This window comes from Manihot esculenta, chromosome 12, assembly GCF_001659605.2.
Source record: "Manihot esculenta cultivar AM560-2 chromosome 12, M.esculenta_v8, whole genome shotgun sequence".
Lineage (NCBI taxonomy): Eukaryota > Viridiplantae > Streptophyta > Magnoliopsida > Malpighiales > Euphorbiaceae > Manihot > Manihot esculenta.
Genome location: NC_035172.2, coordinates 18461856 through 18533944, shown reverse-complemented (window position 1 = coordinate 18533944; position 72089 = coordinate 18461856). Strand labels below are relative to the sequence as shown.

The 72089-nt window shown below is 38.2% G+C and overlaps 3 protein-coding genes across 5 annotated transcripts; 1 reads left to right on the top strand and 2 right to left on the bottom strand.

Moving 5' to 3' along the window:
• Nucleotides 1–4883: 4883 nt before the first annotated feature.
• Nucleotides 4884–8139, bottom strand: LOC110627909 (LOB domain-containing protein 36). 3 transcript variants are annotated; one of them, XR_006347897.1, is made up of 4 exons: nt 8034–8139; nt 7543–7923; nt 6172–7153; nt 4884–4966 (listed from the first exon to the last, which is right to left on the bottom strand). XR_006347897.1 is itself a non-coding variant. In XM_043948650.1 (3 exons), the coding sequence occupies exon 3, from the start codon at nt 7131–7133 to the stop codon at nt 6225–6227; it is 909 nt and encodes a 302-aa protein (XP_043804585.1). In that variant the 5' UTR covers nt 7134–7153; nt 7543–7923; nt 8034–8139; the 3' UTR covers nt 4884–6224. The 3 variants fall into 3 exon arrangements, 1 of the variants encoding a protein (XP_043804585.1); XR_006347898.1 differs by having other exon boundaries at nt 7817–7923; XM_043948650.1 differs by having other exon boundaries at nt 4884–7153.
• A 7142-nt stretch (nt 8140–15281) lies between these two features.
• Nucleotides 15282–16151, top strand: LOC110627572. Its single transcript, XM_021773920.1, has one exon. The coding sequence runs from the start codon at nt 15282–15284 to the stop codon at nt 16149–16151; it is 870 nt and encodes a 289-aa protein (XP_021629612.1).
• A 17497-nt stretch (nt 16152–33648) lies between these two features.
• Nucleotides 33649–35764, bottom strand: LOC110627974 (LOB domain-containing protein 36). The gene is made up of 2 exons (XM_021774398.2): nt 35184–35764; nt 33649–34645 (listed from the first exon to the last, which is right to left on the bottom strand). The coding sequence occupies exon 2, from the start codon at nt 34632–34634 to the stop codon at nt 33732–33734; it is 903 nt and encodes a 300-aa protein (XP_021630090.1). The 5' UTR covers nt 34635–34645; nt 35184–35764; the 3' UTR covers nt 33649–33731.
• Nucleotides 35765–72089: the final 36325 nt, after the last annotated feature.

The window sequence follows — 72089 nt, the reverse complement described above, 5'->3', positions numbered from 1 at the left end:
TCTACTTTTACTTGTAAGAAAAAAAAACTAAATATGTGTTTTGCAAATAAATACTTTTGAAATAATTATGTATTGTAGTTATAAAAACTTAGAAGATAATTTTTAGTTACATAAATGTCAATATTATTCATTTGCAAAAAAATTGGAAAACAAAATTTTGTCAAGAAAGAAAACCGTGAAAAATAATTTGAAGTGTTTTTAGAAAATTGAAAACTAGTAAATATGAACATAGAATTCCATTTTTTATATATTTTTTCAAAAAAACACTATGTCCACAACGAAACATATATACCCTAGCATCTTCTAACAAATTTCTTTTAATTTTATTACCTTTTTTTCCTTTGCTTAAGTATCATATATATTTTCTCTTTTTTTTTTTAAATCTGTTTATTTTTCAAAAATTAATTTTTATATATTCATTTTTTAAATTTTTACTAATTATTTATGGAATTTATGATTATAAAATAAAAATGAGGAATACAAGTGAAATAAATTACCTATTATTCTTCCATGCAATTGTAATAAAGCTTTCAAAAAGCGTCAAATTTTAGCTTGCTTCCTTGAAATCTAAATTGGGCTGAGCTGGCCCAGACCTCAATCTCTGTTTCGAGATTTTTGGATTGGATTACTCTGAATTTCATTTTAGAATTTCACCTGCTTCGAGTTTAAGGTTTTAGAAATTGCGAATAAATTTTTATTTTTATTTCAAAATAAAAATAAAATTGTACTATTTCGTTTCTGGTATGATTTTTACTAAAAATTAGAATCAAATTTTTAGATTTTTTATTCTAAGAATCATATTTAAAATCAAATTTCAGTATAATTTAATTTAATTTTTTATTTTTGTTCTTTTTAACTTTAATTTAAGTTTAGTTTAATTTTAGTTTCAATCTTAATTTTGTAAATAAAATTATAATATTCTTGCAATTATTTTAAAATAATAAATAACTAACATCAAAATAATTAACCTTTATACAATAATATTAATATTAATATATATTATATACAATTCTATAATATTACAACATTTTATATTTGATTATTAATTATATAATTTTAATTAAAATGTATTTGTATAATTAGTATTAAAGATATATTCTATTATTAATACATGCTTCACTTATATAATTAAAAATTATAAAATAATTAATATATTTATGGTTAAAATAATAAATATATGCACAGAACAAATATATATATATATAATCTATTTAAGTAGATAATTTATAATTAAAAATTAAATTATTTAAATTATATTATTAGATATTTTTAGTGACTAATTAAAATATATGATTATTTTATAATATTATTAATGATTATTTAATAGTTAAGAGTGAGAGTTATATTTAAATTATATGAATATTTTAATTTATAAAATAATTAGATAATATTTCATTTTAAAAAAAATAGTTAGATAATATTAAGCATAAAAATAATGAAAGAGAAAATGCATATATACCTACGTATTTATAACTATTGAGATAAGTCTCAAATACTCAAAATAACTATTTTATTTATATACCTACGTATTTATAATTTTTTATTATATATTTTTTAATAATTTATAAAATTTAAATTTAAATTTTTTAAATAGAATCATATATTTTTATAATATAATTTATAAAATTATAGTATAATTCTATATAAAACATAAAACACGTTATTAAAACTATATAATAAAATTATAATATTACTAAAATTATTAAAACACACATATAGAATATTAACTATTTGGTTCCGATATGATTTTTAATAAAAAAATTAAAAATAAAATCAAATAATTAAATAAATTTAGTTTAATTCTTATAACATCATTGTTTTAATATGATTAGATTATGATTTTTCGATTAGATTTTGATTTTTAGATTCTGATTTGGGAACTATAAACATGCACAACCCTAAAAAAAAATATCATAAAACTAAACAAAAGCACTCCCGAAGACCTAAAAGCTGGAAAGGGAAAAAGAACCCACTGCTTTTCTCCCACTCTTCCTTATCTCGAAAGAAAAGACTTTCTCAACCACCGTTCCATGGTGATGACGAGGGTGGTCCTCCTTGTGAGCACAAAAACATATAATATCACATCTTGTGCTCAGAAGCCAATTTCAGGCGGCGAGTAAGTAACCACATCAACCATCAGCCCTCCATGTTTTTCCTTGCAGGTCCATTAAAGAAGCCATAACTAATGAACTGATCACTTGTCTCTGCAACCTCCAACACCCCTGGTTTGCTTCAAACCTCTAGCATCAATATCGCTCAGACGATGGCCCTCACTCGAAGATGCAAGTTGACGTTGATCTCGTTGTTTGATTATTTAATTCTTAATTATTAGTGGCATGTTTATTAACAGCATGCTTTAAAATTGATGATTTGTGGTAGTTGGTTTTGGAGGTTTATGCAGTCTCCATGAAGAGTGGAGTGTTGGATTTTGCTTTGTTACGATTGATTTGCAGTGCACGAAACCTGTTTGGTAGAGATTGATAGTGCAATGTGTTTCTCTAATGAACTGCGGTGGCTGATGCCCATTTTCTCAATTGTTACCTTAAGTACGGAAGTTCTTTTCTAGTTTGGTTTTTAGGAAGAAGTCCCATCATTTATGGATTGTTTTTATACTTTTATCAAATGAAATCTATTTTCATATCTATTAAAAAAATTCTCTTTGACATTAATATGCAGTTTGAATTTTTCTCACTTTTGATATATAAAAAATAAATAAAATTTTGGATTTGAATATTTTTATTATAATTTTATCGGTGCTGTAAATTAACTATATTAATATAATAATGCACATGGTCATGAAATCTAATTATGTAGACGAAATCTATGAGGCGAAAGATGATTGGATATTAGCAATTCCTAAACATAATTAATTAATGATTTGTTATGTTAACCCACATGCCCAAACATGGATATGAATCATTAGTCAACAATGGTTGTTATACAATGGTCAGCCAATTTAGAATTAACAAACAAAATTGATTTTAATTCTCTCTTCCTTTTTCTTTTTCTGTGATTTTTTATATCTCATGCAATCAAATCAATATTCCTCTAAACAAATTTTCTTACCTATCATTTCAATACGTTGATTTAACACCTTAAAATCAATATAATTATGACGCCTCAAATAATTTATATCAACGTCATAATCATTCAATTAATTATTTATATTTCCAGAATTACTATAATCTTTCCATGGGAATTATCCTTCCACATTCTCATGTAATCTATTTTCTATTTTTAATATTTTCTTTTATTTAATGTTTATTTTTTTAACATTATAAATAAAAATAATGAAATATAGTATATACTGTTCACATTAACCTATTAACACTGTAAAATTAAACATTTATTAAATAAATAAAATAATGAAAATAATTTGATTTAAATAAAATAAATATCACATTTGATATTATAAACATTATATATTTAGCAAATATGTTTTCTGGTTTTCATTATAAACTATAAAAATATTATTATTATAATATTATATACTTATATAAAAATAATATCACATATCATATATTTTATTCTATTTTAATAATATATTTATTTTCATACGGCTGAAACGGCACCTACGATATTCATTACTACGGTCAATCAATAAATTAAAGAAAAAAAATAATATAATAATGTGAATTTAAGACTAACCGAATAAAAATTACATATATTAATCTCTATATTCATTTATCTTTATACCGTTATAAGATGAAATTAGTTATTATATCTCATAGAAATCCAACTAGCACTTGTAAGTAATATGAAATCTGATATAATAATTGAGAGGCTAAATTTTGATGAAAAGCTGAAAATTAAAGCATCCGACTCTTTACTTCCATATTAAAATATTATTGAAAATTTATAAAAATTTCCATTCATTTTTATCAAGTATAAACTTATTTTTATTCAAATTAATTTCTTAGTTTATATATGCAGATCACACGCTTTGAATCTGATTTCAATTATAAATGAAAATTTAATATTTCGTTTTCGACTTTGAATCTTTTAGTCCATTTCTTTTAACTTAAAAAAAAATATTTTATGAAATAATTTTTTAAAAATTTATTACTTTTTTTTAAATGAATCATAAAAATGAATTTAGTCTAACTCATAAAAAATAGATCAAAAGAATTAGTGTCTAAGGTATTATAATAGATGTATTATTCCTATTTTAAACAAATTTTAGAATTTAATATATAAAGTCTATCAACTGCATTTTTAATCAGCTCTAATTATAGAGGTATTCTTCATTATCACATAATTGTTTTAACTTTATTTTTTATTTAAATTATTTTATTTTTTTAAAATTTATTAATTATAATTTTTAAAATTAAATTTTCACATTAATAAATTATTTATAATTACAAGATATAATAAATAAATTAAAAATATGATAAATAAAAATTCAACTAGTCATAGTATTTATTTTTTGAACTTATAATATTTATTATTATATTATAATAATGATGTATATACTTGAAAAATAATTATATTTTAAAATTATATTTTAAAAAAATAATTATATTTGTTTTATTAACATAATAAATTAATATATATTATATGCCAACAATAATCATTAACGTTAGAAAATTTATCAGTTACACTCAGTTATGAACTATCTGCTACTAACTATCAAAATTAACTATCAGTTATATCCAACCACTAAACCAAACCTAAAACTTTATAAAATGCAAATTATCCATATGCTAAACTAATATGAAAATTTATCAGATTCCATCCCGCAACGATTCCATTTTGAGTGTATGAGTGGAATGAAAACAAAGATCTCAAAGTGTTTTATCTCCCCCCAGAAAACTCGTCTTCTTCAATCACAAAAAGCAACACTTCATAGATCTCAGATATGAATTCTTTTTTTTTTTTTTTTGCAATCCATCCCACCAACCTTTCTTTCTCTATCACTCTATATGCATATATGCGCTTGTGTTAACTCCTATCCAGCAGTTACGAGCTGCAAAAAAAATTACAAGGAAAGAAAAAATTCTACTTGGTTAATGATTGTTCTGTAATCAACATTTGTAAGCTTCTGTTCTGTAATGATTGTTCTCAAAACAGCGCATTTATTTAAAAGGTAACAAACCCATTAAATGATAGTAATTATTAACTAGCTCTCTAATATGCTCTAATTTAAATTATATTAGAATTATAAAATTCATTAATTCTAAATATGTTTTATTAACGACTAATATCATATTTTTTCAATATAAATAACATAATCACAAGGCACGGAATGAATGTTCACAATCGATAAGCATTAGCCTTTTTTTTTTTCATTGAAGAAAAATATGCGCAGTAATTGAAAGAACGCATAGCTTGTTAATAAAAATACAGTGATTTATAGGAACACAAACAGTGGACCTATGAACATCATTTTCAATGGAAAAAGAGGTTGCCGGTCATCAGATGGAAGAAACCATCCAAGAAGGGCACCGTTGTAATTACACTGAGAACCAAATTCCAATGCACAAAATGAGTATCATAAATTGAATTACCACAACAAATGCACATGTAATCCCTCTGGCCACCACGAGTTCTTTTTTGTCACCCAAATGACAAGAAAAAGATCCCAAAGTATGTAGGTTACAATTTTTTTTTTGAAGTACATCTATCCTATATAAGAATTAATGGATGCAAAACAAGTCTTCAAATGATAGTATATTTTTCTTAGCCTCATCCGTACAATATTATATTATTATTTCAATAATTTTCCCGAGAAGTTTGTTTCACTAACTAAAAATTAGAGAAGGTAAGCAATAGAGGCTGCTACTTACAAAAGTTGAAGGCCTATCCCCATGTGCGAAAAGAGAATAACTTATTTTCTTAGACGATTCTCTTATCCAACCCGGCAAGCCTACTTCTCTATGCATTAAAGAGTAATTCTGTCTTTATAGTGCCAGCAAATTAGATTACCCCATTAATGAAACCCCTACCCATATTACACAAAAGGCATCAAAATCATCCCTAGATGCAAAACACTTTCAACTGACCAAAAACACTCACGTGCACCCCATTAATGAAACCCCTAACCATATTACACAAAAGGCATCAAAATCGTCCCTAGATTCAAAACAATTTCAAGTGACCAAAAACCCTCACGTGCACAAGCATAAACCACTTGACTAAAAAAGATTAACGGAGACATAAAATAATACGTACCTATGATTGCGTCAATGGAACTAACAAGAAGGTCAACATGACTAGCAAAAACTTCAACAGGATGGGCCGACACTCCTGCCCTCTTCATTTCCAGACCTTTGATGTTGCTGTTGGGTTAGTTGAGGAGGCTGTTGTTGTTGTGGTTGAAGTAAAAGCTGTTCCTGAAGCTGATGATGAGGGTGCGCCGTTTGTTGAATCTGGTAAGGGTTGTCATAGATACCTAAAGCCAAAGACGGTGACATAGCAGAAGCGACACTTAGCTGATTGTATCCAGTAGCAGTGACCAAACCTGCTGCGTCAAAACCACTGTTATATCTCACAAGCTCTTGATGGTGTTGTGATTGATCTTCAGGCTGCTGCTGATCATAAGTCCTAAACATCTCTTGCTGGTCTCTTACGACCACAGCATCAGCCAATTGCTGAGCCTCAAAGAATTGCTGCTGTGGATGCGTTGGATGCTGTTGTGGGTGCTCTCTTATCATAAGTTGGCCGCCATGCGGTGGCCCAGTAGGAATACCCATCATCGGCAACATGTTATAGGGGATGACATTTGAAGAAGACGGATTACCCAGATGCTGTTGGGGCATATACGTCGGATTTTGCAAGATGGGAAGCATTGCACTGGGCCCAATATACCCTGCCAGCTCTCTCTTGGCAATGTAGAGATCATTCTGAAGTTGCTTTAGTCTATGTTGAAGGATGGATATTAGACCCACACAGCCGTAGACAGGATCACGGAGACGCTCCTCAGCTTCATAAGCGAGGGAATTGACGGCATCTTCTCGTTGGGAAGCGTTAAGCTCGTTGAGAAGCTTAGCGACATTGCTGGCGCCAAATACCTTGTGGACACAGGAAAACTTTTGAGGCTGATCCGGTGGAAAATACGGTGCAAAAACGCATTCTTGGATGCATTTTCGCCTGAGAAACTTGCACGCTGCACAGGGCGAGTTCGATGATGACATTTTCTCTTTCCCCTTACCAACTACAAAACCATCAAAGATAAGCAAATAAAAAATCTTGTTCCACAATTTTTAAATACTCACAAAAGATAGATTAAAAAACAGAGAACAAAGAGGGAGGTTTTTCTTTCTTTTTTCATGCTTTGCGTTACAAAAGGAAAGAATTCAGGGAAACTTCAAACTTCATTATTTACCAAATTCTAAAGAAAAAGATAATAGTTCCCTTTTTATTGCTCTTTACGAGAAAAGAAATACATAAACAAACAGTGCCTTACAAGAAAGAAACTGTAAAAGGAAACGAATCATCAGTTAAACCTAAAAAATGGCGAAGAGAGAAAATACATTCATATGTACAGATAGAGGATTGTATTGAAGAGAGAAAAGTAATTCGATTATTACTGATGCATATTACCAGAAAATGGAATTACTCAACGCGTCTCCTATAAGCTCTTGCCTCTCTCACTCTCTTTCCCTCTCCTTCTCATCGTGAAATGCAAGAAACTGATGGTCTAAGCGATCCTTCGAGATCCGTTTCTCCAAGGAAAATATCAAGAAATTTTCCTTTTCAAAAATGAATCTCAGAAAATCCCATAATCTCCGTATCCAAACAGCCTAAACCTCTCCAGATTTTTTTTCCGAAAATCAATCTCGTAAAAGAAAAACAAAATTAATCATCAAAACCTCACCTCACAATACCTTCAAATTTTCTAAACAAAAAGAAAAGAAAAGCATAAACTGTTCCTTCTCAGATCAAACTCTCTCCCTCGGCGACCTCAACGGCCACGTAAACCACCTACAGAATTCAAAAGCCAAACCGTTAGAAAAAGGTCGAGAAAAATAAAAATATAAAACGACACCGTTTGCAACGAAAAAACTGTAACAAAACGGCGAGAGGAGCCTTACGGTTGCAGAGAGAGAGAGAGAGCTCTGTGGCGTAGGGTCCAACGGCTGCAACTCTCGATCCGATCTTTGAGTTTCACAATCCCGATAGAGAAGAAAAAAGAAAAAGAATAATGGAAAGTGAAATTTATATTTTTTCTGAATAAAAAATTAAAAGTAAAATATAAGAGTAAAAAATAATTTAAAAAAAAAAAAAAGAAAGAGAGAGAAGCGGAAATGACAAGAAGAGAGGCGTCACCATGGCATGAACGTCATTTTCATGAGAGGTGAAATACGTGCCGTTGAGATTTCGAGAGTGTAGGTAATAGCCGTCGGATCATAATTTTTAACATAAATAATATGTATTTAATTTAATTGGGAGTTCTGAGCAGCAACTAAATGCGTGTATCTGAGTGACTTGTTTGTCCCTGTACTGTCTTATTCTAATAATCCCAAAATTGCCCTTCGCTTTGACGTGTTTGGATTTTTCTTTTTCCCTTTGCTTTTTCCATTCACCAAGTGGGTCAAAGGGCTGACACTTTGATAGGTCACCTAATTTATTATCAACTTTTGTGTATCATAATTAATTACCCATCCCCTCTTTCCCCTGAGGCAGAATACATTTTTCCAGAGTGAAAAAGCTAATTTTATTCATAATTATATAGCCGCTTACAAATATAAAATTCATCTTTTCATTTAAATTTATTTTTAAATTATTATTAAAAAATTAAAAAAACTGTTATTTATTAAAATTTTAGAATATGAACGATAATTTATTTAATATTAATTTTAAAATAAATTTAAATTAAAAAATAAAATTAATGTTTTTAATTCAACAGCAAAAATTAATTTTTTTATTATACTTTTACCATTTAATTTATTCGCCATGTTTTAGAAATATCTAAATTGTAAAATCAAATTTATCCTATTATATCTCATACAGCCCATATAAAATATTATCATAATATTAATCAAACATAATATGTACATATATCAATAACTTTAAATATAAATTTATACTAGAGTTTTCATTAAATGATTTAATATAATTATCATTTCATACCACAACTTGCTTTAAATATAAAATTTAAAATTTTTTACATATTAAAATCATTAATAAAGAGATTAGGCAAAGTATAGTACTAACCATAAAACAACAGGTTTACAACTCAACTACTATACATAGAACTATACTTAAAGAAGTTGCAGAACTCCCACGCTAAATTATGATCTTACAAACTTGGAGTTAAGAAAAAAAGATAAGTTACTATGGTCTAGTGAGTAAAAATATGATATAAAATAGTTTAATAAAATATATGTTTGTATGTATGTATTATAATACAAATAAATCACAATAAAATGGACTTATCACTAATAACTCTCCATAAAATTTAATAGTGTCCGACTCACAATGGGTGCTCTTCAGAAATTCCTATCAAACATGATATATCCATATGCCTAGAACGTAGAATAGGCATCCTAATCTCTTTTTTTTTTACAAAGTGTCAAGGGAGTAGAATAGGTTTTGACTTGAACTTTCATATCCGTCATACATAAACATATCGTATGATAACATTAAGGACTAATGGGTCATTCAATATTCATTCAAAATAATAATTATATATGCAGTGCATCATATTCGTGAGTCTAATGCAAAATAACCTATTTAACATACACATAGCATTCATTATATATGTATAAACATGCTTAAAATATTTGATTTAATTAAAATAAGAGTTAAATTTAATTCTATTCATCTCTTGAAGGCACAAGCCTTATTCTGAAGTAATGAGGCAGTTATCTCACTACTGGCCTCTACGGTCTCCCAAGTATGATCCTATACAGACGGATCTGAATGAAGAATCAAACATAATATTTACGACTCTTAATACTACCCCACGACACCCCTAAAAGCATATAAGAAAAACATGAAAATTGGACTAAAAATGGAAGGATAAGAGATTTTCAATGGCGGTTCGGTGGCCTAAAAGGGACCTTTGGCACCAGAACTTGGATTTTGGCAGAATACCAAAATCTGATTCTGCATAGCATTCACAACTCCAAAATAGCAACCCAAGCAAAAATAGTAAGGACGATACATCTCGAAAGCCTCGTAAGGTCAAAAACAGACATAGAGATAATGAAAACCACATGTATTGAACAGGACCAACAATCATAACATTCATCAACTTTCCCACTCAAGGTATAGCAAACTTTGCATGCATTCTAATCCAACAATTCAAACTACACATAAACTCAAATTGAACCCAAAAACAATAAGTTTGGAAAAATCTAAATTTACCTCTTGAAAGAGCAGTGACCATAGCAGAAATGGGTTTGAGAGGAGGAGGATTAAAAAAAAAGTGTTTGACTCACCTCTGCATGAATTAAGGAGGAGATGATCTCCAATTTTGGGCAAGAAATGTTTTATAGGTGGTCTATAAGCTAATGTTCAGCGACCAATTCTAGAAGGTTCGACAACCGAATATTAAGGCTTCTTAAAAAGTTTTTCTTTTTTCAAAATACATTTTCAAGATACTTAAAAATTCATTTTGTAAAAATCTATTTTACTCTAAAATTTTAGATTTCGTCGAAAATTTAAAATTCTGACACTGAAGTTTTAGTAGGGTCTTACATAAACTATTTAAATTATTTAAAAATATAATTAATATAAATTCATAATCTCAATTTATATAGCATAAATCTTTTAAAAAATACTTAAACCAATTGAAATTCAAAAATAAGATTTTTTTTTTAACTAAATAAAATATGAGATGATTTTTATTTTAAAATTGATATATATTGGATTATCAACCATTAATCACGGATCGAGATAGCAATCTAAAACTTGTAGATATATGTAAACGTATTTGTATTTTACATTGTCTTATTTTAAAATTGTTAGAGACATTTTCAAATTTTGAATATGTTAACTAAACTTTTTTATTCCATATAAAAATAACTATAAATCTATTTACGTGGGAGAGATAATGTAATTTTGAACAAATTATCTCAAATTTTATAATTTTAAAGATGATTTTAATATCATTAAGCAAAGGTTTATTGGTTATTTTTTACATTATTTAAAATACGTTTTTAGTTAAAAAATTTTAAATTTATTGATAATTTTATAAAAACTTAATTTTTTAAATTTCATTTATCCAAATAAAATTTTAAGCTTAAAAAATAAGCTTGCTTTTATTTTTTATAGATTACAATAATAGTTAAAACTATATAATTTAATTTAATTTTTCTTTATTATCATCGCCACATGGAAATCATCCTTATCCTTGTTTTTATATAAAAACAATAACTTAGCTTATAAAAATTAAGTTTATTGCAATATTTTTTAATTTTAATTCTAAAATAAATTATTTCACATAAAAATTAGTTATTAAAAACGTTTTATGTCACATTTATTGTAAAATTTAAATTTCTTAACTTATCATACTATATATATCTAACATACAAATATTAAATTACCAAGAAAATTAAGTGATAGATTACTTTAACCCTATTTTTTTTGTAATTGTGAAAATATAGTATGATTAAAAGATCAACCTTGGAAATAAGTTTACAAAAATTTGACACAACTTCTTCTTTATTTTATATTTTATTATATAAAAATTAACTTATACAATAATATAATACTCCCACGTGCTATAATTTTTATTTATTATTTTTTTTATGGATGGTGATGCTACACAAAATTCGCTCAAAATAGATAATGAGCTATCACCACAGAATAAATTCACGTGGCAGAAATCTAGTAAATGAGTAACACAATCTCATTTGAGGAAATGAACATTTGGACACCTTAACACCCGGTTTATCATCAAAACTCACATTCCTCATCATAGGACGAGTCTCGGCACAAAGTTACTGTTATCAGGCACATACCAGCATATCCCTATTACACCTATAATCGTGAGATCACTTACTTATCATCTGGCGATATCCCTTATCAAGTAACCGGCCACATCATCACCGGATTATTAAAAAATACTATATTTATCTCCATTTTCTTACAGTATAAAAGGAGAAAAATTACAGAGGCAAAGGTACATTGTTCTCTCACACAACTACTTTTGAGTTATAAACATCATATTCGCTTTTCTTTACCTTACTGACTTGAGTATTAGAGTGGCTGCTGTGAGCATCCACCATCTCACATTCTCTTTCTCGCAGTTAGGAAATGTTATATTTATCTCCATTTTCTTACAATATAGAAGGAGAAGGATCACAGAGGTAAAGGTACGCTATTCTCTCATACAACTACTCTTGAGTTTTAAACATCATACTCATTTTTATTTACCTTACTAACTTGAGCATTCGAGTGGCTGTCGTGAGCACTCATCACTTCACATTCTCTTTCTCGCAGATTTAGCCAATCACAATACAGCTCTGATGATCTGAGATCCAAAAAATAGGGTTTTACAATGGGTTCTGTAAGATAGAAAAAGCTTAGACCTAGAGGAGAGTATTTCTCCTTTTATATGTTTCCTTTTGTCTGCTAGTGACGTGTTAACAGAACGTGTATCATTGGACCACCTGTCCCTGCTACATTGATACGGACGTACGAGGGAATCAGATCTATGTCCCATGCGTACCGGCCCCTGATTCTCCCCGGGCGCGCATGCGGATGGTCCCACAAGGTGAAGGGGCTGAACTCCTTCCTAATTCTGAGCTGGGCCGGGGGATGAGGTTAAGACTAGGCCCGGAGAGGATCTGTCCATCGGGCCGGAAGAGCTAAGCCGGCCTATTCTGAAGGAGCTTATTGGAGCCCGGTCTTTGAGCAGAATGGGCCGGACCCGGTTCTTGAGGGAGACTTAGAAACCTTCAGATTATGGGTCGTCCTAATGAGCTTGACCTTAGTCTGGAGTGAAGAAATCCAGCGGTCATCAATTGCCCCTTTACCTTCTCGTCAGTTATTGCCCAACTGATGAGGGGGTAAATACCGAGAGTCATCATGACCGCGCCGCCCAAGGATTAAACTGTTCAAAACATCTTTTCGGCTTTTTATTGTTCCAAATTTCACTTTCTGTCAGTCTCCCCAGAACGTTGGCTCTTCTCTGTTCTACTGTTCTCATTGCTTTCCTCAGCTCATTTGCCCTAATCACCTTTCAGGTACGCCTCTTCTTTTACCATGGATAGTTCTAGTCTCCCCGATGTCGTCAACCAGGAGTCTAGCATCACCCCGTCTAACATTAGGAATTTCATCTCTAGGAAATACCTGGATACCCCTCTTTACCATATCCGGGCTCCTTGCGGAAATGAGAGAATTGTTCTTCCTGATCCTTCTCCCCCTGGCTTAATCGACCCTCAAAGGGACGTCAGTTTAGTCTTCTTCATCAAACAGAGGGAATACGGTCTGTCCTTCCCCTTTTCTTCTTTCTTTAAAGAGGTCTTCCAGTATTTCGAGATCACCCCTCGAATGCTAACCCCTAACTCCGTCCTTTTCATGTCTTGCTTTGAATCTGCGTGTCTAAGCTGGGGGTTTACACCCACGGTTCACCTGTTCGTCAGCTTCTTCCGGCTAGTCAAAGCGAGCCAGAAATTTTATTATTTGCCCCCCGCGGAGGATTGTCCATTTTCACAGGCTACAAGGACTCCATCAAGGGCTGGGTAGAGGGTTTTCTTGTGTTAGAACTGAAGAAGCAGACGGGGTTGGCTTGGAAGCTTAACCTCCCCTGGGAAGGGGTTTCTCTGGGTTGTAACGACCTGCCCCAGTTGAGCCTTACCGAACAGGTTGGGTTTCTTCGTCTGACTTTTGTGAACAAGAAGTACGACGTTGAGAAGTGTATGTTTGCCTGTAATCTTAAGGATATCCAGGATGCGGGTATTGTGCTTTGTCCAGCCGTTTTGCCTTTTCTTTGTGATTTCTACTAGGGATTATGCTAACATGTTCTGATTTTGTATTGTTTGTAGCTTCTGACATCGAGATGGACCAAATTAAGCCTCCGAAGAACTTAGTTCTGTCTAGGGAGAGCATGAACGCTGCACTGGACGCCCTTCGAGCTGGGCGACGCGTCTCAGAGGCTACTGAAGAAGTGGCCCGGGTTATTTCTTCCAGGACGGTTAGCCGACCTCCTGCCCCAGCTTCTTCTCGAGCTCCTAAGCCGAGCTCTCGAAGTACCAAATCTTCCAGGCCATCTAGCCATAGCAGGCTGAGCTCGGCCAACCAATCTTCCTAGGCTCCAAAATCTACGCAAGTTGCGGTTTTTAGGAAGGAAGGGACTCCCCAGATTGCCACCGGGTCGATTGAGGACATCGAGCTGGCGAGGAAGGATCTGGCTGCGCCTTCTGGGGGTATTTCTGAGGAGGTGCCTAGGACACACCCTGCCGTCGTCAACACCCCCGAGGGCGAGAAAGCGACCAGCCTGGCATGGGAAGATATTCAAGGGGCCGTTACTGAAGTTGCCCCTATCATTGAGGGAGTAGGACTCGGTCCAGTTGATGACGAGGCCGTAGCGGAGGAGGTCGGGAGTAAGCGTCCTCCTCCTTTTGATGCACCTGCCCCTGCTTCTAAGAGATCTCGTGCTTCACAAAGGCCGGCTCCGGCCCTGCCTGCTATTGAAAAAGAGAAGGCTTCTGTAGTGCCTCTGCTGTCTGCCCCGGATGACGACATCCTAAATGCAGAGGACATCACTTACCAGTCCCCAGCAAGCGTGGTGGCTGAGTTAATCCAAGAGCGGATGTTTAGCGGGGTTACGGAAGCCTCAGACCCTCGCTTGCTTGCTCTCACTGGCCTTCTGGCCAGCTCCACTCGTGAGCAGGCAGCGTTCCGATCTCGCCCTCGTGGGGAGCTAGGAGATATTATCAGGGAGATGCTCCTTATGGTAAGTTGTCCTTTTCGATTTCTGTCCATACTTTAGTTTTCTTCATTTCTTTGTTCTGACAGTTTTCCCTCTTTGCTAGGTGACGGGCCTCTTCATGGAGGTAGATGCTCACGACCACGCTCTCCAGGAGTCAGTGGATCGCCGGGTCGAGGAGGCACGTTTAGAGGAAAACCTGTCTGCCACCAGTGATGCCCGAAGCAATCTCGCCGCAGCTCAAGAGCATTCCAAGTCCTTACAGGCAGAGCTGGCATACGCCCTGGATGCTCTCAAGAGAGCGGATGAGAAGGCAGCTGAGGCAGATATTCGTTGTAAAGAAGCCCTAAAATAGCTGTCTTCTCTGGAAGAGGTTCAAAGGGAGAGAGATGAGGTCCGCCACCAGTATGAGGCCTTGAAGGCAGATTCTGAGGCAGCCCGATTCCAACACGAGGTAGTGATGGCTCAGAGGGAGGAAGCCCTGGCTCGGGTAGTGGTCCTCGAGCAGGAGTTGGTCAAGCGGGCAGAAAGTTTTAAAGACCTGACCTTGGAGGCTGAGACAACAAAACTCCAAAATCAACATCTCAGCCAAGAGATCGAGGCTTTGAAGAAGAGATGCTCAGCCCTGCTTGAGGATGCTAAGCTGGCTGAAGATAGGGTTCAGCTGGAGTGTGAGGAGCGCTTGCGGGAATTTAAGGAGTCAGCCGAACTGAAGAAGGAGATTGAACAGGCCTGTGAGGTTCGTCTTCAAGCTTACAGGGACTCTTCTGAGTTGAAAGCAGAGATAGCTGAGGCCTGCCAGGCACGACTTGCCGAGTACAAGGCCTCTGACGAACTGAAGACGGCTATTTGGCGAAAGGGCTTCCGTATGTTCGCGTCTGGCTTCAATCGAGGTTTGAGGGAGGCCAGACAGGCTCCTTCTGCTTCGCTGTCTGAACTCCGAGCCAAAGAGGAAGACTCTGATGGCGAGGAGGTGCTTTATAGAGAGGATGACCTTCCCCTGCCTAAGGAAACTTCTCACACTTCAGCTGGGCCCTCTGATAAGGACACTGGGCTAGGAGAAAAGGAAGATATGGAGGTCCTCGAACCTGAGGAGGACAACTCCAGGCCTCAAGAGGAGGATGTAGAGCTAGGAGTGGAAGATGCTGGGCCCCATGGGCAAGAGATGATACTTTATGCAGGTGATGGGAGATCTGAGCAAGAGGGCACCAAACCTCCCCTAAGCAGTAATGTAAATACTAATGTAGAGGGCAATAGTGTAGATAGTGAAATACCTAGGAATGTAAGCCCTTTGAGGACAATCTTTCCTCCCATAATCTTAGATGATTAGATTGTAAATTTTCCCGCTCTTTTATTGAAATTTTATTTTTGTTTACTTGAATTCTTTTTTGTCTTTCATTTATATTCGAGCTGTTCTTACTTCTACTTATCAATAATGAAACACTTATATTGTGTACTTCGTAATTTTTCTAAGGAATCCACTATACTATCTTTCCTTTTTGCCTTCAAGCTCGTCAGAACTGAAATATTATCAATTGACAGGACTTTTGATTTATAAATTTATCTATTTCACTAAGGTATACTTACCCGTATGCTTTTTTCGAGCTGAACTGGCCGTGCCTGCTAGCTCTGTTTCAATAGTGGGTTAAACTCGCGATCTTTTGAGGTGATGAGCAAGGCTGGCCTTTTTGCTTTTAGTTCTGATTTGACAAGAGCTGAAGCTGGGGTCTCATCTGCTTACGCCATTGGATTTCTCCTCAGGTTGCCCCTTTACCTCCTCAGCATTTATTACATGAGTGGTGAGGGGTAAATCCCTAGACGTCATGTGTAATCGCCTGGTTTCACTTTAGGCATTTTTTTTTTTGGTCAGGGCTTCTTATTGCCCCTAAGTGTTTTATGTGCTGTCTGCTCTCGAGTGTTTTATGTGCTGTCTGCTCTCGAGTGTTTTATGTGCTGTCTGCTCTCGAGCGTTTTATGGGCTCTTTGCTGCCCCTGAGTTTTACTAGTATTGAGCTCGCTTTCTTGTGGTCGGCATGGTGCTTTGGCGCTTAGGCGCCTGCGAGCCCTGCTTTAACCTGTAGTGGGTCGTACTGCTATATGATACATGCGTTGAGGTACCTAGGTTTAATCTTGTTATGTGCTGGTTACTTTGCGAGGTCGAGGTCTTATTGGCTTTGTTAATTCGAGCTCTTTCAGGAGGTCGGATTTGAATTCTTTTATTTCTGTTTCAGCATCCTTTTGAGGTCAGCGTGGCATTTTGACGCCTTTGATTGTTGTGTGAGATCAAAGTCTCTGTACCTTATGACTCGAGCTCCTTTGGGAGGTCGGAGTTTAGCTTTTCTTTTATAGTTCCGTGCACCAATCTATTATATGAGGTCGGAACTATGTTCTTATGAGTTTGTTTTTGGGTGTGGTCGTTGTATACCACTGTTTGCTTGTGAGTATGTGATACCTGTAACGACCCGAAAATCGGACCGCTATCGGCGCTAGGATCCGGGTCGACTTAAGGCCGCCGGGACCCGTAGCAAGCCAAACATACATCCTGTAAACCTGTATAATCCCATACATGATCGACAACATGCACAAAAATTAAAACTTTTCATTCCATGAACATCAACCAAACTCAACCTGTGCATAACATAAACATAACTTTGATCCCTCTGTGGGATCTCATCTGTGCCCCCAATGGGAAACATAACATCTGTTGAGTTGGTTTACATAAACATCATCAAAATCTCTAAGATCATGTATAAAAGGGATACAACAATCTATGGTCAAGCACACACTAACATCCATAAAACTCATTACATAACTATACTGTACTTTTACATTACAATTTGATCATGTCCATTGCTAGCTATTACATAAACATGACTTCTTTACTCTAACCGGACTCCCGCACTATACTGTACCTGCAAGCCTGGGGGTAAAGGGAGAGGGGTGAGCTAAAAGCCCAGTGAGTAGAGCTAGTAAAAACACGTTAACACTATGCTCTATGAAATGCATCATAACACAAACAATCCACATAAGGGTTGGGTGAACTCGTCACCAATTAGTCCAAGTTAACTCTGTGCCAGGCCTGTAGAATGGGGTCCTGGTCTTTCCTGTCAGAACATACATTACTTACCATTTTCCCAGGGCCTCCTCTGGCTCCTGGTCTTCAAGTCCCATAACCGTGCTAGACCATAGGATGGAATCCTGGTCTTTCCTTACTCTGTGCCAGGCCTGTAGACTGGGGCCTGGTCTTTCTTACTCTGTGCCAGGCCTGTAGCATGGGGCCTGGTCTTCCTGTCATGGACTAACTGGGTCATCCGACATTCACCCACAACAACAACAATTTATGCAATGCGGCATATTCGTGAAAACTAATGCAATCATCCTATTGCAAAATCATGATGCATGAAACATGATAAAGCATTTAATTTAAAAGATTAAGTTTTAGTTCCACTCACCTCTGGCTGACTCTGACAATACCGAAGCAGCTGAACTCACTGCTGGGGTCCTCGGTTCCTCGGGTCCGAACCTACATAGGTGGACTCAAATGAGGGACCAAACGTACGTAATTACAACTCTAATATACTCCCCAAAAACCCCCTAAAACATCCTGAAAATATCACATAGAGACATGCATGAAATAGCTGAACAGGGCACTTTCGGCGGCACCTTCGGCGGCCGAAAGTCCTGGACAGATCCGAAAGTCAGGCACTTTCGGCGGCACCTTCGGCGGCCGAAAGTCCCAGACAGAGACGAAAGTCTCTTTTCGGGGGCAACTTCGGCAGCCGAATGCTGCCTCCACAAAGGGGGTTCGGCGGCCGAAACTCCCTTCGGCGGCCGAACCTGGTTTCTGCCGGAAGGGCAGAAACTTGGTTCACATGAACCCCTTGCCTCCCAAAACCTCAAATCAAGCATAAATCTCAACCAAATCATGCATACAAGTTCCTAGGGGCCTCAAAACATCAAATACCCCAACTACAACACTTCAAACATACTCAAGCAAGCCACATTGTTCAAAACATCAACATTAACCCATAACTCAACATATAACCTAACATGCATTTCTACCCATAGATCTTGCATAAAACTTATTTAAAACACATAAGGAGCTTAAGATCGGCTCTTACCTCTTGAAGATCGAGAGAGAGACGACCTAAACTTGGAGATCCACGAAAATGAGCTCCTGAGTTCCCAAAGCTCCAAAACTTGCTTCAAAAGCTTAAATCTTCCAAACCAAGTGAAAACAAGTGAAAATCTTGAAAGATTTAGAGGAAGAACATCAAAAATGGGTGAGGGACGGCGGAAAGCTCACCTTGGCCGAAAATGGGAAAAGCTCGCCCGTTTTCGGCTAAGGGACCCTTTTATAGTGGCTGGCCAGACCACGTTCGGGGGCCGAATGTGCCTCCGCATGCATGCCATGTTCGGCGGCCGAACCTGGACTTCCCTCACTCATGCTTTCGGGGGCCTAACGTGCCTCCAAAACGCATGCATGTTCGGCGGCCGAACTTGACTTTCGGCGGCCGAACCTGGGTTTTCCTCCAAGGACTTTTCTTGTAAAAACTTATTTAATTTCATACTTAAAATCATAAAACACCTTAAAACGTTTTTATAAAACATGATTCTACCCTTCTAGAGGTCTCCGACATCCGAGATTCCACCGGACGGTAGGAATTCCGATACCGGAGTCTAGCCGGGTATTACAATACCGGAAGATCACTAGGGACCCCGGTCTTTGTTGCTTCGGGAGATCTTTGAGATCTTTACTGCTGTTTTTCGCTCCGAGAGGTCTTTTGAGATCCTCGCTGGCCATTTTTGCTCCAGGAGATCTTACGGGATCCTGGCCGTTTTTGCTCCGGGAGATCTTTTTGAGATTCTCGCCGGTCGTTTTTGCTCCGGGAGGTCTTTTTGAGATCCTCGCCGGCCGTTTTTGCTCCAGGAGGTCTTACGAGATCCTGGCCGTTTTTGCTCCGGGAGATCTTTTTCAGATCCTCGCCGGCCGTTTTTGCTCTGGGAGGTCTTTTTGAGATCCTCGCTGGCCGTTTTTGCTCCAGGAGATCTTACGGGATCCTGGCCATTTTTGCTCCGGGAGGTCTTTTTGAGATCCTCGCCGGCCGTTTTTGCTCCGGGGAGATCTTTGTGATCCCGCCGGCCTTCTTTGCTCCAGGAGATCTTACGGGATCCTGGCCGTTTTTGCTCCGGGAGGTTTTTTTGAGATCCTCGCCGGCCGTTTTTGCTCCAGGGAGATCTTTGTGATCCCGCCGGCCTTTTTTGCTCCAGGAGATCTTACGGGATCCTCGCTGGCCGTTTTTGCTCCGGGAGGTCTTTTTGAGATCTGTTCTTTTCTTTTCCTGAGAGAGTTAGTACTCATAATAATAGAGTTAATCATTGCATTTATAAGATGTGTTATTTCGTGCTTTCATAGTACAAGAATTTCTTTTCGCAAATATTTTAAGGAAAATACCTCTCTAGCTTGTTCAACCTTTTGTTCCTCCAACGACCATGTTGATGGTCCTATTAGATCCGTCATTCACCTGCCATGTTCCCGCTCTTCTGAGTGTCTGTCCTGTTGGGTTTGGCTGAGGCCTTTGTTCTTCTGGTTTCTTTATGAAGTTCTTGAGGTGTCCCCTCTTTATTAGCCTTTCGATCTCAGCAATCAACTGGAAGCAGTTATTGGTGTCATGGCCGTTCGTGCGGTGGTACTGACAATATTTGTCAGGATCTCATTGGTTCGGTTCCGTTTTCATAGGCTTGGGCCACTGGAGGAACTCCTTGTCTTGGATGGCCATGAGCACTTCGGCTTTAGAGGCATTGAGAGGGGTCGGTTTCTTTGGAGCCCACGGGGGGAGTGACCTTTGTTCTGAGACCCGAGAAGGGAGAGGTCTTTGGTCCCTGCGCTCCCAGGGTTGTCTATACGGTTCAAGTCTCTTGCCATGCTTTTTCTCGTTCCTCTCCAGCCTTCCCTCTTCCGGTGCTTTCCCCTTGTCTGTTGCTCCTTTAGCGAACCTGCTTGTCACTAAGGCGTCATCCTGCCTTATGTATTTTTCAGCCCGCTTCATTAGCTCGGCCAGTGAGGTCGGAGGCTTCCTACTCAGTGAACCAAAGAACTCTACTGAGGTCGTTCCCTTCTGCATGGCTTCTACAGCCCTTCCTTCATCGAGCTCGGAGATTTGCAAGGCCTCCGTATTGAAACGGGCGACGTATTCCCTGAGTGATTCGTCTTTCCTCTGTCTGATCGTCTCCAGGTAACTCGTCTTCCTATCTGCGGGCACTCCAGCGATAAAACGGCTGATGAAGCGAGTGGCCAGATCTCTAAAGCTACTAATGCTTCCCGCCTCAAGGCTGTTGAACCACGCCCGTGCTGGCCCCGAGAGCGTCATAGGAAATACCTTGCACATCAGGGCGTCTGACAGAGTTTGTAGCTCCATGAAAGTCTTGTAGTTCAAGACATGCTCCCTAGGGTTCCCAGCCCCGTCGTATGCGGCCATAGGCGGCATCATAAACTTCTTAGGCACGGTCTCTTGCTGTACCCATTTCGAGAAGGGCGAAGAGGTGGGCAGGAGGGCCTGGTTCTGATCCTTCGTTCCTAGCTAGGCCAAGAGTTGCTCTCTCATCTTTTGCAACTTTTGGTCTACACTCTCCCCTTCCCGCATGGGCTTCCTCTCCTGGTGGGCCTCCTCTTCCCATGTTTCACTCCCCATTCTTCCGGTGGTTTCGGCGGAGTAGCTATCGACTTCATCATTCTCTATCAGCTCCTTCACCCTCCTTCCATGAACTCGAGCTGTCGGCTCTTCCTCTTCTCCGGCTCTCCTCCTCCCGTATCCGGTTTCGTAGCTGATAGTTCTGGGGTGGTTGAAGGTAGGCTGAGGTTCGTTGGTCTGGGGTTCTTCTACCACCGGTGACACATTGGCGGGGGTGTTAAGGCCCCGTTGCTGCATTATCTACCCCAGCCAGTGGGCGGTGCTCTGTAGTTGGAGGGCCATGGTTTGGAGGTCTTGGTTGGACAAGGTGTCGGTGGAAGCATTCCCCGTCAGGCTTGGCGAGGGGTTGAAAGGGATTGGTGTTTGGTTATTTGGTGTTGTAGGACTAGAAAAGGAGAACTGCTGCCTCTCTTGGGCAGAGCTCAGGTCATTTGGAGTGACGTTGTTTTCATTGTAATTAGCCATTGTGGATCTCAGTGGGTGTTTTGTGAGAGTGGAACTCCGGCGATGAAAAGATCTCCTTCGTCCCCACAGACGGCGCCACTTGATGATCTGAGATCCAGAAAATAAGGTTTTACAATGGGTTCTGTAAGACAGAAAAAGCTTAGACCTAGAGGAGAGTATTTCTCCTTTTATATGTTTCCTTTTGTCTACTAGTGACGTGTTAACAGAACGTGTATCATTGGACCACCTATCCCTGCTACGTTGATACGGACGTACGAGGGAATCAGATCTTTGTCCCATGCGTAACGGCCCCTGATTCTCCCCGGGCGCGCATGCAGATGGTCCCACAAGGTGAAGGGGCTGAACTCCTTCCTGATTCTGAGCTGGGCCAGGGGATGAGGTTGAGACTAGGCCCGGAGAGGATCTGTCCATCGGGCCGGAAGAGCTAAGCCGGCCTGTTCTGAAGGAGCTGATTAGAGCCCGGTCTTTGAGTTGAATGGGCCGGACCCGGTTCTTGGGGGAGACTTAGAAACCTTCAGATTATGGGTCGTCCTAATGGGCCTGACCTTAGTCTGGAGTGAAGAAATCCAGCGGTCATCAAGCTCCATTTTGGCCACGTTATTAATTTGATTTCAACAACATCATTTGATTCTTTTGCCAAAAAATCCATTGAATTCTCTCTATTTATTTGGATTAAAACAGGTCTTCTATCCCTTTTCTCTTAAAAAAAAATCTCTCTTTTACCTTTAGAAATGGCTGACAATTCACAAGCTGTTGCTAAGGTTGCTATTAATGAGGATGCTATCAATTCTTCCACTCCTAGCAGTGGACAAAGCACACCCTCTATGGTCAACGAGGTAGATTTAAACGATCTGAGCATCGAGCAAATGCTCTAGTATGTCAGAAGGTTACATGTTATCTTTTAGCATTACAAAGCTAGGGAAGAGGCGTCACTCATGGCTCTCAGAGGGAGGAAGGAAGTTTTTGTAGAGACCTCAAGCCATCAGATAATGTTCCTAAGGACCCTAGCTGGAAGCTGGTACGGACTGCTCAAAGGTGCCAAGAAGGATGGGAAGAGAACAAAAGGATGGGTCAAAAGCAAGGCCAAAAGCTGGAGAAGCATGGGTATGAGGGAGACCACAGAAGTTACTTGGTCTTCTAAGGAAGGAATGACCGAGGTAAGTGTAATACCCGGCTAGATTCAGACATCAGAATTTCTACCGTCCGGTGGAATTCGAGGATGTTAGAGGTCTCTGGAAGGGTAAGAGAAAGTTTTCTAAAATGATTTCCAGTGTTTTAAAGGTTTAGAGTGAAAAAGGAGTGAGTGTTGAAGAGAAATGGCCAAGAAGGCATTTTTATTGTTCCTCCTCACTGGGCTCTAGAGCTCATCCCACTCCCTTAACCCCAGTTTTGCAGGTCCTGAGATAGCTATGAGAAGTCAAAGTCAGCAAGAGTACAGAGGAACGTTATGCATGAATGTATGTTGTAATAGCATAGTGGACATGATGTAATTAAAAGCTTAGTGGTAATGTCATGTATAGCTATGTACTGTCATATACTGGATAGACTTGTGCTTTCCCTAGTGTTATTGCTATAGTGTGATGTATGATTAATCCCTTGTACATGAATCCTTTTTACGTTTCTTGATGAGAAATGTGTGAGTTAGGCTTAAAGTATGGCTTCGATGAGATACCAGTGGGATGTGTTACAGATGAAAAGGGTTTCAATCCCTTGAACCACAGCAGATAGTAGTCCCTGGTATAGGCCCTGAGGGCCATTTCAGATTAGCATATCTGAGTAGCAGTAGTTAAGCCTACAGAGTTTTACAGGATTGTTGAGTCGTTTTGTATCATGTATGAGATTTATCAGGTACATAGAGAGTATCGTTGGTTTGCTACGGGTCCCGGCGGCCTTAAGCCGATCTGGATCCTAGTGCCAGTAATGGTTCGGGCCGTTACAGAGGGGTACCGGTTTCCGGGTCGTTACAGTAAGTATAAGAAATATATCTCATTGAATGACTTACAAATGCATATTCTAATGTGGATTAGAAAAAATGACAACAAGATGAGACGGCCTCTCAAACTCATCCCTAAGAAAGACGAAAAATGAGACAGGACCAAGTACTGCAATTTTTATGAAGACTATAAACATGTAACAAAGGAGTGCCAACAATTGAAAGACAAGATCGAAAGATTAGTAGGAAATGATACACTTTGAAAGTTCATCAGAAAGAGTAAAAAAGATAGGAGGCCCGACCTCAAGGTAACAATTTCTAAAACTACCCCTAACAATGAACCTATGTGGAGTTATTCATGTGATTGCAGAAGGATCGAGTGTTAATAGGGGTGATAATAAGGAAAATATCATAGATGTCCAGTTTTTGAGTCAAACTCCAAGTTTTAAAATCAGTCAAGTCAGACAATCAAGTCTTTTATTTTATCCTTAGAGAAATATTTATTTATTTTATGAAAATATAATAAAATTTGGATGCATTCTTCAAGCTTCTTTTTTTATAGGAAATTCAAAATCGTTGGATGGATGAAAGCGTGGAGACAAAAACAAAGGCCATAAGGCAATTGCCAAGCCATCCGGATATGAGTCCTGCATATAACCCGACGTTGGTCCGTATAAACAAATTCATAAAATACCACAAGTCCATCTGGGCATAGGTCCCACATATAATCCAGGTATTGGTTCACGAAAAAAATTCATAAAAGGCCACAACACCATTCGGGCATGGGTCCCGCATATAATCCGAGCATTAGTTTATGAAAATAAATATTCATAAAAGGCCACAAGGCCATTCGGGCATGGGTTGCGCATAACGAGACATCTCATCCCAGGCCGCAAGAAGGTTGTACACTAGGCCAGAAAATCAAGTGTTTGTCCCACTTTACAAAAAGATTCTAAGACATTTCATGTTAGGCCACAAGGCAAGTATACGTCGGACCAGAAAACTGGATGTTAGTCCCGCTTCACAAAAAGATTCTAAGGCATTTCATGCCAGAACATAACGCGAGTATATGCTAGGCTAGAAAACCGAGTGTTAGTCTTATTTTACAAAAAGATTCTAAAATATTTCATGCTAGGTCGCAAGGCGGGTATACGCTAGGTCAAAAAATCAGGTGTTAGTCCCGCTTTGCAAGAAGATTTTAAGACATTTTATACCAAGCAGCAAGACGGGTATATATCAGGCTAGAAAACCGGGTGTTAGTCTCGCTTTACAAAAAGATTCTTAAGCATTCATGCCAGGTCGCAAGGCGGACATACACCAGGCTAGAAAATCGGTGTTAGTTCCGCTTCACAAGAAGATTTGGAGGCATTCATACCAGGCCGCAAGGCGGATATATGCCATGCCAGAAAATTGGGTGTTATTCATGCTTCACGAGAAGATTCTAAGCCGCAAGGCGGTTACATGCCAGGCTGACCAACCGGATGTTAGTCCCGCTTCACAAGAAGATTCTAAGGCATTTTATGCCAGGCCATAAGGCGAGTTTACACCAAGCCAACTGACCAAGTGTTAGTCCCGCTTCATGAGAAAATTTTAAGGCATTTTATGTTAGGCCACAAGGTGGGTATACACTAGACAGACCAATCAAGTGTTAGCCTCGTTTCAGGTGTAGATTCTAAGGCATTTCATGCCAGATCACAAGGCAAGTATACGCCAAATTGACTAACCGAGTGTTAATATCACTTCACGAAAAGATTCTAAGGCATTTCATGCCAATTCACAGGGCGAGTATATGCTAGACCGACCAATAGGATGTTAATCCTGCTTCATGAGAAGATTCTAAGGCATTTCATGTCAGGCCGCAAGTGAGTATACGACAAGCCGAGTAACCGGGTGTTAGTCTCGCTTCACAAGAAGATTCTAAGGCATTTCATGCCAGGCTGCAAGGTGGGTATACGACATGTCTGAAGTCTCGATAAAGCTGAAAAATGCCCGAGAAGGCTGGAAAAGGCTAAGGAACTCGTAAGGGTTAGAAGATGCTTGGAGGATCCTTAAGGCTGGTTGGTGCTAGAGAGAGCCTGAAAACTTGTCAAGGCATTACTATATCACTTGGATCAATTTTTGCTAAACAAGATCTTGGACCTGACTAGTCGGTAAGACAAGTAAGTAAGAAAGTAAGGACATCGTGTGCTCAGCTTGAACAGACAAACCACATGCTCCAGATCATGAAGATAACTCTCACCTTCGAATCTAAAGAATCGAAGACCAGCGGGGGGACCTATGATGCTACACAAGATTCACCCAAAGCAGGGCATGAGTTGTCACCACATAATAGGTTCACGAGGCAAAGGTCTGGTAAATAGGTGTCATGGTTTCACCTGAGGAAAGGAAGACTAGGACACCTTAACACCCGGTACATCATCAAGACTTGCCCTCTCCTGGATAGGGTGAGTCTTGGTACAAAGTTATTGTTATCAGCTCACCGTATCCCCATTACGCCTGTAATCGTAGGATCACCTACCTATCAGCTGGTGATATCCCCTATCAAGCAATTGGCTACATCATCGTTGGATTACTAGGAAATATTATATTTATCTCCATCTTGTTACAGTATAAAAGGAGAAGAATCATAGAGGTAAATGTACGTTATTTTCTCACACATCTACTCTTGAGTTCTAAACGTCATACTCGTCTTTCTTTACTTTATTGACTTGAGCGTCGGAGTGACCGTCGTAGACATCCACTACCTCATGTTCTCTTTCTTGCAGGTTTAGCCAATTACAACACAGCTCCATTTCGGCCATGACGTCAATTTAGTTTCAGAAACATCAAGTTATCCTAAAATTATTGTTCACTTTCTTTTTTACACTATAATAATATATAAATTGATCATTATAACCCTATTTAATTTTATCTTATTTTTAAGAAATCTAACATCTCTTAATATTTAATAAAATTTAATCTCTTTAAGTTGTGTATAATTGAAAAGTTAATAAAAAATATCTTTTTTAATATGTGTAAAAAAATAAAATAAATAAAAATTATAAAATTAATGGAGTAATAATTATCTAAAATTTCTTTTACTATATATATATATATATATATATATATATATATATATATATATATATATATATATATATATATTATTTAAACTTTAAAATAAACTATATCAAATTAAGAATTTTATTATTAATAAAAGTTTATAAATGATGGTAAGTATAAATGTAGAAAAAATATTAAATCATGTTAGTAAAATAATAAAATAATGCAGATGGCGTGCAAATAATAACTAATTAAGTAATTAACATTGAATGCGTGCAATAATTAATTGAGTAATTGAATAAACTAAAAATGTGAATTTTTTTTTTAAAAAAATTGTGATAAAGTTGAATATTTTTGTAATGAGGCCAAAACAAATTCAAGACTTTAATTCCAGTACGAAAAGCAACCTTTGTTTTTCCATCACAACCCTAATATTCATATTATGGTTTTATTTAATTAGTATTCAACTTTGAATGACTGATCGAATTGCACAGTTATTTAAGTTAAAATAATAATAATAATGACTATTATTAAATTTAATAAAAATAAAAAAATAATAATAATAATAATTACTATTATTAATGGCTACTTATATGATAAATCTCTGAAAATAAATTGTTTTGGAACCGAGGCTCTTGTTTTTTACATTGATGTTGATTTTTCTTTGTGGCTAGATTTGTGGATTACAAGAAGGGATTGCTTTAGTGCTTGAATGAAATATCATTTGGATAGTTAAGATTATTTTTTAGGTGGAAATCGATCTATTATCATTCTCTTATTTATTAGAAATTCTCTCTCCAAGAGTCGCTTAATTTATTTTTTATTTTGTTTGATATTTTTTATTTTAAACTAATCTTATGTTATTTCTAATGTGAGATTTATTTATAGACTAGTAAATATGAAACTATGTGATTATAGGTGTGATAAGAATATGTTAGATTGCATTATTTAATGGTAATTTTTCACAGAGTCTCATTCGGTTAATTAAGAAGAGGAATTTTGATGAAGAGTTAAAACCTGAAACGTTCGAGTCTTTTTTTTTTCTTTGGTGGAACTGAATATCAACTGATTATAGTCTTGTCATATAACCCTATATTCGAGTGTCAACACACAACCTATTTTGAATGATTATTGTATTATATAACCTATTAATAAGAAAAACTCCTTTAGATATGTCAAAAAATATTTTTTTATCAATGAAATTTAATAATGTAAAACTCTTTTTATAAACAAAAAGATTGAAAGTTGCCGAAAAAGCAGTATTTCATAAAGATTCTTTGGTCATGTAAAATAAAAAATAGTCAATTATTATTTTAAAATTTATTTTTTTATGCAGATTAATTATTCATAGAAAGTATTCAATGGTCTATTCTATTATTATTTTTCTACTATAAATTATTTACATAATTTTATTGTAATAAATAGCATTCGAATCCTATTTTCCTGCAATATATAATCATAATATATTATATATTATTAAAAGTACAACCATAATATATTAATTTTATACGAGCATAAAACAGACATTAAAGGTAATCAATAATTAAAAATCGAAGGTTTTTTTTTTAAAAAAATTATTATTTAGTTTAATATAAAGAAATTTATAATTAATTCATTGTTTTTTAAAAAAATATATTATAATATCCATTACATTTCAAAAAATCTACTATTTAATCTATTTACTAATTTTAATCATTAAATATCTTCCAATTTATTTTTTCTGATTTAAAAAAATTTATTAATTATCACTCAAATTTATAAAAATTTTACTAATTAGTCCCTTCATATTTAAAATATTTAAAATTTTTTATAATACTTAATGAATAAAATTAATAGAGATACTAATTAATAGACTTTTTTTTAAAATGTTCAAAATATCTTAATATATTTTTAAAATTGAAGGAGTAACTAATGAGTTTATCTATAATATAGGTACTAAATAATAATTTTTTTTAAAAAAAAGAATTTTGAAAAAATGTACAAAATTCAGTCACGACATGTCGTTTACTTCGAAAGGTGGAAAAAAAGGAAAACTGGCAGGCAGTTTAAAATGCAAGGCGCTTTCTTTTCTACAACCTTCTAGCGTATCGAAGCGCGGTGTTGAGCTGCGCGCGAGTCACGATGTAAAGAGTGTTTCACCTCCCTCCCTCTTATTACGACTTAAGACCTGCTATTCGCGTGTCAGCGTCCGTACGATAAATGCTACTCTTTTTGAACATCTGCACACAGTTGTTTTGATTGACCCATTTGCTCTATCGACGTGACTAAACCTTAAGCTTCTCTCCATGAACTGATGGATTCTGTGCCCTTTACACCCTACACTATCCTATTTTTCCTTCCACCGGCTATTCCAGTTCACCGGTCAATGTCGTCGCCCGCCTATTAATCACCAGTCTGTTTTCATCCTTACGAGGCTTAAAAAGAATAATATTAATAACTTCAAGTGCACACAACTCAGCATGTGAGCTACTCAAAGAGAAGACAAAAGAATGGAGTCGCATATGCGAGTTACATTACCCTGATGGTGAAGCCAAAGGACTCATAGAGTAATATTAGAAGAAATGTAGGGGTAAAATGGGGGATATGAAAAGATGTACAAGCTTCGCTTGTCTTTAACGGAACGCGAGGGATGAAGTGGTGACGCTGAGAGAGAAAGAGAGAGGTAGGCGTAAGAGAAAAAGACAGAAGGACCCATAATGAGAATAAGGACAAAGAAGGGAGGGAGGCGGTGCGGCAGTGGTGGATGGTCCGGTGGGGAATGAGAGTGGTGGTGCGACTGTATTGCACTGTACACTGACTTCTGCAGCCAACAGAAAAGGATGCAGACTCCATTGTGTTGGTAAGCAATTGTGTGCACAGACCTTCATTCCATTAATTGCTCGATCAGTGAGCCTTGTCTGATATATAACATCTTCTTCTTAGTATTTAAAATTCTTTTTGTTTTAATTCCTGGCTTAGCAGCCAAAAGAGCTCAAAAATATTTAGTTTTTAAAATCATAATAAAATATATTTAACATATATATATATATAAAACGATGATAAAAAATTCGAAAGAAAATAGAGTTTTGATATATTGGTCCTTTTATTTCACTCTTTTTTTTTTTAATATTCTTTCTCTTTTATCGGGCCGTACATATAGATATTCTATTCCTTCATTATCAGACATCTTTTTAATTCTTTTCGGCAGTATATATAAATTGATTTGGTATTCGATACATAAAAATTTACGGCCCTATTGACCTATTAAATTGAATAAACTAAATTTTGACCTTTTAGTTTTGACCATGTTAAATTAAATCCATTGATTTAAAATTCAGATCATGCTGGTAAAAGTAGACCGGTGTGCTGGGTTATTATAAAAGTTTGGCTGACCTTTTTTATGATTTTAATAAATATAGAAGTGTTTGAAATTCAACTAATTTTAAAAATTAAAAATTATTTTATTTTTTAATAAGATTAATTAATACAGATCTAAATTAATCGAATAATATTTATAAAAGTAAAGCAAAGTTAGGGAGATAAAGAACAGTGATGATGATGAATGGATGAAGCTTGTTTTTATCCACAACAGGAAAATGTAAGCAGCAAATGTGGAAAACTTAACAAAGCAGACAAGAAGGTTGTTTTCTGATCAGCAGCAAATCCTGCCAATTTGCCTTGTTGTTATATTATTCTGTTTTTTATTATTATTAGGTATAAAGATCCAGTCAACCGATTTTGGATTTGACAAGATGTTTTCCACATATCAAGCCACCCATTGGTAAATCTCCAAGAAAAGATTTAGCATTAAAGATTTGGATTTTCCATCAGAAAAATTTCATATTTGGATGATTCAAAGGCTGATAATATCTGTTTGTCCATGAATGCCAGATTTACGAGTGGTTTAGGAGATTTTGTTTCCATAACTAAGAACTTATGGTCTCTAAGTCACAAATGAAATAACTTTACCGTTACATCAAAGTCTCCCTCAGATTATTCTTTGAAATTATTAATTCATTCAATCTACAATATGAAATTAATAAACTTTGATGTGGCTTCTCATGAAGGCAAAGCAAGCCTTTTGAGTAAATATATCAAGACTACCTAAAAGAAATTGATACATTATTAGAATATTATATTCCTACTTTCAATATTTACCAATTTAATATTTAATTCCAAACGCATTTCATGTTAGCCAAAAATCAAAGATGAATAATTCTTATAATTTTAATATTTATAATAATTTAGTTTCTTTAGTTTGAGTTGACTTTTTCATTTAAAAATTAACTAATTATAAATTTAACAATAGGATAATTTTATTAATAAAAATAAAAAATTTTAGGAACTAAATTATTTAGTATTTAAAAAGTAAAAAAATTAAATTGTAAATTTTACTAAATTTTAAGTATTACACTGTAAAAATTTTTAAGTTAAGCCTTTTTAGGCTATTGGATAAAAAAATTCAAACTTTTTTATATTTATATTCTAACTTTAAAATCTTGGACAATAAACCAAACCTTTCACATTTGTCCCAATTTTAGCCATTTGTCTTAATCAATTTTGACCAAAAACATGTGTAGTCCACACATGTAGGATTATTTCTTAAAAGATCTATTGGATAAAAAAATTCAAACCTTTACTTTAATTCATATTTATATTCAAAATTTTAAATTTTAGATAATAAAACTAATTTTTTTAAATTTATCACAATTATAATCAAAAGTATTAAATTAAATTTGAAAATTTATCAAAAAAATTATAATATAATCCTTAAAATTTTATTTAACTAATAAAATAATTCTTAAAGTACATATTCTTATTTAACAATTTTCTGTTTGGTTACTCCCATTATTTACTTCTCTTTCGTATTTTTATACACATATTATAGTTAATAAAAATTTAAAATATAAATATATAAAATATATAAAATATAGTTTTTTGTCAGATCAATAAATAAATTAATATATATTATAAGTTTATTTTTTATATAAATGAGCAAAATAAAAATATTAAACTATCTCAAAACACGTGGCTAATGTATTTAAATATTTATAAAAATTATAAAGAATCACTTATTTTTTCTTTGTTTGAAATGGAAATGAAATTACGGGAGTAGAATTTGATATCTCTCAGATTTATTTAAATGTATTTACCATCAAACTAAATGTGTATGTGTGTGCGCTATAAAAGATCATTTTCTATACTAAAATATATAATATTTTATTTAATATTATTAATATAAACTATAATTTTTTATATGTTAAAAATATATACACATAACAATCGTGAATATAAATTGATCAGTTAAAAAAATTTTTTAATATATAATATTTATATGAAAAATTTTATTTGTAATAAATATTTGTTTAATATTACATATAATAAATATAAAATAAATTTACTTTTAATATAAAATTTAAATTAAAAAACTATATATTTATTAATATAAACTTTAAAAATTATATTATAATTTATTATTAACTTTTTCATATTTAATTTAATGATAAATTGAAAAAATTTAGTCCCATTATTTAAAATTTAAAATTTTAGTTATAAATATAGGTCAACGTAGATATTTAAATTTTTTTATTCAATAGATATTTTAAAAAATAATTTTATATGTTATGACTAAATTTTTTAATTAAAATTAATTAAGACAATCGGTAAAAATTAAAATAAATATAAAAAATTAATTTTAAAATTAAAATATGAATATAAAAAAATATTAAATTTTTTTTATTAATAGTCCTTTTTTTAAACTCATTGAATAGAAATTTTAAAAGGCTAATAAATAACATGACAGTTTAGAAAGAACTTCATTGTTTCTTATTTACATTAAAGCATATTGTAAATTGTAATTAAAAAAAAGAAAAAAAAGAAAGAAATTAAGACAAAAAGAGGTAACCATGTGTTGTCTCTATCAAATGAGAAGGCAAACTAGCTGTACTCGAATATCAATGCAGATCCTTCATTTCAAAATGTAAAGTCTTCCTCCTCCTCTTCTTCTTCACATCCCAAAAACAATGTTGACCGTCCAATTTTATTTTTATAAAATGATAAAATTATTTTTAATAATTTTTGTATTTTATAAAAATTTATAAAATTTGAAGTAATAAACAGTAATTTAGATGTTTTTTTTTACAAATTATTAATAATATAATTATCTGATATTTAATTATTATAATTTTTATGAGTAGAAGTTTTTATTAAATTTTAATATTAGTTCACATATTCAATTAGTGGATTGCAAAAATCAAAGACAATAAATATATATTTCCTCAATTCGAATAGCTATGGCGAACTAAGCTTTTTATATTTTTCTTTTAGGAATATATTCATTGCCTTTTTAGATTATATACTCCAAACTTATTAAAAATGGGCAAAACTAAAATCATGATAGATTTTATATTTTTTTTTTTGAATCAACGATAGATTTTATATTTAAATTTATAATATTTTATTATTTAAATATACATACACTTGAATTCTTGTAATAAAGTTTTCGCACTTGAAAAGACAATAATTCTCTTTACCAACCCTTCATCCATGGAATAAAGAGTAGTATTGGCTTTCCACTGCCCACCAGACGGTATTGCTTACAGATTGCATAGAAAAGCAAGCTGTAAAAAATGCAGAGCTTGCTCTTCTAGTGATATGAGTCTCTCATGTGCACGAGCACACAACACCAACCACCACACCCGAGGAAAAAAAATTAAGATAATAATAAAGAATACGTAGTTATCTTGATTGGGAAATTGCATCACATGAATTAGAATTAGCGCAAGGGCTCTGAAAAACATCAACAAGATAGGCCTATGCTTCCACCCTCATCACTTCCAGATGGTTGATGCTGCTGTTGGGTTTGCTGAGAATGTTGCTGTTGTTCATGGGGTTGAGGCTGTGACTCTTGTGGCAGAAGAAAAAGCTGTGCTTCGAGCTGATGATGTTGGGGATGATCCACTTGCTGTTGTTGAACTTGGTATGGTGTATCAAAGCTTCCTAAAGCAAGAGATGGTGACATAGCAGCAACAGTAATTTGATTAAAACCGGTGGTTGTACCAGAATCCACGGCGTCGAAACCTCTATTAAGCCTCACAATCTCTTGCTGCTGCTCATAAGCCCTAAACATATCCTGCTGCTCTCTTGCAGCCAAAGCAGCAGCTAATTGCTGAGCCTCAAAGATTTGGTTTTGATGTTGTTGCTGCGAAGGCTCGCGCATAACCAATTGCCCGCCGTTCGTTGGTCTACAAGGGATACCCATTATCGGCAACGCCCCATGTTGCATCATAGACGACGCATTTGGGTTACTCAGATGCTGATGAGGCATGTACGCTGGAGATTGCAGAGTCGGAAGCATTGCTTGAGGACCAATATACTGTGAGAGCTCTTTCTTGGCGTTGTAGAGATCACTCTGGAGTTCCTTCAGCCTGTGTTGAAGGATCGAGATTAGGCCAACGCAACCGTAGACGGGATCGTGGAGGCGAGCTTCGGCCTCATAGGCAAGGGAATTCACAGCATCTTCGCGTTGTGCTGTGTTGAGCTCGTTGAGAAGCTTAGCGACGTTGCTGGCCCCAAATACTTTGTGGACATTGGCGAATTTCTGAGGCTGATCCGGTGGAAAATACGGTGCAAAAACGCACTCTTGCGTGCATTTCCGCCTCAGAAACTTGCAGGCTGCACATGGCGAGTTGGGTGTTGACATTTTCCTTTTCTCTGAAAACAAACACGCAAATTTTTAAAAAATAAATCAAAGCTTGAGAAAAGATCAACCTTTCATGAATCTGGAAGAGAAAGGATCTTGAGAATACAACCAGTGAGAGAAAGAGTTATATATAATAATATATCAATACTTGAAAAAAGAATGAATATTATAAAGCGCATGGAAAGGTGGGATCACTGAGAAAGATGCAGAGTGGATTCCGGGAACCTTCGTTCACCGATTCTAGGAAGAGGATATATTTTTCTACGAAAAATCAAGATGAAAAGTATTGGGTTTTGCAAAGGATACACAAACAACTATACAAATAATCAAATCAGAAAAGCAAGCAAGAAAAGAAAAAACTATAACAGAGAGAGAAAATAGAATAAGATCTCCATCTGGGCTAAAATATATCAAAATATCGTCGAAAGTCCTAGAAAATTGCCCGGAGAAGAGGAAAAAGGAAAAGGAAAAGGGAAGATTTACAAGAGAAAGCGATAGAAAGGAGCAGAAAACAACGATCCGATACCTACTGAGTGGGTCTAAAATTACCAGAAGATGTAAAAGAAATAGAAGTGTTGTATTATTAATCCTTTATCTCTGTAGAAATCTGTCGTCTTTATATGACTGTCTCTGTCTATCTCTTGTTCATCATCATCATCGTTGAGAAACTCAAAAAAGAAAAGAAAAAACTCAAAAGGGGTAAAAGGGATCTTTCAAAATCTAATTTTCTCGTCAAAAATCACTTGTTTTTCCTTTCCCAAACTAAAAACCACACAAATCCCTTAATCTCTGCGCATGAAATTGCGAGATCGATCTTTCCATATAAATACACAGCAGGAGGTTAGGGGGCAGAAGTGGGATTATTGAATTTAATGTACAAATGTCAGTGAAGGGCGTTTTGATACAAGTGTAAAAAGGGTTGCAGGGCATAACGGGCAGTGATGCCTAAGAGATGGACAAAGAGTGACCCTACAGAAAGGCTATAAATGTTGACAGGCCCTTGAGGAGGAGACAAAAGGGAGGAATAAGGAGGTGGAGGGTGACGGTTCTTGGAGGCGGATGCCGGTGTGCCTGGTGGCTGGCCCCTAGTGCTGCCTTCTGCTTTGTCTTGCACTTCCTGGCGGCAGTTTAATTTGTTTGTGTTGCGTGCTAATATATACAATACTTTTAATGATTTTTTCCTCTTTTAATACAAAAATCTTCGAGATGTCACATTGGCATTTTTTCTATAGTTATTCTAATGCCCTTTAAATTTATTTATATCATACACTTAAATTTAAGTGTTAATTTATTTATATCATTAAATTTTAACGAAAATATCAAGCAATCATTCTAATTAATGCTAAAAATTAATATTTAAATATAATGGATAATTATTAAAAAAATTCTGACCTTTATAAATTTCAATAATTATACTCTATTTTTTTAATAAATATATTTCAAATCAATTTTTCAATTTAGTTTAATTTTTAATTTTGATTCGTTTTATTTATAATCTCAAATCATATATTCTTAAGTAGTGATAATTTTTTTATTAATAAATATAATTTTTTATTAATAAATATAATTTTTTATATAATTATAAATCATAAATAGTATGATAACCTTAATTTTAGTGAATCAACAAGCACAATTTTCTATATTTAAAAAATAGTTATATTTATTATATTTTAATAAATTTAAAATGATTAAATTCATTAAATAAAATATAAATAGTAATTATAAAATAAATTGAACTTAATTATTTTAAAATAATTATTTAACAATAGAATAAGTATAATTAATTTTTTAGATAATGAATAATGTACTTCTTAATTTATTAGCGATATCGTTATCGTAATACTTATTAGTCATAATTACACAAAAAATTATATTTGTTAATATAAAAAATAAAAAATAAATTATTAACTCTTAAAAATATATAATCTAAACTTATTAGTAAATTGAATAAAAATTAAAAATTAAACAAATCAAAAAATTAATTTGAGTATATTCGTTAAAAACAAATGGAAGATATAATTATTAAAATTAATAAAATTTGAGATTTTTTAATAATTATTTATTTAGATTATATTAAAATATTAATTTTTAATATTGATTAGGATGATAACGTGACATTTTTGTTATTAAATTTAATAGTATAATATATTTAAATTTAGTTGGTTATTTAATAGTAAAATAGTTATTTTTTTATAATTTAGAATATATTTGTTAAAACGTCAATAATTTAAAATTTTTTTTATTTTTTAAAATTATTATAAATAAATTTATTAATATATTTTATTTTTTAAATTAAAATTAAATAATAACAAATTTATTATTTTTTAAATTTTAAAATATTTTTACAACAATTATTTTTTAAATACAAATTATTTTCTGTGGGAAGTTTAATTACAAAAAATGATTTTTATTTTCTATTTTTAGTTTTATTTTGTTCTTTACAAAAAAATAAAAAAATATATATTCATTTATATAATATTAAAAATGATTTTCAATTAAAAAAATTAAAAAATATATTCAAATTATCATTGTTTTTTTAGAAAATATGTTTATTTTTTATAATATTTCCCATCTTAATTTTTATATTAATTTAAAATAAAAAAAATTCATACATTTTATAAGTAAATTATATAAATATAAAATACACAAACTATAAACGTCACAAAATTTTAATTATATGCTATACTTTAAAATATGTATTAGCATATAGTTATCTCATAACAAAAATCTTTTTATTATCTTAATGTATAAGTGCAAAAAGTTTTAATTATATAAGGATATTTAAAAACTTATGTCGCTATATCTTAAATGAATCCATTTAATTTGAATTTTAAGTTTAATTTTATTAAATGGTTTATTTTTATTAGTCAGTTTAATTTTTTATTAATCGGTCTGATTTTATATTAATCATTTTTTATTTTGATTTTTTTTAAAAAATCACTTTTATTCAATTTAATTTTGTACTCGATTCAATTTAGTTATCATTTAAAAAAAATTATTTAGTTTTTAATTATTAGAATTCAATTTGGTTTAAAACCAAAACAATTAATTTTAATTCAATTTAATTTAAAACTAAAACAATCAATTTCGTTTCAATTTAATTTAAAATCAAATCAGTCGATTACTATTTTATTAATATTTTAAAACATGACCTAATCATTGAATCGATGAAGGCAGAGGGTTAAATATTTAAGATACAAAATAGATTGATCCAAAATTTAACTAATGTATTTATATTTTTCTTGATAAAAAATAAAAAAAATATATTAATCTAATTTAATTAAAAAATTATATATACTTATTTAAATAGTATATTTTTTTATTTTTATAATGACTTTATAAATTAATAATTGTTTATATTCACATAAGTTAATTGTAACGACCCAAAAATCGGACCGCTACCGGCGCTAGGATCCAGATCGGCTTAAGGCCGCCGGGACCCGTAGCAAGCCTGACATAAACCTGTAAACCTGTATAATCCCATACATGATCAACAACAAGCATAAAAATTTAAACTTTTCCTTTAAACATCCAACTCAACCTGAACATACATGTACATAGTCATGATCATAATCATGATCCCTCTGTGGGATCTCAACAATGCCCCAACGGGCGATACAACATGAGATGAGTTGGCTAACATTCTGTATCATCAAATATCTAAGATCATGCATCAACAAGGGATTACAATACTTATAGGGTCAAGCACATCTATAACCTCAAAATACCTCATTACAAATCATACTGAAATCTCTTACATTACATCATAGTACAATTATCATGTCCACAATCTAACTATTACATCAACATACTTCAATAAACTCTGGCTAACCTTCTGGTCTACCCTGTACCTGCACATCTGGGGTTAGGGGAGAGGGGTGAGCTACAAAGCCCAGTGAGCAGAATAGTGGAAATCATATATTAAAATTTCATGCCCTTATGTAATGCAACACATCACAACTAATCACATCTCGGATGGTATTGTCACCAATAGTCCTCTACATAGTCCAACTGTGCCGGGACGTAGAATGGGTACAACCGGTCTTTCCCTTAACATAACATATCATACAGTCCAACTGTGCCAGGGACGTAGAATGGGTACAACCTGGACTTTCTCTTACATCGTGCCAGGGACGTAGAATGGGTACAACCTGGACTTCCATACCGTATCATGCCGTAGCATCATCATGCCATATGAGGACTAAAGGATCATCCAATAACCAATCCACATCAACATCATAAATGCAATGCAACATATTCGTGAATACTAATGCAAACAACCTACTATAACTCATGGCATTAATGATGCATGGGTCATGCTCAAAATTCATATTTCGTTTAATTTAAAACTTAAGGTTTATTCCACTCACCTCTGGCTAGCTCTGACAAACTCTGTAGCAGCTGGCTCACTGCTGGGGTCCTCGGTTCCTCGGGTCCGAACCTACACAGGTGGACTCCAATGAGGGACCAAACATACATAAACATAACTCTAATATACTCCCCAAAAACCTCCTAAAACATCATGAAATAATCATAGAAAAACATGCAAGAAATGGCTGGACAGGGCACTTTCGGCGGCAGGTTCGGCGGCCGAAAGTCCCTCCAGAGCCGAAAGTCAGGCAGGTTCGGCGGCACCTTCGGCGGCCGAAACTCCCAGACAGAGGCGAAACTCATACATGTTCGGCGGCACCTTCGGCGGCCGAAAGTGCCAGACAGAGACTAAAGTCTCCTTTCGGGGGCAACTTCGGCAGCCGAAAGGCCTGCCTCACCAGCCATGTTCGGCGGCCGAAAGTGCCTTCGGCTGCCGAACCTGGTTTCTGCCAAAGGGCAGAAACTCGGCTCCTTTGTGCATTTTTGCCTCCAAACTCACCAATCATGCATAAACTAGTTCTAAAACATGCATACATACCATACATTACACCTAGGGGTCTCAAACTAGCAAATACCCCAACTACAACACTTCAAACACACAAAATCAACATACATTGTTCATCAAAACATCAAAACCCATAAACTCATCACAAGCCTAAACATGCATCTCTACCCATAAAACAACTTAATGCTTGTTTAAAACACATAACAAGGGTGGATCTGAGCTTACCTCTTGAAGAAACGAGAGGAAAGGCGATCCTAGCTTGGAGATGGAGAGATTGAGCTCTTTGAACCTCCAAGTACCCAAAACTTGCTCTTTACTCACAGATCTTCAAAACAGAAGTTAAAACCCGTGAAAATCATGGAAGATCTAAGGAAAACACTCAAGATCGAGGGAGGGGTGGCGGAGACTCACCTTGGCTGACAACGGGGAAGAAAAAGCTCGCCCGTGCGGACCTAAGGGACCCTTTTATAGTGGCTGGCCAGGCCACGTTCGGGGGCCGAATGTGCCTCCACATGCATGCCATGTTCGGCGGCCGAACTTGACTTTCGGCGGCCGAACTTGGGCTTCCCTCACTCATGCTTTCGGGGGCCTAACGTGCCTCCAAAACGCATGCATGTTCGGCGGCCAAACTTGACTTTCGGCGGCCGAACCTGGGTTTTCCTCCAAAGACTTTTCATGCAAAACTCATTTAATTTTCATACTTAAAACCATGAAATACCTTAAAACATTTTATGAAAACATGTTTCTACCCTACTAGAGGCTTCCGACATCCGAGATTCCACCGGACGATAGGAATTCCGATACCAGAATCTAGCCGGGTATTACATTCTCCCCCCCTTAAGAACATTCGTCCCCGAATGTACCTCAACTAGCACACATAGCATGGCATAAAACATAACATACATATAAGCACATAAACACATAGAAATCTAACCTTAAAAGAGATGAGGGTACTGCTGGAGCATAGACTCCCGTGTCTCCCAAGTGCATTCTTCCAAGTTGTGGTGGTTCCACAGGACTTTCACCATCGAGATTTCCTTGTTTCTTAACTTTCTGATCTGGGTGTCTATGATCCGCACTGGCTGTTCGACATAAGTGAGATCCTCTTGGACCTCCACATCAGGCTCACTAAGAACCTCGCTCGGATCTGACACAAACTTCCTCAACATTGAAACATGGAAAACCGGATGGATTCTTTTCATTGAAGCAGGTAAATCCAGCTTGTACGACACATTCCCAATCTTTTGCAAGATTTCGAAGGGTTCGATGTATCGTGGAGCTAGTTTACCTTTCTTCCCGAAGCGAACCACTCCCTTCATTGGAGACACCTTGAGCAATACCAGATCCCCCTCCTGAAACTCTAACTGTCTCCTGCGGACGTCTGCATAGCTCCTCTGTCTGCTGGCAGCAGTCTTGATTCTCTCTCTGATTATGGGTACCACCCTGCTGGTGATCTCTACTAGCTCAGGCCCTGCCAAGGCCTTTTCTCCAACTTCTTCCCAGCAAACAGGTGATCTGCACTTCCTTCCGTACAAAGCTTCATATGGAGCCATCCCGATGCTAGCATGATGGCTGTTATTGTAGGCAAACTCCACTAAAGTTAGATGCTGCCTCTAAGAACCGCCAAAGTCCAGCACACACATTCTGAGCATATCCTCGATAGTCTGGATGGTCCTTTCTGACTGTCCATCAGTCTCGGGGTGGAAGGCAGTACTGAAATCCAACCTAGTACCCATGGCATTCTGCAGACTCCGCCAAAACCTGGAGGTGAACTGGGGCCCTCTATCCGACATTATCGAAACCGGAACCCCATGCAGCCTGACGATCTCATCCACATATAGCTGCGCCAACTTGTCCACAGAGTAGCCACTCCTGACAGGAATGAAGTGAGCAGATTTGGTGAGTCTGTCCACAATCACCCATATGGAGTCCACTCTGTTGGACGCCGCCGGTAACCCCACTACGAAGTCCATAGCTATATTTTCCCATTTCCACTCTGGAATAGGTAGCGGGTTAAGCATTCCAGCCGGCTTCTGATGTTCCAGCTTCACCCTCTGACACACTTCGCAGGCTGACACGAACTGTGCCACTTCTTTCTTCATAGCTGGCCACCAATAAACCTTCTTTAAATCTTGATACATCTTGGTGGCTCCGGGGTGGATGCTGTATCTTGCATTATGAGCCTCTCTCATAATGTCTCCTTTTAGCCCAATGTCATCTGGTACACATAATCTGCTCCCATAGCGGAGGATCCCCTTGCTGTCGAATCTGAACTCGCTATCGTTGCCTGACTGAACAGTCCTGGCAATCTTCACTAACTCCGGGTCCTCATGCTGTTTCTGAGCCACCTGCTCCAGAAACACGGGTGCCACTCTCATCTGGGCCACTAAGGCACCTGTACCAGATAACTCCATCTGTAGACCTTCCTCAATAAGCTTGTAGAACTCCTTCACCACTGGCCTCCTCTCTGCCGATATGTGGGATAAGCTACCTAGTGACTTCCGGCTTAGGGCGTCTGCCACGACATTCGCCTTACCCGGATGATACTGGATCTTACAATCATAGTCACTCAGCAGCTCCACCCATCTCCTCTGTCTCAAGTTCAAATCTCTTTGACTCAAGATGTACTGTAGGCTTTTATGATCTGTGAAGATCTCACACTTTACCCCATAGAGGTAGTGCCTCCACATCTTGAGTGCAAAGATTACTGCTGCCATCTCCAGGTCATGTGTGGGGTAATTCAACTCATGCTTCTTTAGCTGCCTAGAAGCATAAGCGATCACCCTCTCCTTCTGCATCAGTACACAACCTAGTCCCACACGGGATGCATCACAAAAGACCGTAAAGTCCTCATCACTAGATGGCAGAGCTAAAACTGGTGGTGAAGTCAACCTCTTCTTAAGCTCTTCAAAACTCTCTTCGCACTGGTCGGTCCACAGAAATTTCTGATTCTTCCTGGTTAATCTGGTTAGAGGAGCTGTTATCTTTGAGAAGTCCTGAACGAACCTCCTGTAGTAACTTGCCAAACCCAAGAAACTTCTAATCTCTGTTACTGAAGTGGGTCTAGGCCAGTTAGCCACAGTTTCTGTCTTCTTGGGGTCCACCTCAATCCCATTCTCTGACACTACATGCACCAAGAACGAAATGCTCCTCAGCCAGAACTCACATTTAGAGAACTTGGCATACAAGCCATGTTCCCTCAAAGTCTGCAAGACCAACCGCAGATGATGGGCATGCTCCTCTGCATTCCTGGAATACACCAAGATATCATCTATGAAGACAATAACGAAGTGATCCAGGTACTGGCTAAATACTCTGTTCATGAGATCCATGAATGCTGCAGGGGCGTTTGTTAACCCGAACGGCATTACAAGGAACTCAAAATGCCCATATCTGGTCCTGAAAGCTGTCTTTGGCATATCTCCATCCCTTATCCTTAGCTGATGGTACCCCGATCTCAGATCTATTTTGGAGAAACAACCCGCTCCTGCTAGCTGGTCGAATAGATCATCGATCCTTTGCAGAGGGTACCTATTCTTGGTAGTGACTTTGTTCAACTGCCTGTAGTCGATACAAGGTCTGAGGGACCCATCCTTCTTTCTCACAAACAAGACCGGAGCATCCCAAGGTGAGGTACTCTGTCGGATGAAACCCTTTTCTACCAGCTCCTGCAATTGCTCTTTCAACTCCTTTAACTCGGCTGGGGCCATCCTGTAGGGAGGGATAGAGATCGGTCTAGTTCCAGGCACCAACTCTATCTCGAACTCTATCTCCCTAGCAGGTGGTAAACCTGGAAGCTCATCTGGAAAGACATCCTGAAACTCTCTGACAACTGGCACCGAGGCCGGCTCCCTGACCTGACTGTCTAGCTCTCTCACATGAGCTAAGTACCCCTGACATCCCTTTCTAAGCAACCTACGAGCCTGAAGAGCTGATATCAGACCTCTAGGTGTGCCCCTCTTGTCTCCCCTGAAGACAACCTCTGACCCGTCCTGATCTCTGAACCTGACTACCTTGTCCCTGCAGTCCAAGGTAGCACCATGGGTAGATAGCCAATCCATCCCTAGAATGACGTCAAAGTCTGTCAAGTCTAGAACCACAAGTTCGGCGGAGAGGCATCTTCCCTCAACAAAAACTGGACTGTACTGGCAGACTGACACTGCCACTGACGGGTCACACTTGGGTCCACTGACCCATAGGGGACACTCTAACCCAGAGACTATCAGACCCAACCTCTCAACGGCTCTCGGAGCAATAAATGAATGAGATGCACCCGGGTCCATTAATGCATACACATCAGAACACCCAATGACGAGATTACCTGACACCACGGTGTTGGATGTGTTAGCCTCCTGCTGTGTCATGGTGAAGATCCTGGCTGGAGCTGATGGACCTTCACCTCGGGAACCAGAAGAAGAGGCTGCCCCTCTCCCTCTACCTCTGCCACTGCCCTGAGTTGTGGCTGGAACTGCTGGCTGTGCCACACTACCAGAAGCTGTCTGCTGGGGCTGGCCCATAAAAGGCGCTCTAGGACAATCCCGAGCCATGTGTCCCTCCTGTCCACATCTGAAACATGCATTAGTCCCAGCTCGACACACTCCCCTGTGCGGTCTTCCACATCTCTGACATTCTGTACCATTTGAGCCTGAGCTCGAGCCACCGCCAAATCCCAGACCGGATTTCAACTTGTTCCAAAACTTATTCTTCTTCGGCTTCCTGGTGGTACTATCCCACCTCTTCTTACCTGAGCTCTGAGAAGAGAAACCTGGGCCTCCTCTGCCTGGGGTCTTAACCCCTGAAGACTGGGTCACTGACTGCTTCACTGACCCCTCAACTATAGCACTTGCTTCCATTCTTCGAGCCATATCCACCACAGTGTGGAAACTTTCTCTCTCGGCTGACTGAATCAATGAGGAGTACCTGGAATGCAGCTTCATAACATACCTCTTGGCTTTCTTTGTATCTGTATCTAGAGCTTGCCCTGAAAAAGGCAATAGCTCCAAGAATTTATCCGTGAACTCCTCTACACTCATGTGCTCTGACTGCCTCATTTGCTCAAACTCAATCATCTTCAGTTCTCTAGAACTGTCTGGAAAAGCCCATCCAGCGAACTCATTCGCAAATTCCTCCCATGTCATACCGTCTAATCTCGGGTCCACATAACACTTGAACCATTCCCGTGCCTTCTTGCACTTCAAAGTGAACCCTGCCATCTGAATGGCCCTGCTGTCACTTGCCCCTAGCTCATCAGTTATTGTCTTCACTACTCTCAGATACTCAAAGGGGTCATCCCCTGACTTGTATTTGGGAGCATCTAGCTTGAGGTAATCTGTCATCTTTACCTTGCTCCCATCAGCTGAGCTAGGTCTAGGAAGTTGAGTAACTGGGGCTGCTGGTTCTGTAGGTGGTGGAGGTGGAGGTGCAGCATTCCCCGAGGTGGGGTTTGCCGGGTTTGGATAGAAAGGTGAGGGTGGATAAGTTGGGTACTGTGTGTAAGGTGGATAGAAAGGTGGATAAGGCATGTAGGTAGGGTAGGGGTTAAAGCTGGAGTAATCCGATGTACCTCCCATCGGATACCCTGAACCCTGTGGGAAGGGTGGATAATGGGGTGGAAAACCATACCCCGAGGCCTGAACGCCTCCCTGAGACTCCCCTGTCCCTTCTTCCTCCATGCTCACATCCAAGTTCCCATCCCTCCTCTGATCCTCTTCCATAACCTCCCTCACATCTGAAGAACTTCCTCCTCTATCTGTCCCCCTTCTGCTAGCATCAAAAGACCTTCTAGGGTCCCTTGACACCCTTTCTCTATTGGCTCTACAAGACATTGCCCTAGGCAATGTAGGAGGACGGGCGCTCGTGCCCTCATCCTCAGGTGGCACTCCAGTCAATCGTGCAGATCGACGAGTTCCTCTCATCCTGTTTTCTGAAAAACAGTACACATCAAGCAAGCATTAGCATGATATGGTTCATGTGGGCACACATGAACCCTCATCACATACATCACATAGCATAGCATATCATTAATGCACATGTATAAAATCATGGCATTTCACATCATCATACAAGACAGGACTCCACATCCTATCCTAGTGGACATGATCTTCCTATTGTGCTTGACCTTCTAGAACATCTATGAGCCCGACACTCTAGGTCCGACCATATGAACCTAGGGCTCTGATACCATTCTGTAACGACCCGAAAATCGGACCGCTACCGGCGCTAGGATCCAGATCGGCTTAAGGCCGCCGGGACCCGTAGCAAGCCTGACATAAACCTGTAAACCTGTATAATCCCATACATGATCAACAACAAGCATAAAAATTTAAACTTTTCCTTTAAACATCCAACTCAACCTGAACATACATGTACATAGTCATGATCATAATCATGATCCCTCTGTGGGATCTCAACAATGCCCCAACGGGCGATACAACATGAGATGAGTTGGCTAACATTCTGTATCATCAAATATCTAAGATCATGCATCAACAAGGGATTACAATACTTATAGGGTCAAGCACATCTATAACCTCAAAATACCTCATTACAAATCATACTGAAATCTCTTACATTACATCATAGTACAATTGTCATGTTCACAATCTAACTATTACATCAACATACTTCAATAAACTCTGGCTAACCTTCTGGTCTATCCTGTACCTGCACATCTGGGGTTAGGGGAGAGGGGTGAGCTACAAAGCCCAGTGAGCAGAATAGTGGAAATCATATATTAAAATTTCATGCCCTTATGTAATGCAACACATCACAACTAATCACATCTCGGATGGTATTGTCACCAATAGTCCTCTACATAGTCCAACTGTGCCGGGACGTAGAATGGGTACAACCGGTCTTTCCCTTAACATAACATATCATACAGTCCAACTGTGCCAGGGACGTAGAATGGGTACAACCTGGACTTTCTCTTACATCGTGCTAGGGACGTAGAATGGGTACAACCTGGACTTCCATACCGTATCATACCGTAGCATCATCATGCCATATGAGGACTAAAGGATCATCCAATAACCAATCCACATCAACATCATAAATGCAATGCAACATATTCGTGAATACTAATGCAAACAACCTACTATAACTCATGGCATTAATGATGCATGGGTCATGCTCAAAATTCATATTTCGTTTAATTTAAAACTTAAGGTTTATTCCACTCACCTCTGGCTAGCTCTGACAAACTCTGTAGCAGCTGGCTCACTGCTGGGGTCCTCGGTTCCTCGGGTCCGAACCTACACAGGTGGACTCCAATGAGGGACCAAACATACATAAACATAACTCTAATATACTCCCCAAAAACCCCCTAAAACATCATGAAACAATCATAGAAAAACATGCAAGAAATGGCTGGACAGGGCACTTTCGGCGGCAGGTTCGGCGGCCGAAAGTCCCTCCAGAGCCGAAAGTCAAGCAGGTTCGGCGGCACCTTCGGCGGCCGAAACTCCTAGACAGAGGCGAAACTCATGCATGTTCGGCGGCACCTTCGGCGGCCGAAAGTGCCAGACAGAGACTAAAGTCTCCTTTCGGGGGCAACTTCGGCAGCCGAAAGGCCTGCCTCACCAGCCATGTTCGGCGGCCGAAAGTGCCTTCGGCTGCCGAACCTGGTTTCTGCCAAAGGGCAGAAACTCGGCTCCTTTGTGCATTTTTGCCTCCAAACTCACCAATCATGCATAAACTAGTTCTAAAACATGCATACATACCATACATTACACCTAGGGGTCTCAAACTAGCAAATACTCCAACTACAACACTTCAAACACACAAAATCAACATACATTGTTCATCAAAACATCAAAACCCATAAACTCATCCAAAGACTTTTCATGCAAAACTCATTTAATTTTCATACTTAAAACCATGAAATACCTTAAAGCATTTTATGAAAACATGTTTCTACCCTACTAGAGGCTTCCGACATCCGAGATTCCACCGGACGGTAGGAATTCCGATACCGGAGTCTAGCCGGGTATTACATTAATATATATATAATTGATTGTAATAAAATAATAAATATTTAAAGTAGTTTAGATGGTATGAGATGTAGAAATTATTTTATTGAATTTTTAAAGTTAAGTCTCAGCATCAATATAATTTTTTTTTATTAAATGTGAGTGGTGGTTGGATTTAAAAATTTTAATTTAAATTATAAGGATTTAAAGTTTATTAATTATTGAATAGATTTACACTGATCTATTGAATCAAATGAGTTATAAGGCTGACTAAATTTATTTCACTAATTAATTCTGTTCGATTTTAATAAATTAACACAATATTTATATTGTTAAAAGTTATTTATTAATAAAAATATTGCATTGTTAAATTATTATTCACATAAATAATCATGTCATTATTATATTGACAACAACAAAAATAAGGACCCTTAGAACAATATATTTTTCAATAATTTTTTTTTACTTATAAATATAATTTTTTATTATAGTGTTATTATTTAGCCTTTAGTCATGAAAAATCTATTAGTAATTAGTTTTTTAATTTTAAAAAATACATTAAAATATTTTTAAAATTTTAAAAAATTATTAAGTGATTTTCTTTAAAAAAGTCTAATGAATAAACTTTTAATTTTAAAAATATTTTAAAATTTATTTTAAAAATATTTTAAAATTTATTTTAAAATTAAAAAATCAACTAATAAAATTATCAATCAATTTTCATTGATATTTTTATATGTTTATTTTTTATTATTCAATTTTATGTAATTAATTATTATTTAAAATATTTATTTATTTATTTGTTTACAATTATCATGGCATCTTTCAATGTAATTATTATTACATTGAAAAATTATTGATATACGAGAATTTAAGGAAATTAGATTTATTTTCTTTTTTTTTTTTTGAAATAGGGGTGGAGGAGTCGAACTTTTGACCTCACAAGGCTACAAAGATGCACTTTTCACCAGGCTAAACCTCGGAGTGCAGATTTATTTTCTTTTTCTCTTCAATTTCCTCAAATCAAACAAAGCATAATAGTATCAAAATGTATCTAATGCAGCAGATCTATTATATTTGCCAAGAGACCATCTCAAAGGGAGCAATAACCGAAGGAAAGGGAGAAATACGATGTCGTTTTCCCTAAGATCTCAGCTAGGTGCGTGGGGGAGTAACTTGAGAAGGATAGAGCTGAATCTTGGTGTAAAATTTTCTGACATAACTGGTCGCACTCAAAGAAAGTACGGGTCACAAAATGCAGGGAGCATAAAGGGACCAAAATATCCATGTCCTTTAACATATAGAAGTTTGATTAGCAGGGTAAAATTGTCATTGTAGTGTCAAAATTGGATACTTTTCATAATTATATTAGATATTTAATTTCTTTTGCCAAGCAATGTTTCATTAGATGAAATAAAAGTACATGGTTTAAAGATAAGAGCAATCAAGCTCAGATACAAGACTTAACCCAAAATTTAGGTCATTGAAAAGGAATTTTTGAGTAAGACCGGTGAACCCAACCCAGAAACTTCGTTCAATCCTATGCAAGAAGACTATGCTTTTGTACCAGTAGCATCCAAGAAACAACTCCATCTTTAAAAACAAAGGAAGGAACACAAAGATGTCAGCTAAACCCTTGCTTGCTACAGTCCGGCTCTAAGGATAACAATAGGAGAGCAACAAAGACACCATGAAAATATAAGCTCAAACAACATCTAGGCATACCCGAGCTGGAAGGGTAGAACACAAACTTACAAACCTTGTGAGAGAAGAATTAAAATTTAAATTCCTCCTTTTGCCCATTTGATGCCCATTTGATAACCTATAAGATATCAAACATTCTATGATTAGGACACGTGTATACGATCCGATTGAGTCTCAGTCAACGAAGAAAACCAACTTTGTCGAGGGCCGAGCACGACTTGATATGATCACGGGTAAGCGCAAATTACCAACACGATGGTAGGCTGCCCTAGCCCATACCAAGGCCTTAAATGCGCATGCTGCGAATCCGACTAATGTAACATGGATGAAAGGACAGGATATGGGAAAACCAGCTCCATATTTATTAGCCGACTTTCTACCATTAATGAGTCGTCCGACACGCCTAATAAAGGATGTCCTCATCAAATCTGATGGAACGTGATGTAGGGGATATCAGAGTGATCAGGGTATATATATCTCTGAACCAACCCTAATTCGAAACCAATTAATTTTCCTCCAAAAACCTCATGCTTGGATGACTCCTAAAACCTTAATATACCCGAATCAACAATCAACTCTATTTACTCCCTAACCACTAATCCCGACTCATTGATTTCTTCATGAGATCGAACCTTGATCCAAGTGTCTTGTCCTGGTAAACCTAATAGATCTCAGTTCATCAATTGGCATCGTCTATGGGAAGGAAGGAAGATTATCCTATTACCGGAGTTTCTAAACTAAATCCATTGAGATCCATATGGCCAACCAAGAAAATAACCCTCCAACACTTGTTGGAAATGACAACCAAATCCCAAAAACTTCCATCTCTCAGGGATTTTCAATGACTTTATTCTCGCTTCCCTCCACCCAAATGGTGTCCAACATACCTTTTGCCAGTAACTCCACACCAACAAATACCATCCCTCCAACCCCTTTATCAAACCAAGACCTACAAACTATGTCGTTGTAACTGCAGCAAACCATAATGTGGATGAACCGAATCATACAGCAAAGAGGCCTCATCCCGCCAATGATCACAAACCCAACACCTATATAACTCCCAGCCAAATGCCCTAAAACCATGATCCAATGACCACCACCCATGTAACAAGAAGAAGAATGGATGAACCAATTAGGGAACCCCTAGCTAAGTTTAGAAGCTGAGTCGTGAGAAGCTTAATAGAAGGGGATGTTGACATGAGTAGGAGCACAACATTCGAAAGATATGAGATGGAGAGCGAAAGAGAAGAAACCAGCTCAAAATCCCCAATTAATGTTAGAAAGCCCAATGTGAGGGACAAAGGAGTGGACAAGAGGCTAGAAAAGCTGAAAAAAGAGCTGTTGGCTAAGCTAAAGAGCCAAGCAGGAGCACATACGAGCTTGAGAACGTCCTCCCCTTTTGTGACCTGCATTCAAGAAGAAACCATCCCCAAAAAATTTCTGATGCCGACCACGGGAGCATACAATGCATAGAAAATCCTAGAGACCATGTGATCAACTAAAAAACATTAATGAAGCTACAAACCATTCTAATGCCTTACTCTGTAAAGCATTTCCAACTACCCTAACCGGAGCAGCCTTGACATGGTTTAACAACCTAGAAGCAGAAAGCATCAAAACCTTTTATGACTTAGCTAACTCATTTATGAGAAGATTTATAGCCAGTGTGCCGACTCAAAGGAAGACCAGCTACTTGGAAACAATCAAACAAAGGAAAGATGAGACTCTAGGAGAGTATGTGGCTCATTTTAATACAAAAGTGATAGAGCATATTTTAATCCATATTTTCATGATCTTATTGATGTTTATTTGCACCTATTCTACCTAATTTTGTGGTTTTAATCATGTTTTGCAAATATTAAGTGTGAAGAAACAATTTGAAGAAAATGCTCTTAAAAGTGCCAAAGAATGCCCAAAAACAGCCACTTTCGAAAGTACCTTCGGAAGCACTTTCGGAAGCCAAAACTCAACCACTTTCGGGGGCACCTTCGGAAGCACTTTCGGAAGCCGAAACTCACCCACTTTCGGGGGCACTTTCGGCGGCCTAAAGTCCAGTTCAGAGGCGAAAGTCACCCACCTTTGGGGGCACCTTCGGCCGCCGAACCTTGGCTCCAGAGACGAAAGTCCTGCCCCCGAAACTTAACTTAGGCGGTCGAACTTGCCCCCGAACATGCTCTTCCCTATTTAATGAGCCCAATCTTGAAGATCACATGTTTCCTACATAGTGCTATGTTCATTCAAAATTCAAATCAAGGCTCCACCTTCCTCTTTAGTGCATGAATCTTCTTGGATACACCTTGGACATCAATCAAAAGACCAAAAAGGGCTTGCAACTCCACACATGCACAAAGAAAACTCAAGGGCACTATGGGGCAATCACTCAAAGATACATGGACATTAAAAAGGAAAAAGGCAGCCTCTCAAGATCTATTTAAAGGCCTCAAGAAGACCAAGTATCAACATCTTCCATCAAGGGATTGATCAAGGCTCTCCAAAGGCTCCTCCACCTTAGTTCTTCATCTTCTTTGTTCTTTTCTTTTATTTTTCTGTTTTGGTTCAGCCATGAGTTGCTGAAACCCTCTTTCTAGTTGAAGTTTGGTTGAAACTAAGGTTGTTTAATGGGTTGTGAGATCTGAACAGAAACTTTTGTCTTTGATTTTATTCAATATTCATGCAATTGTGCTTAAATCTAAAGATTGCTTTGTTGTTTTGATCAAATTGGCCACTTGATTCCTAATTGCAAAGATAATTGATTGTTGGATTAGGATATTTGTTAGTCCGTAATTGCTGGAAATATTCTGTCCATAGAATACACTTGGTGTAAAAACTAAGGAATTGCATGATCTAACAACATCTCATGCGTTTGAGTAGTTAGGGTTTGGATCTTTCTTGTTCTTCATGCAATTGGCAATTGTTTTGATGCCTATGGCCCAAGGACGTTCCTTGGCAATTTGTTGATTAGTAATTGGTTAGAGGACGTTCCCTAATCAGTTTGTTTATAAGGAAAGACATGGTGGTGAGAAGCGTCTTCCACCTCCATAACCAACCTATTGATTCAATCAAGATAACCATGTTTCAATGATCAACCCAAACAATCAAAGTGGATCCATATCTTCAACTAGACCTTTCTCATATTGATTTCTCTCTTATTTATAATTACTTGCTGTTTTAATTGCTTTCATTAGTTGTTAATCAAATCACCTCAAAACCCCCCTTTTTACTTTCCTTGCACTTTACTTTTGTTCTATTTGCAATCACTTGCTTTCTATTGTGTCTTCAATTGGTTTTATTGGTCTTGATTGGGATAAATAAATAGGTAATCAATTCTCTGTGGATACGATCCTTCACCACTATCTACAGTTATAATTGTAGGTAACCAAGAAAGTTATTTTTGACCGGTTTCGACAACCGCTCCTGTCAAAAATTGGCGCCGTTGCCGGGGAGTTGATTTCACTTGTTTGTTTATTTTTCTTTTCATGACCAGGTCTGAACATAGGGACACTCTGCCCTTTGATCCAGAAATTGAACGCACCATCAGAAGGCTAGGAAAGCAAGCCTCAACCGCAGAACCTTCTGCCCAACATTCGGCCGCCGAAACTCATCAACCTTCGGCCGCCGAACTTCCTTCACTCCAGCAACCTGATTTTGCACCAATGGCAGAACCTCAAGCACCAGCTGCTGCCCATGATGGATATGCTGTCCAAGGCCAAATAATCCAAGAAAATCCAGCAAATAGGCCACAAGCACAAAGGGAAAGAACCATGAGGGAGTTAGCAACTCCTATAGGTGATTATGCTCCACTTTGCATCACCTATCCACCTCTTACAGTTCCCTTTGAACTGAAATCAGGTTTGATTCATCATCTCCCTAAATTTAGAGGTTTGTAAAATGAAAATCCCCATAAACACTTAAAAGAATTTAAAATTATTTGCTCATCCATGAGACCTCAAGGGATCTCAGAAGATCATGTTAAACTAAGAGCCTTCCCTTTTTCATTAGATGACCATGCTAAGGATTGGTTATTTTATTTGCCACCTGGATCTATAACTTCTTGGGATGATATGGTCCAAGCCTTTTTGGACAAATACTTCCCACCATCTAAATCAATTGGCATAATAAGAGAAATAACTAGCATAAGGCAAAGAAAAAAATGAGGACTTATATGATTATTGGGAAAGGTTTGAAAGACTATGCACAGGTTGTCCACAACATGATATGTCAGAAAAAGCCCTCATTCAGTTCTTCTATGGAGGATTGATTCCATCAGAAAGGAAACTCATAAATGTAGCCTGTGGAGGATCTATCCTAGACAAGACACCCAGGGAGATGAAGGAACTGATATCCAATCTCGCAGCTTCGTCTAAGCAATATGATGAAGAGGAGCAAACGCAAAGAGGAATCTATGAGGTAAGAACATCCTCTGTTGAATCTCAAATTTCTAAACTAACTTCTCTTGTGGAAAAGATCGCCCTAGGCCAAGTCCAACAGACTCAAGCACCCCAGCCTCCTGTGCCATGTGGGATCTGCTTATATGTAGGACATTCCACTGATCAATGTCCCACCCTCCAAGAAGACAATCACCAAGTCAATACAATCGGGAGGTACAACAATCAACCATGTATGATCTGTGGATATGTGGGACACCTAACTTCCCAATGTCCTACACGTTATGAGTATGACCAACCAGTTCATGCATATGGAGGATTCTATGAACAGCCAAGACATGATCCCTACCATGACACATACAATCCATATTGGGGAGACCAACCGAACTATGGCTATGCTGAGGCTAACAACTACCAAGATTATCAAGGATATCAAGCCCAACCAGAACCTTCAAATCCAGATCAACACTTTGAAAAGATAATGGAAACAATGATGGAAACAATGGTAAGTTCCATGCAAAGCCTGCGACAGGACATAGGACAATTGGCCACCTCAATGGAAGCACTCGTGTTAAGAAGAAAGCAAGAACTTCAAGATGTGGAGGATGAAGATGAAAGTTGGCAAATTCAAGAACAAGCTGCTGAAGAGACACAACCAGAATACTGTTTGTCCAAACAAACAGATCAAACAGAACTCGTTGATAATTCAAATATCATTGATTGTTTGAGCAAATATAATTTTGATATAAAAGATGATATTCTAACCAATGATTCATGCAGCATCCAGCAGATTGAGGTTGTGCAGACAGAAGACATTCGGCCGCCGAACATGGACAACTTTCGGCCGCCGAACCCTACTGCCCTTCAAACACCAGATTCTGTTGCACCACCTCAAGAACACATTGCGCAAAAAGAAGACGTCTTTCGGCCCCCGAACCCAAGCAATCTTCAGACGCAGAATCCATCGCAGCAGTTCACTCCGCAAATTGAAGACATTCGGCCGCCGAACTCAGACACTTTTCGGCCGCCGAACCTTGTTCCACAGATTCCAACGCAGATCAGTCTTCCACCTCAGTTAGGTCCTATGCAAAAGAAAGATACTAAACCCAATTATACCATAGATCCAATGCAAATAGCCCATGTGCACAAGGAACAAGTGGAGGTCCAAGAGCCAAAACCAAAGGAGCATGCAGATCAATGCCTTCCAAAACCTCCGGATAAGGTAGAATTTGTTTTGCTTGAACTTAATGCCAAATTGCAGCCACCTATGGAGAAATATCAATTGGAGTTGGAAGTGCTCAAAAATGCAAACATAAAGGCTAGAGGCACACCTCATCTGAAAGAGGAGAAGCTAATCTTGTTACTTCATGAGTACATGGAGAAAGTAGGATGGTTCATGACCAAATCAAAAGGAGCGCTACACTTTTTGCTCAATGCAATTGGGACGCTTTTCCCTTCTCCAATCACTTGAGCCTTGATCAAGAGGATCGCACCATGCACACCACACCCAGGGGAGTACTCAGTTTCCTTTGTTCTTTTATGTTTCTTATACATTGAGGACAATGCATGATTTAAGTGTGGGGGTGCATATCTGAATTTTTACTTTTAAGTTTATTTTTATCTTTAGTTTGCTTGCATTAGGAAAAATTTTTCATTTTTATTATTTATGCTTTCAATAAAACACACACAACCACAACCTTCTTCTTCTTCTTTTTGTTTTGCTCTACTCAAACTTATGAACATGTTGAATGAGTTTTTCTTTCCATGACCCCATTGATGTGATAACTCTTTAAACTTATGTTGAATCAATTGCAGTGAGTTATATTCATGTTTGAGAATTGCCTTTTGAATTGAATCTTTGAGTTTGCCATGGTGAAAAATATATTGATGACCCTCAATTGATTGAGAATAAATTGAAAATTGTGTGAATGAACCTAATGTGACTTGCTTTGGTAATTGGTGTTGATTTGCCCAAATCATTGAGAGAAAGAAAATTCAGCAAAGGCAAAGACCTCAAAAGCACAACTCAAAAGTTGTTCCAATGGTCAAAAGACTATGAACAAGGCTAGTAGCCACTTGGATAGGTGACCAACTGAAAACCTAAACCTTCAAATCAAAAATAGGTTGGTGACCTTTCCAAGCAAAATCTAAAGTGCAAAAGCCTGAATAAAGTACTTCAAGGTAAGGGCAAGTCAATCCAAAAGCTAGAAAAAGTCTTAACAAATTAATGTGCATGTCTCTCTTGAGGAAAACCAATCCTAACCATGGTAAGCAAAGGGAAACAAGGAAAAGAGGTAAGTAATCTTCATGCATATATTCTTCACTGCAATGCTTCAAAATAGGTGTCTAGAGTAAAGAGCCTAAGTGAAAATAAGGATCTAGAGCAAAGAAAACTTATTTGGCTATGTTTGTTTGCTTGAGGACAAGCAAAAGCTTAAGTGTGGGGGTATTTGATAGAGCATATTTTAGTCCATATTTTCATGATCTTATTGATGTTTATTTGCACCTATTCTACCTAAATTTGTGGTTTTAATCATGTTTTGCAAATATTAGGTGTGAAGAAACAATTTGAAGAAAATGCTCTTAAAAGTGCCAAAGAATGCCCAAAAACAGCCACTTTCGGAAGCACCTTCGGAAGCACTTTCGGAAGCCAAAACTCAACCACTTTCGGGGGCACCTTCGGAAGCACTTTCGGAAGCCGAAACTCACCCACTTTCGGGGGCACTTTCGGCGGCCTAAAGTCCAGTCCAGAGGCGAAAGTCACCCACCTTCAGGGGCACCTTCGGCCGCCGAACCTTGGCTCCAGAGACGAAAGTCCTGCCCCCGAAACTTAACTTAGGCGGCCGAACTTGCCCCCGAACATGCTCTTCCCTATTTAATGAGCCCAATCTTGAAGATCACATGTTTCCTACATAGTGCTATGTTCATTCAAAATTCAAATCAAGGCTCCACCTTCCTCTTTAGTGCATGAATCTTCTTGGACACACCTTGGACATCAATCAAAAGACCAAAAAGGGCTTGCAACTCCACACATGCACAAAGAAAACTCAAGGGCACTATGGGGCAATCACTCAAAGATACATGGACACTAAAAAGGAAAAAGGCAGCCTCTCAAGATCTATTTAAAGGCCTCAAGAAGACCAAGAATCAACATCTTCCATCAAGGGATTGATCAAGGCTCTCCAAAGGCTCCTCCACCTTAGTTCTTCATCTTCTTTGTTCTTTTCTTTTATTTTTCTGTTTTGGTTCAGCCATGAGTGGCTGAAACCCTCTTTCTAGTTGAAGTTTGGTTGAAACTAAGGTTGTTTAATGGGTTGTGAGATCTGAACAGAAACTTTTGTCTTTGATTTTATTCAATATTCATGCAATTGTGCTTAAATCTAAAGATTGCTTTGTTGTTTTGATCAAATTGGCCACTTGATTCCTAATTGCAAAGATAATTGATTGTTGGATTAGGATATTTGTTAGTCCGTAATTGCTGGAAATATTCTATCCATAGAATACACTTGGTGTAAAAACTAAGGAATTGCATGATCTAACAACATCTCATGCGTTTGAGTAGTTAGGGTTTGGATCTTTCTTGTTCTTCATGCAATTGGCAATTGTTTTGATGCCTATGGCCTAAGGACGTTCCTTGGCAATTTGTTGATTAGTAATTGGTTAGAGGACGTTCCCTAATCAGTTTGTTCATAAGGAAAGACATGGTGGTGAGAAGCGTCTTCCACCCCCATAACCAACCTATTGATTCAATCAAGATAACCATGTTTCAATGATCAACCCAAACAACCAAAGTGGATCCATATCTTCAACTAGACCTTTCTCATATTGATTTCTCTCTTATTTATAATTACTTGCTGTTTTAATTGCTTTCATTAGTTGTTAATCAAATCACCTCAAAACCCCCCTTTTTACTTTCCTTGCACTTTACTTTTGTTCTATTTGCAATCACTTGCTTTCTATTGTGTCTTCAATTGGTTTTATTGGTCTTGATTGGGATAAATAAATAGGTAATCAATTCTCTGTGGATACGATCCTTCACCACTATCTACAGTTATAATTGTAGGTAACCAAGAAGGTTATTTTTGACCGGTTTCGACAACCGCTCCTGTCAAAAAGCCCTCTAGATCCCAAACCTTGATGAATCTAAACCTATGGAGGCAATGTAGAAGGAAACTACTTCGGCTGAATTCTTTGGGTCTCTGAGTAGAAAGCCATTGACCACATTGGTAGACCTTATATAATACCCGGCTAAGATCCGGCATCGGAATTCCAACTTTCCGGCGGAATCTCCGTTAGAATCCGGAATCTCGAGGTTGAAATCCCTTAGAAGGATGAAAATAAAGGTTTTCTAAAATGTTTTTATATGTTTTTGAGGTTTTAAGAAAGAAAGAATTGAGTTTTGAAAGAAAAGAGTTTGAGGGAAAAACTCAGGTTCGGCTACCGAACCTCATGTTCGGTCACCGAACATGGTGAGGTTTCGGAAGCTCTTTTGGCCCCCGAAGGTGGTTTGGCCAGCCACCTATAAAAGGCCCGCTGTCCGAAAATGGGCGAGTTTTCTCTCTCCATTTTCGGGCAAGGTGAGTCTCCGTCTCCCCCTAATGATCTTGTGTTTTTCCTTCAAATCTCTCTAGATATTTATGAGTTTTATCTTGTTTTTGAAGATTTTAAGCTCAATCTAAAGTTTTGAAGCTTGGAGACCTCCGGAGACCCTTTTCTCCTCAACTCCAAGTTTGGGTCGCACCTACCTTCGATCTATACGAGGTAAGTGTAGATCCTTATCTTTCTTTATGTTTTGAATGAGTTTTAAGAAGGGTTAAGGGTATATGATGCATGTTTTGGCTAGTTTTAAAATGTTAGGGTTTATGTGAGTTTGAAAATGATTGTTTGCTTCTATGTATTGTTTGTTAGGGTTTAGACTAGTTTTATGCCCGTTTATGCTTGAATAAGTGTGTATGCATGATTAGAATAGTTGAGGGTGAGTTTGGAGAGTTTTGGTGGTTTGGGCATGATGGTAGAATCGAGTTCTGTCACTCAAAAAGACCCAGTTCGATCGCCGAAGCAAGGTTCGGCCGCCGAACCTGCTAGAGGAGGCAGCTTTGGCCGCCTAAACTCGCCCTCGAAAGAATGGACTTTCGGCTCTGGAGGGGAGTTTTGGCCGTCGAACCTGCCCCCGAAGATTAGTGACTTTCGAGTCTGTGAAGGCTTTCGGCCGCCGAACCTGCCTCCGAAAGTGCCTGACTTTAGGATCTGTAGGGACCTTCGGCCGCTGAACCTGCTGCCGAAAGTCCCCTGCCCAGCCTTCCCTTGCCTGTTTTCTATGCATGTTTTATGATGTTTTGAGGGGTTTTTGGGGAGATGTTTAGAGCCTTGATAGAGTTATGTTTGGTCCCTCATTTGAGTCCACCTGTGTAGGTTTGGACCCAAGAGACCGTAGAGACCAACAGTGAGTTAGCTGCTTCAGAATCAGTCAAGCGTTAGCCAGAGGTGAGTAGAACTGAACTATGTTTTAAAGTAACTAAACTTTTAAGCATGTTCATGCATCACGATTGCCATGTTTATAGGTTGTTGCATTGGAATTCACGAATATGATGCATTGCATATTTTACTGTTGATGTTGATGGATATTGGATGACCCATTAGCCCTCGATATGACATGATACGATCTGATATGATATGGAAGTCCAGGGTTGCCCATTCTACACCCTTGGCACAATGTAAGGGAAAGACCAGGGTTGCCCATTCTACTCCCCTGGCACAGTTGGACATGTTATGTTATGTTTAAGAGGAAGTCCTGAGGAGCTCCGTCGAGGGCCGGGCATTATTTGGATATGTAGAGGGTTACTGGTGATAAGTCCATCCTTGATGTGTATTGTTTGTGTTGTGTTGTGATGCATTCCATATGAGCATAGTTTATTAAACTGTTTTTACTATTCTGCTCACTAGGCTCTTGTAGCTTACTCCTTTCCCCTAACCCCCAGATTTGCAGGTCAGAGATAGCACAGGAGGTCGGCAAGGGTGATGTTTATGTTTTTATAATAGTTAGTAGTGGACATGTAATATGTAATGGATTAGAATTGTGCTTTGCCCTAGTTTATGTTTTGTAAATCCCAATGACATGTTTTTATGTAAAAGTTTAATAATAAGATATGTTGAACTAAGCTTGATGTTTATGATATTGACCCTACTGGAGCATTTGATGAGGGCTCTAGTATGGGGTTTTTATGTATACAGTTATGATGTATGTACAGGTCAAGCTTGGTATATGAAGAGTTTAAAGTTTTTATGAAAATGTATGTTCATGTATGGGATTTTATCAGGTACACAAGATGTATAATAGGCTTGCTACGGGTTCCGGCGACCTTAAGTCGATCTAAATCCTAGCGCCGGTAGCGGTCCGATTTTCGGATCGTTACAGAGTGGTATCAGAGCCCTAGGTTCATATGGTCGGACCTAGAGTGTTGGGCTCATACATGTTATAGAAGGGCAAGGACAATAGGAAAAATCATGTCCACTAGGATAGGATGTAGAGTCCTGTCTTGATAATGATGTGTAATGCCATGATAATATGCATGTGCATTAATGATATGCTATGTATGATGTGGGTTCATGTGTATCCACATGAACCATATGATGCTAATGTTTATGTGATGTATGTTGTTTTTTTTTTCAGAAGTAAGATGCGAGGCACTCGTCGATCTGCACGATTGACCAGAGTTTTGCCTGAGAATGAGGGCATGGATGCTCTTCCCCCTGCTCTGCCAAGGGCAAGGTCAAGTAGATCAAGCAGAGAAGGAACATCAAGGGACCCTAGAAGGTCTTTTGATGTGAACAGGAGGAGAACAGATCAGGGTAGGATGTCAGCAGATGTGAGGGAAACAGTGGATGATGACCAGAGAAGGGATAGGAGTCTGGGTATGAGTATGTCTAAAGAGGGTGTGGGAGAGTCACAAGGAGGCGCTCAGGCCTCGGGTTATGCTTATCCACCCCAATACCAACCCTATCCATAGGGACCAGGGTATCCGATGGGAGGTACATCGGATTTCTCCAGTTATAACCCATACCCTTCCTTCATGCCCTATCCTCCCTACTACCCACCATATCCACCCTACCTATGTTTCCACCCTCACCTTTTTGCCAAAATCCAGCAAACCCTAACCTAGGGAATGCTGCACCTCCTCCTCCACCAGCAGAACCAGTTGTCCCTGAAATCCAAACACCCAAACCTAGCTCATCTGTGGGGAGCAAAGTAAAGATGACAGACTATCTAAAGTTAAATGCTCCCAAGTTCAAAACAGGTGATGATCTGTTTGAGTATCTCAAGACGGTGAAAATGATAACAGATGAGCTGGGAACAAGTGATAGTAGAGCCATTCAGATGGCGGGGTTCACATTAAAATGCATGAAAGCAAAGGAGTGGTTTAAAAATTATGTGGACCCAAGGCTGGATAGCCTATCCTGGGAAGAGTTTGCCAATGAGTTTGCTAGGTGGGCTTTTCCAGACAGTTCAAGGGAGCTTAAAGTGATAAAGTTCGAGCAGCTGAGGCAGACTGAAGACATGAGTGTCGATGAGTATACGGATAAATTTCTGGAGTTGCTACAGTTTGTGGGTCAGGCGTATGATACTGATTAGAAGAAAGCCAGGAGGTATACTATGAGACTTCACTCTAGGTATTCCTCCCTAATCCTAGCAGCAGAGAGAGAGAGCTTCCACACCATAGTGGATGCAGCCAGAAAGATGGAGGCTAGTGCCATCATCCAAGGAACAGTGAAACAGCAGGTGGCACAGCCCTCGGGTTCTAAGACTCCAGGTTCGGGAAAGTTTGATCTCTCTTCTCTGAGTGCAGCAGCCTCTAGTAACAAAAAGTGGGACAGATCCAAGCCGAAGAAGAATAAGTTCTGGAACTGGTTGAAGTCTGGTCTGGGATTAGGTGGTGGCTCGAGCTCTGGTTTAGACAGTTTAGGATGCATGAGGTGTGGAAAGCCGCATAAAGGGGTTTGTCGGTTTGGGACTACAGCCTGCTTCAGATGCGGACAGAAGGGGCATATGGCACGTGAGTGTCCCACTGCGACCTTGTTGGCACAGTCCCAGTAGACGGCTTCAGGCAGTGTGTCTCAACCAGCAGCTCCAGCCATGACTCAGGGCAGTGGTCGAGGCAGAGGGAGAGGGTCAGCCTCTTTTTTCGCAGGTTCTCGTGGAGAAGGTCTATTAGCTCCAGCTCGGATCTTCACTATGACTCAGCAGGAGGCTAACACGTCAAACACCGTGGTGTCAGGTAATCTCATCATTGGATGTTTTGATGTGTATGCTCTTATGGACCCCGGTGCTTCTCATTCTTTTGTTGCTCCGAGAGCCGTAGACAGAGTGGGTTTGATAGCTTCTGGGTTAGAGTGTCCCCTTTGGGTCAGTGGACCCAAGTGTGATCCATTCGTAGCAGAGTCAGTCTGCAGGTTCAGTCCAGTTTTTGTTGAGGGTAGATGCCTTCCAGCCGACCTTGTGGTTCTAGACTTGACTGATTTTGACGTCATTTTAGGGATGGATTGGTGACTCGCAGTTGTCGAAGCCGGTAAAAAAATAACCTTTCTGGTTATCAATAATTTACAACTGCAGATAGTGGTGAAAGGATCAAATCCACAGGGAATTGAGAACTTACCTATTTTCCTTATCAAGGCCAATAAAATAAACTAAAACAAAAATAAACTGAAAAAGAAGAAAACTGAAAATGAGATAAACTGAAATGAAATAAAACTAAAACCAAATATAAACTGAAAGAGAAATAAACTGAAACGAGATAAAACTGAAAGCAAAAATAACTGAAACGAGATAAAACTGAAACCGAGATAAATTGAAAGAGGAATAAAAATAAATTGCAGTAAAAATAAAATGGGGGGTTTTGAGATTGATTTGATTTAACAACTACTGAAAGCAATTAAATAAGGAGATAATTAAAATAAAGATGAAATCAATATGAGAAAAGTCTAGTTGAAGAGATGGATCCACTTTGGTTGTTCGGATTGATCATTGAAACTTATGTTCCTTAGGTTGATTCAATAGATTAGTTATGGAGATGGAAGACGCTTCTCACCACCATGTCTCTCCTTATGATTAAACCAATTAGGGAACGTCCTCTAATTAATTAGTAATTAACATATTGCCAAGGAACGTCCTTGGGCCTTAGGCATCAAACAATTGTTAATTGCATGATGAAAGAGAGAGATCCAATCCTAACTACTCAAACGCATGAGATGTTGCTAGATCATACAATTCCTTAGTTATTACACCAAGTGTTCTTATGTTTGAATAATTTCAGCAATTACGGACTAAAAATTATCCAAACTAACAATTAATTACCTTGCAATCAAGAATCAAGTGGTCAATTTGATCAAAACAATAAAGTAATAATAGAAATCAAGCATGAACTGTATGAATATTGAATAACCAAAAGACAAACAATGTGTGTTCAGATCTCACAATCCATAAAATAACCTTAGTTTCAACCAATCTTCAACTAGAGTAAAAGGTTTCAGCCACTCATCAAAAACCAAAAAATAAAGAAAGGAAGAAGAAGAGATGGTATCAATTGCAATCCCGTAGGTGTGCCCAAGTGAGAGTGTAAAAGTTGTGTGGAGACTCCTTATTTGTCTTTTTATAGTTGAAAGTACTGCCCTAGGTCATACTTGCTTCCTAATTAGTGAAGACGCTGCCCAAAGTGCTGAAAAGGAAAGAATCGCGTTGCAAATTCTCCAAAAGGAAGGAGGTGCGCGGATCAGGCTTCAAAATAGGAAGGATGCGCGCGGATTGCAGAAGAGGAAGTGGAGCGCAGTCATTGAATGCAGAAGGGAAAGTGAATCTATCCAGTCTTTCCTTTTTAGGTGGATCCTTCGTTTCAATTTTGAATGCTGAATGCAGAAGAGGCAAGTACGTCTTCATGAGATCTTGCTGCCTAAATAGGAACATATGACTGCTGCAGTGTGTGCACATCTTTGGATAAGGAAAGAAAGATCTGCGATTTGAATTTCAAATAATCTTCTGACTAAGCTTTCCTTATTTGCTTTTGCTTCTGCACTTTCCTTATTTGAAAACTTTCCTTTTCTGAAAACTTTCCTTATTTGAAAACTTTCCTTTTTTAGCACTTTCCATATTTGGCACTTTTTGGCAGTTTTAAGAGCATTTTCTCCAGATTGTCTCTTTACACCTAATATCTGCAAAACATGATTAAAACCACAAAATTAGGCAGAAAAGATGCAAATAAACATCAAGAACATAATGATAAAGTGGACTAAAATATGCTCTATCAAATACCCCCACACCTAACCTTTTGCTTGTCCTCAAGCAAATAAACATAGTCAAACAAGCTTTCTCACTCTAGATCCTTATTTCCACTTAAGCTCTTACTCTAAACATCTATTTTGAATCATTGCAGTGAAGAATATATGCATGAAGATTACTCACCTTCTTTCCTTGTTTCCCTTTATTTACCATGGCTAGGATCTGTTTTACTCAAGAGAGAGACTATACATGCACATGTTCTCATTCAGCTAAGACATTTTCTAGCTTTCAGAGTGATTTGCCCTTACCTTGAAGTACCATATTCAGCCTTTTGCATTTAAGTTTTGCTTGAAAAAGTCACCAACCTTTTGACGTGAAGGTACATATTGGTGATATCCACCCCCAGTTACTCAGTTGGTCACATGTCCAAGTGGCTACTAGCTCTGTTCATAGTCTTTGACCATTGGAACAATTTAAAATTTATGCTTATGAAGTCTAAGCCTTTGCTGAATTTCTTTAATCAATGCATTGGGCAAATCAACACCAATTGCTAAATCAAGTCATGTTAAGTTCATTCACACAAATTTAAATTCATTCTCCCTAATGAGTGTCATTGTAATACCCGGCAGATTCAGACATCGGAATTTCTACCGTCCGGTGGAATTCAAGGATGTCAGAGGTTTCTAGAAGGGTAAGAGAAAGGTTTTCTAAAATATTTTCAAGTATTTTAAAGGTTTAGATTGAGTTTTGAAGAGAAAAGGCCAAGGAGGCAGAATGCAGGTTCGGCCCCCGAAAGTTAAAGTTCGGCCGCCGAAAGTCCCCTAGTTTCGGCCCCCGAAGGCAATGTTTGGCCGCCGAACGTTGCATGGTTTTGCATGCAGGTTTGGCCGCCGAACTTGAGGCGGTTGCTCATCTATAAGGGCACCGAGTGGCAGAAAAAGGGGGAGACTTCTTCTCTCCTTCTGGCCTAGGTAAGTTCTTGATCTCCTTGAAGTGTTTTCATGGTTTTTTCTTCAACTCTTTCAAGGTTTTAATGAGTTTTACCCTTGTGTTGAAAAGTGATGAGCTTTAAGCAAGGTTTTGGAGTTTGATGCTTTTGAAGCTTGGTTTCTCCATATCTTTGAGTTTGAATCATACCAGCCTTTGTTCTTCAAGAGGTAAGTGTTGATCCATGGTTTTTATGATGTTTTATCTGAGTTTTGTAAAGGGAAAAGGGAGCTAGGCATGAGTTGGCATGAGATGGGCATAATAGGGTTTATGAATCCTTTATGTTTGATGTGTGCTTTGTGAGCTTGTTTTGTTGGAGTTTAAGTTGTTTTAAGCTCCTTTATGCTTGTTAAAGTGTTTATGCATGTTTTAGAGGGGTTAAATGCATGTATTGAGGGCTGAGCAGGTGATGGAGGTACTGGCAGGCGTCCTTGTGCACGAAACTAAGTTCTGGATGAACTCAGGTTCGGCCGCCGAAAGTCCAAGTTAGGCCGCCGAACATGCCTGACTTTCGTCTCTGGAGGAGACATTCGGCCGCCGAAGGTGCTGCCGAAGGTGCCCTGTCCAGCCTTCCTTTGCTTGTTTTGCATGCATGTTTTGAGGTGTTTTAGAGGGGTTTTGGGAAGGTGTATAAGAGATGTTTATCTGTTGTATAGAGTATGTTTGGTACCTCATTTAAGTCCTCCATTGTAGGATTGGACCCGAGAAAACGAGGTATTTAGCAGTAGTAGCTGCTTCAGAGTTAGAGTTGGTCCAGAGCTAGTTAGCCCAGAGTTAGCCAAGCAGAGGCTACAGGTGAGTGGAACTACACTGTATAATTTTAAATTCAGAAATGACATACCTCTAGCATGTTCCATGCATCATAAAATGCCATGTTTTATATTAGGTTGTATTGCATTCGTTTCACGAATTTGATGCATTGCATAAGATGATATTTGTATGGATGAATGTTGGATGATCCTTAGCCCTTGATAGAGCACAGAGTACAGATACAGAGTTATGGCATGAGGTAGCCATACCAGGTCGCTCCTGGATAGGCCAGGTCGCTCCTGGTACTATGAGATAGACAGTTTGACTTGACTCAGATAGAGAAGTCCAGGTGAGGCCTAATCGCCCCTGGCACAGTTGGCCTTGTGATAAAGTCAGGAAAGAGAAGTCCAGGTGAGGCCTAATCGCCCCTGGCAAGTTGGACATATTGTTATATGTATACAGTAAAGGGCTATTGGTGACAAGTTCATCCTTGAGGTGATATGTTTGTGATGTGATACATTTCATGACAGCATGTAATTAATGAACGGTTTACTGTTCCTTCTCACTGGGCTGTAGTAGCTCATCCCACTCCCTTAACCCCAGTTTTGCAGGTTCTGAGATAGCTATGGGAAGTCAAAGTCAGCAAGAGTACAGAGAACAGTGATGCATGAATGTATGTTTGTAATAGCATAGTGGACATGATGTAATTAAAAGATTAGTTGTCATGTAATGTATCGATATGTACTGTCAATTACTGGATAGACTTGTGCTTTCTCTAGTGTCTTTGCCATAGTGTGATGTATGATTAATCCCTTTGTACATGCATCCTGTTTTACGTTTCTTGATGAGAAATGTGTGAGTTGGGCTTAACGTATGGCTTTGATGAGATACCAATGGGATGTGTTACAGATTAAAAGGGTTTCTATCCCTTGACCCACAGCAGATAGTAGTCCCTGGTATAGGCCCTGAGGGCCATTTCAGATTGACGTATCTAAGTAGCAGCAGTTAAGCCTACAGAGTTTTACAGGATTGTTGAGTCGTTTTGTATCATGTATGGGATTTATCAGGTACACAGAGAGTATAGTTGGCTGACTACGGGTCCCGGCGGCCTTAAGCCGATCTGGATCCTAGTGCCAGTGATGGTTCGGACCGTTACTGAGGGGTACCGGTTTCCGGGTCGTTACAGATTGGTATCAGAGCTTAGGGCCTCAAGAGTACGGTGTGCTGAGCATCTTTGCTCAAGGACTAGAGATATCCCACATCGGAAAGAGGTGTTGTCTGGTATAGGAAGGGAAGCACAATAGGTAAAATCATGTCCACGAGGATAGGATGTGGAGTCCTGTCTTGCATGATGATGTGAAATGCCATGATGAGCTGCATGCGCATTATTGATATGTTTGATATGTGCTGCGGATTCATGTGTTCTCACATGGATCATTTGATGATATTTTTGTGTGATGTTGTGCTTGTCAGAGGCAGGATGAGAGGAACTCGTCGATCTGCTTGATTGACTGGAGCTCCGCCGGAGAATGAGGGTATGGATGCCCAACTCCCTATTCTGCAAAAGGCAACATCAGATAGTTTAAGCAGAGAAGGTACATCAAGGGACCCTAGAAGGTCTAGTGATGAGAGTAGAAGGGGAGTTGTGCAGAGTGGTATGTCAGGGTTTATGAGAGTCGTAGAGGAGGATGTGCAGAGCAGAGATGGTAGCTTTGGCAGGAGCAGGTTAGGAGGAGATATGGGTGAGTCTCAAGGAGGCACTCAGGCCTCGAGATTTGTTCCACCTCAGTATTCGTCCTACCAGTGGGGGGCAGAGTACCCGATGAGAGGTACATCAGAGTTTCCTAGTTATCACCCATATCCCACCTTTATGCCCTATCCTTCCTTTTATCCGCCATATCCACCGTCACATCCACAGTATACCATGTTTCCACTCTTCTTTGGTTATCCAAGTTTAGCAAACCCTACCTCAGGGAATGTTACACCTCCTCCACCACCAATAGAACCAGTTCACCTGGAGGAAGTAGGGTACAGATGACAGACTATTTGCGGTTAGATGTTCCCAAGTTTGAGACTGGTGATGACCCTTTTGAGTATCTCAGAATGGTCAAGATGATAACTGATGAGTTGGGAGCCAGTGAGAGTAGAGCCATTCAGATGGCAGGGGTCACATTGAAATGTGAAAAGGCAAGGGAATGGTTCAACCAGTATGTGAACCCGAGGGTAGAAAGCTTATCCTGGGAGCAGTTTGCAACAGAGTTTGCCGAAGGGGCTTTTCCAGATAGCGCAAGGAAGAAGTTCCATGATATAGTAGATATGGCACAGAAGAGAGAAGCTAGTGCCAAACTTGCAGGGACAAGTGATGTGAATCTCTCCCCTCTGCACGAGGCTGGTATAGAAAGGAAGAAGGGAGGTAGAGGCCTCAGACGATCAAAGAAGAACAAGTTCTGGAAGCAGATCAAGTCTGGTCTGGGAATAGGTGAGGGATCGAGCTCTGGTTTGAACAACTCCAAATGTCCGAGGTGCGGTAGGCCGCACAAGGGAGTCTGTTTAGTAGGGACAACAGCATGTTTCAAGTGCGGACAGGAGGGGCACATAGCACGTGAGTGTTCCACCGCGACTTTGATACCACAGTCCCAGCAGACAGCCTCAGACAGAGTGACTCAGCCAGGAGCTTTAGCCTTGGCGTTGGGCAGAGGCAGAGGGAGTGAGATCACTCCTTCTTCCATAGGTTCCCCAGGTGAAGGTCCATCAGTACCAGCACGGATCTTCGCTTTGACGCAGCAGGAGGCGGACACATCGGACATAGCGGTAACAGGTACTTTTCATTTCCATATGTTTTGATGTGTCTACTCTTAGAGACTCTGATGCTTCGTTTTCCTTCATGCTTGAGGGATTAGACTGTCCTCTTTAGGTCAATAGACCCAAGTGTGATCCATCAGCGGCAGAGGTAGTCTGCCAGTTGAGTTCAGTGCTAGTTCAGTGCTAGTTGTGAGTGGGTGCCTTCCAACTGACCTAGTGGTTCTAGAGTGATTGATTGACATCATTCTAGGGGTGGATGGGCTAGCTACTCATAGTCTTGCTGGAGATATCAGAGACAGAGTCGTCAGGCTTAGAGATCAGGGTGGCTCACAAGTGGTATGTTGAGGGGACAGTGTAGAGATGCCTGAAATGTAATATCAGCCCTCTAGGCTCGTAAACTGGTTAGGAGAGGTTATCAGAGGTTTCGTGCTTATGTCAGAGAGTATAGCAATTCGTTAGATTAGGAGGGGAACCAGGTTGAGTGCTCGCAGCCAGAGAAAAGGTTTAGATGTTGTTCCAAACAAGCCGTCAGGTGTACCACCTGCGAAGAGACTAGAATGGGATATAGGACTGATGTCTAAACCCAGAACCATTCTTAGTCTTCTCTACAGGATGACACTAGTAGAGTGAGAGAGATAGAAAAAGCTAAACGAGTAAGTAACTAGAGTTAGTAAGCCTGGAAAGATGCTTGAGAGTGTTGCTATGAGATGCTATGGCCTTGGATTTGATCCAGAGATAGGGAGAATGATCTCTCATCTCCGAGTGCAGCCCTCAAGGATAATCAATAAGTCAGAGAACAAAATAAGAAAGAAAAGAGTAAGTAAACTAAAAGAGAACAGAAAAAGAAAAGAGGAAGAATAAGTGTAAGTTTAGGAGGAGCTTTCAGTTTAATCTGGGATTAGGTAGTAGTTGAGGCAGAGAAAAGAGTCAGTCTTTTCTTCCGTAGAGTCCTGAGGGAAGATTCGTTAGCTTTCGCTTGGATCTTCATCCTGACTCAATAGGAGGCTCACACATTGAACACGGTGACGTCAGATACATTCACTTGAGGATGTTCAGATGTGTAGGTTGTCGTGGACCCTGATGTTTCTTTCCCTGTTGTCTTGAGAGCCGTAGATAGAGGGGGGTTTGATGACTTCTGGGCTTCGAGTGTTTTCTCTAGTGGACCCGAGTATGATCCATCTGAGGCAGCGTCAGTCAGTTCAGCTTAGAGTTTGTGGTGAGTAGATGCAATCCAGCTGACCTTATGGTTCTAGAGTTGACTGGTGATGTCAATCTAGGGCGGATTGGCTAACTACTCATAGTACTACCTGTGTCTGCAGAGACAAGGTAAGAGAGTTCAGAGTTCAGAGGCTAAGATGGATCAGAGGCAGTCCGTTAGAGGGACAGTATAGGGGTGCCTAGAAGTTAATGTCAGCCCATTAGGCTCATCGTTTACACAGGAAAGGTTGTCAAAGGGTTCTAGCTCTTGTGCGCATGTTTAGTAGTCAGGTCAGGAAATCAGTCTCAATGCCCGTTGCTAATGAGTTCTAGATGTTTTTGCCCAGACGAGCTGTCAGGTTTACCATCTGTCAGGGAGTCAGAGTTTGGAATAGAAGTGGTGTCTGGACGCGGACCTATTTCTTTCCTTCTACCCTACAGGATGGCACCTGCAGAGAGAGCATAGTCAGAGCAATATAGAAAAGCTTGGTAGATAAAGGTTCTATCCGACCTAGTACCTCACCCTGAAATGTTCCAGTGTTGGTGTGAGAAACGAAGGATGAAACCTTGAGATTTTGTAACGACTGTGAACAGTTGATGCAAAATCACTACCAAGGACAGGTGTTCTCATGTCGAATTGATGATGATAGATCTGAGATTCGGACACTATGTGCTGAGAGTTAGAGAAAAGCAATTGAATAGAGCTGAGATCAGAGTTGTAGTAAAGAGTTTATACCAGAAGTAAAGGGTACAATAAACTGCTCAGCGACTCTGAGTATACAAGACAGATATTACTGAGTGAGGCAGATGAGATGTTAGCTGCCCTCAGTCAGAAGTCGTTTAGCAGTGTATCCTATAGAAACAGATAGCTCGAAAGCTAGAGAGCTAGAGAGCTAGAGATAGTCCAGTATAGTTAGCAGGGATCAAAAGAGAAGAAGCCAGTTAAGTAAAAAGAAAAAAAAGAAAAGAGAAGCATACCCATGATCTATGAAGTAATGTAGAATGTACGAGAACACGGCATCGAGGCCAAGTTCTATCAGACGAGTTCGGTTTTGGGGCATGTCTGTTTGAATCTAAAATAGATAGACAGGTAAAGCTAGAGGCAAGGACAGAAGAGTATGAAGACAGCGAAGAAGAGTCAAAGAGAAAGAAACGTTAGCAATCAGTGTAAAGTATGAACTCAGAGTAAGCAGTTAAGGGTCAACAGAGTTAGGAAGTATAGATAACCCGAGAGGGTTTCCATCAGTAAGCTCTGTGTCTCTTTGCAGAGGAAGGTGTTAGGTTTTCCTTACTTGGTTTTTTGCATGTGTGTTTATTGTGTGACCATTCGAGGACGAATGTTCTTAAAGGGGGGAAGAATGTAATACCCGGCAGATTCAGACATCGGAATTTCTACCGTCCGGTGGAATTCAAGGATGTCAGAGGTTTCTAGAAGGGTAAGAGAAAGGTTTTCTAAAATATTTTCAAGTATTTTAAAGGTTTAGATTGAGTTTTGAAGAGAAAAGGCCAAGGAGGCAGAATGCAGGTTCGGCCCCCGAAAGTTAAAGTTCGGCCGCCGAAAGTCCCCTAGTTTCGGCCCCCGAAGGCAATGTTTGGCCGCCGAACGTTGCATGGTTTTGCATGCAGGTTTGGCCGCCGAACTTGAGGCGGTTGCTCATCTATAAGGGCACCGAGTGGCAGAAAAAGGGGGAGACTTCTTCTCTCCTTCTGGCCTAGGTAAGTTCTTGATCTCCTTGAAGTGTTTTCATGGTTTTTTCTTCAACTCTTTCAAGGTTTTAATGAGTTTTACCCTTGTGTTGAAAAGTGATGAGCTTTAAGCAAGGTTTTGGAGTTTGATGCTTTTGAAGCTTGGTTTCTCCATATCTTTGAGTTTGAATCATACCAGCCTTTGTTCTTCAAGAGGTAAGTGTTGATCCATGGTTTTTATGATGTTTTATCTGAGTTTTGTAAAGGGAAAAGGGAGCTAGGCATGAGTTGGCATGAGATGGGCATAATAGGGTTTATGAATCCTTTATGTTTGATGTGTGCTTTGTGAGCTTGTTTTGTTGGAGTTTAAGTTGTTTTAAGCTCCTTTATGCTTGTTAAAGTGTTTATGCATGTTTTAGAGGGGTTAAATGCATGTATTGAGGGCTGAGCAGGTGATGGAGGTACTGGCAGGCGTCCTTGTGCACGAAACTAAGTTCTGGATGAACTCAGGTTCGGCCGCCGAAAGTCCAAGTTAGGCCGCCGAACATGCCTGACTTTTGTCTCTGGAGGAGACATTCGGCCGCCGAAGGTACTGCCGAAGGTGCCCTGTCCAGCCTTCCTTTGCTTGTTTTGCATGCATGTTTTGAGGTGTTTTAGAGGGGTTTTGGGAAGGTGTATAAGAGATGTTTATCTGTTGTATAGAGTATGTTTGGTACCTTATTTAAGTCCTCCATTGTAGGATTGGACCCGAGAAAACGAGGTATTTAGCAGTAGTAGCTGCTTCAGAGTTAGAGTTGGTCCAGAGCTAGTTAGCCCAGAGTTAGCCAAGCA

What these genes read in the sequence shown, in the direction of transcription:
- LOC110627909 (XM_043948650.1), bottom strand. Translation starts at nt 7,133, where the DNA reads ATGTCATCATCGAACTCGCCCTGTGCAGCGTGCAAGTTTCTCAGGCGA.
- LOC110627572 (XM_021773920.1), top strand. Translation starts at nt 15,282, where the DNA reads ATGGCTCAGAGGGAGGAAGCCCTGGCTCGGGTAGTGGTCCTCGAGCAG.
- LOC110627974 (XM_021774398.2), bottom strand. Translation starts at nt 34,634, where the DNA reads ATGTCAACACCCAACTCGCCATGTGCAGCCTGCAAGTTTCTGAGGCGG.